The sequence below is a fragment of the Lathyrus oleraceus genome, chromosome 5 (assembly GCF_024323335.1).
Source record: "Lathyrus oleraceus cultivar Zhongwan6 chromosome 5, CAAS_Psat_ZW6_1.0, whole genome shotgun sequence".
Taxonomy (NCBI): domain Eukaryota; kingdom Viridiplantae; phylum Streptophyta; class Magnoliopsida; order Fabales; family Fabaceae; genus Lathyrus; species Lathyrus oleraceus.
In genome coordinates, this window is record NC_066583.1 from 260,341,142 (window position 1) to 260,413,230 (window position 72,089).

Genomic DNA, 72,089 nt, shown 5'->3' on the forward strand with positions numbered 1-72,089 from the left:
AGCACTCGACTCTACATCTAGGATCCATAGTGGTTTCAGGTTGAAGAGTGGTATACACTATTATCACCATGAGAATAACTTATGACACTTTGCATAACTTTCTATATAGTATTCTCATAGCGGGTCAATCCGGTATAAATATTACTCCTAATATTCATACCTATGTTTAAGACTTGATAACTCTTTATCCATGATCCATGAGATGTGATCATCAGTCTACAAACATAATAGTCTTAATGCTTTAATGTTATCCCACTTCACACTAAAGCTCGATTACGGATACTTTAAGAATAGTGTCCTTATGTTTAATGTGTTCTCATGATTAAGTCACACTTAATACATTAAACGGACTATCTATTCCAGGGACTTTATTAATCAACCATAATAAAGAAAATGCCTTTTATTATTAATAAATAATTCGATACAAGTACCAAAAGTATTGGCCTCTAGGGCTTACACCAACAATCTCCCACTAGCACTAGAGCCAATCAGGCATACCCCGTATGCCCATTGATCTAGTATGGCCATCATGCTTCTGCTGCGCAAGAGGCTTTGTCAGTGGGTTAGCAATATTGTCAAGTGTAGATACTTTACATATTTTCACACAACGTCTAAGTATGTGTTTGGATCGTTGGTGAGATCTAGGCTCCTTAGCTTGTGCGATAACACCATTGTTATCATAATAGAGACCAATGGGATCCACAATGCTAGGGACTATGCCAAGTTTATTGATCCAAACAACTTCCTTTGCTGCACTTAAGGCAGCAATATACTCGGCCTCAATTGTAGAATCAACAACTGCATCTTGCGTTGAACTTTTCAAGCTCACAGTGCCACCATTTAAGCAAAACACATAACCAGATTGGAATCATTCATATTAAAGCGTTTCAGCACTTTGTCTATGTACTCTGACTTAGGCCAAGCATTTCATGATCTATCTCTATAGATTCTGATAGGCTGCTTCACCCAGGTCCTTCATAGAAAAGCATTTCCCCAACCAAGACTTTACTTGTTGCAGGGTAGGGATATCGATTCCAATGAGTAATATGTCATCTACATATAATACCAGGAATACGATCATGCTCCCACTAACCTTCTTGTAGACACAAGGCTCATCTTCGTTCTTGATGAATCCATACAGTCTTACTGTTTCATCAAGGCGAAGATTCCATGAGTAGGTCACAGGCTCATCTTGATCCATGAGTAATACATCACCTTGATCAGATATCCATATATCTCAGGTAGGTGACGTATCCTGCCTGACCTACGCTGGTCTTGTTCTACTTGAGCAGGTTGCTCTTACACAACTACTTGTGTTTCCTGCTCTAATTCTTCCATAGGTGTATCGATGCTTTGTGATTCTTGAATTTCTTCAAGCTCTACTTTCCTCCCACTGGTTCCTTTGGAATTTAAAATCCCTTTCCAGGAAAACTCCAGTTCGAGCGACAAACACTTTGCCCTTAGTAGGATTGTAGAAGTGATATCCTCTTGTTTCTTTAGGATACCCCACAAATAAGCATTTGTCATATTTGGGCTCAAGCTTAGTTGAAATTTGTCGTTTCACATAAACTTCGCAACCCCAAATCTTCATGTAAGACATAGGTGGTCTCTTACCACTCCATATCTCATATGGTGTCTTTTCACCCTTTTGGATGGAACAGGGTTAAGTGTGTAAGCTGATGTCAATGGTGTATGTCCTCAAAAGGAGTTTGGAAGATTGGTGTGACTCATCATGGATCGGACCATGTCCAATAGGGTTCGATTTCTTCTCTCAGATACACCCTTCCATTGGGATGTTCCAGGAGGAGTAAGTTGGGATAGGATCCCACACTCTTTCAGATGGTCATCAAACTCTAGGATTAAATACTCATCACTTCGATCTGATCGAAGAGTTTTAATTTTCTTACCTAGTTGGTTTTAACTCGTTAGGTTTCACCCTTTTGTATTAATGTTATTAATAGGCATTTCAAGATCAAGGACGTATAGTCCATTGTTCATTTGTGCAGTAGCATAGAATATATCATTCAAATAAATTGAGCAACAATTGTTCTTTATTATAAATGAAAAACCAAACTTGTCCAAACAAGCATTGGAAATAATATTCCTGCTAATTGCAGGTACATAATAACAGTTCTCTAACTGAATTATTAAACCACTAGGTAAAGTCAATACAAAGGTTCCTACGGCTAAAGCAGCAACCTTTGCTCCATAGCCAACTCGTAGGTCGACTTCACCTTTTGCCAAATCTCTACTCCTTTTTAGTTCCTGCACATTTGTACAAATGTGAGAACCGCATCCAGTATCTAATACCCATGATGCAGAAGTAGATAAATTAATAACAAAAATACCTGAAGTTGAAGTCTCTACTCCATTCTTCTTATCTTTCAGGTACTTTGGGCAGTTCCTCTTCCAGTGTCCGGTCTTACCGCAATGGAAGCAGGTGTCTTCTTTTGCTATGCCTCCACTAGGCTTCAAAGCAACAGTGGATCTGGGATTGGCAACTTCCTTGCCCTTCCCCTTATCACTCTGCTTGGTGGGCCTTTTGTTCTGTCTCTTTCTATTTCCGATCATCAGAATGGACTTTCCTTTTGACTTCAGATTCTGCTTGGCAGTTCTCAACATGGCGAGCAATTCAGGAAGAGATTTGTCCATATCATTCATATTGAAATTTAGGACAAATTGACTGAATCTATCTAGCAACGATTGCAAGATCAAATCAGTCGCAAGTTCCTTTCCGAGGGGAAAACCCAACCTCTCAAGGTTTTCCACATACCCAATCATCTTGAGCACATGGGGACCTACAGGGGCTCCCTCAGCTAACTTGCCTTGAAAAAGGGCTTTTGAAACTTCAAACCTCTCATGCCTTGCTTGCTCTTGATAGAGCAACTTCAGGTGTTCGATTATATCGAACGCTGACATGTTCTCATGTTGCTTTTGCAATTCTGAGTTCATGGTAGCCAGCATGAGACAAGCAATTTCATTGGCATCATCGACATGCTTCTTATAAGCATCTCTTTCTGCCTTAGGTGCAGAACTAGGAGGTTCCTCTTCAGGAACAGGTGTCTCCAAGACATACAGCTTTTTATCATGTTTAAGGACAATCCTCAAGTTTCGGTGCCAATCCAAGAAATTTGTCCCAGACAATTTTTCCTTGTCAGGGATTGATCGCAGGATGTTGTTAGAGGTGTTTGCTGTCATGGTAATCTACATAAGGATTAATGAAAATATAAGTATCATTGACATATTCAATTAGGCCTTTAATTAAATATGCTCCCACTATTTTACTCAAAACAAATGACCCTCATCATTTGATTCGGAAAATCCCGTTGGAAGATTTTCTAGTGGGTCGAGATCCATATTTCACTTCGTTCTAAGTCCGCGTAGGCGGATTACACAAAACTAGGTTATTTAGGTAGGAACTTCTTCCAATTGTATCTCATACAACTCTCGAAAATTTCAATTGGGTGAATAACTCCTTATTTCAATCCATCATATGGATTATTCCCAACTCTTGCTTCTAAACATATATATAATCTTATTATAATTTGTTTAGTTAAGTTTGACCCATTGCTTTTGATAACATGAAATTATATCACATTTTAGGACTTAATTCAATTAAATTATATTATTATTTACTTTAATTTATTTCATTTTATCAGATATTACGCGGTATTTCCTTTCTATTTATCTCAGGTAGTCTATTTGAAGCAAAAGTAAAAAAAGGAAGAAAAGGAGGTGCAAAAAGAAGTTTTTGGAAACAAATAGCAAAAGCCAAGCCCAGCCCAAAGAAAGCACAGGCGTTGTGCCTGTGACGAGCGTCATAGAGGCTGTGACGAGCGTCATGCTGTATACACTTGTGTGACGAGCGTCACACATGGTGTGACGGACGTCACACCATTCCCCTACATTTTTGCCTTCAGAGACGTTGAGTCCTATTTGCACGCTGAATCCTATTTCCACGCCTATCCCTTCGTTACGTGAAGACCCCTTGACGCGAACTACTTCTGAAGACCGTTACGGAAAGTACCAATATAAATACCAGCTTTGCAAACCCTTCCACGGTTCGACGCTCCCAGACTTTCTCCAGTTTTCGCTCTTTTTCGCATTTTTCTTTTTCCAGCAGCTTAAGCATATTCCTTATAGTACTTCTTTTATAATTTTTATATTGTTTCTTTTGTAATTCTATTTTCTTTTCTAGCACTTAATTAATTTTTCGCACAATAGTTTCTACACCGGAAACTATTGTGTACCTTTTACCGGATCTAACCTTACGTTAGAATCTAGCTTTTTTATTCCTTCGCTTTATTTTTCTGCCTGATTGAAGAACTCAAGAACAAATCCAACCGGTCTGTGGTGGAGTGTTCAAGACTGCTATTTAATTATTCAGGTTCTTTATTTATTTGTTGAATTTATATATGCTTGTTTTTATTATTAATTTATACTGCTTGCCTGCGATGAATCTGTTTATGCATGCTGATTATTTGGATCTGTTGAGTATGTCTGGCTAATTTATTTAGGTATCGGTATGTAAAGTAAGCGGAATGAAGAAATCAAAACTAAGTTGGTTTAATTAAGTTTAAAATTAAAATCACTCTTTTTACGGTCTCAATTTACAGGTTTAATAACAAAGTTTTTGTACGAAAGTAAAAGACATAAAGAAGTTAAAATCAATAGAGCGAGAGTTTGAGGTTTTGACTGGACAGTGTAAATTGGACATTAATTCTAGATCAGGGCGAGAGCAATTTCTAGAGTTAATTAAATTCTAACCTTTTTCAAAAAGTATTTTTAAAGATTGAATGTGAGGACGAGAGTTAAGCATTTGAATTTAATTATATAACCTAAGTCAACAGAGCGAGAGTTTGAGATAAGGGTGTTTAAACGATTAGTGTTTTCTTAAAAAGAGTTTCTACGGATTCTATTGTTTTCAAAAAGTGGTTTTTGACTTAACTATAAGTGACAGCTACGTTAATATAAAATCATAGTTTATTCAACAGAGCGAGAGTTTGAGATAAAACTTTTAATCAATAGCGTCAACTGAAAAGATTTATTTTAAAACCAAGAAACCAATAAAGAATTGATTCCCTAATTACGACGAATTACATACCGATATCCGCTTATTAGATATTAATTTTAGATCTTATTTTAGTTTTAGCTTTTCCCCCCCAAAAATCAAAGTATTACCTGCCTTAGCTTTACGAAGTAACCTTAGATAACGGTATATCGATTCATAAGTCCCTGTGGGATCGATATCTTTTAAAACTACGCGATAGAACTGTGCACTTGCAGTTTGTACCCCAATTCGACTCATAAAGTCGAGCGATCAAGTTTTTGGCGCCGTTGCCGGGGACTTTTATTTAGTCGATATCGTAACTCTTCTGTTACGCTGTAGAGACTAAGGCTTTTCTTTTTCTTTTCTTTCTTTCGTTGATTTGTATGCCACGCACTCGCTCACAAGGCGAGCCGTTCTACTTACGAATCAACGATATCGAACTATATCTCCGAGTCTTACGACGAATTCGGGAATATCGTGCTGCAAACAATCTACCTCCTGTAGAACTTCCTGATTTCAAAAATATTTTCCCTTCGATACCCGAGATGGCAGAACCAGCTCGTGCTCTTAGAGATTACGCCGCTCCATCGCAAGATGAACCGCATTCAAGTATTGCTCCACCCGCAATCGAAGCAAACAACTTTGAACTCAAACCTTCACTGTTGCAGGCAGTGCAACAGAACCAATTCTCTGGAAATCCTACCGAGGATCCTAATCTTCATTTATCCGTATTTGTCCAATACGCTGATATTGTTAAAGCTAATGGTGTCACTTCAGAGGCAATTCGACTTCGTCTTTTTCCTTTCTCACTAAGAGATAGCGCTAGAAGATGGCTTCAATCTCTTCCTTCCAACTCAGTCACCACATGGAACGAGTTGAAGAAAGTTTTTCTTGCTCGATATTTTCCGCCAAGCAAAACAGCTATGTTAAGAGCCCAAATAAATGGATTTAAACAGAAAGATAACGAGTCTCTTCTCGAAGCATGGGAAAGATACAAAGACATGATGAGACTTTGTCCACACCATGGTTTAGAAGACTGGTTAGTAATTCATACATTCTATAATGGTCTCCTGTACAACACGAGGTTAACAATAGATGCCGCCGCAAGTGGTGCACTAATGAACAAACCTTATGCTGACGCTTACCAACTTATCGAAAGCATGGCTCAAAACCACTATCAGTGGGGAAGCGAACGAACAATGGTGGAAAAACCTCAAACGAAAACTGGCATGTACGAGATAAGTAACCTTGATCATGTTAATGCAAAAGTGGATGCTCTGGTCCAGAAAATTGAAAGTTTAAATGTATCACCTCCAGCCACCGTAGTTGCCATAACTCAGAATTGCGAAGTCTGTGGAATCCAAGGTCACACTCCTGCAGATTGTCAACTCCTAACAGGAATCCAAGCGGAGCAAGTAAACTATGCTCAAGGAAGCCCCTACTCGCACACCTATAACTCAAATTGGAAGAATCATCCCAATTTTTCATATAAGAGTAATAATGCTCTATACGCACCTGGACAATCTCCAAATCAAGCCCCAGCTATACCTCCGGGATATCAGAAGCCGACCCCATCTACATCTAACAATAACACCCCTAGGAAATCCAACTTGGAAATCATGATGGAAAACTTTATAGCTTCTCAACAGCAAACCAATAAAGATTTCTTAAACCAGAATGTACACACTGGCGAACAAATTAAACAATTAGCAAGTAAAGTAGATGCCCTGGCTACTCATAACAAAATGCTGGAAACGCAAATATCACAAGTAGCTCAACAACAAGCGCCTACTGCTGCCCCAACTGGTACATTTCCTGGCCAACCCCAACCTAACCCAAGAAGCCACGCTCATGCAATTATACTGAGAAGTGGAACGGAAGTGGAAGGACCGTCTGACCCAAGGATAGAAAACCAAAACTCTAAAAAGTCAACTGAGGAAGAAAGTGAACCTAAGGAAAAGGAAGAGAGTAATAAGGAAACCGTAGAAAAGAAGGAACCTTATGTACCTCCACCACCTTATAAACCACCTATCCCTTACCCTCAAAGGCTTATTAAAACCAAAGATGCGGGCCAATTCAAAAAATTTGTTGACCTACTAAAACAATTAAACGTCACAATTCCATTTACAGAAGCTATTACGCAGATGCCCTCATATGCCAAGTTTTTAAAAGAAATTCTTTCTAATAAAAGGAAACTTGAAGATAGCGAAACCGTTACACTTACCGCTGAATGTAGCGCTATAATACAGAATATGCCTCCTAAACTTAAAGACCCAGGTAGTTTCTCTATACCCTGTCACATAGGAAAATTTGTCATTGACAAAGCCTTATGCGATTTAGGAGCCGGTATTAGTGTTATGCCTTTATCCATATGCAAGAGACTTGAAATGGGAGAATTAAGACCAACTAAAATGTCTGTGCAACTAGCAGATCATTCCGTCAAATACCCTGTAGGAATTCTTGAAAACGTTCCAGTGCGCATAGGTCAATTCTACATTCCAACTGATTTTATAATTATGGATATTAGAGAAGATGAAGTTACACCCATTATACTGGGAAGACCGTTCTTAGCAACTGCCGGTGCAATCATAGACGTAAAACGAGGACGACTCACTTTCGAAGTAGGAGAAGAGAAAATTGAGTTCATTCTTTCCCAATTTTTGAAAGCACCTGCAATAGAAGATACATGTTACTTCATGGATATCATCGATGAATGCATAAAAGAAACGGAGTTAGAAAAAGACAAATCATCTGACTATCTTGTAGAAGACAAACTTAACCAATGTTTAGCAATAACACCGGACCCTACGCAATGCCTTAAGAAACCAACCTTAGACCTGAAAACACTTCCCAAGAATCTGAGATATGAATTCCTAGACTTAGAGCTTGAACGACCAGTGATAGTTAATGCTGACCTGGGAAGACTCGAAACAGAAAAACTCCTGCATATCTTAAGAAAATATCCAACCGCACTAGGTTACAACATCATCGATCTTAAAGGAATAAGTCCTTCTATTTGTATGCACCGCATCATGCTAGAAGAAGACTGTAAAACTTCTAGGGAACACCAGAGGAGACTAAACCCGATCCTGAGTGAGGTAGTGAAGAAGGAAATAACCAAGTTATTAGAGGCAGGTATCATATATCCTATATCTGATAGCAAATGGGTTAGTCCTGTACACGTAGTACCAAAGAAAGGAGGTATAACAGTCATTGAAAATGAAAAAGGAGAAACTATAACCAAACGAATCGAATCGGGATGGAGAATGTGCATTGACTATAGGAAACTAAACAAAGCAACCCGAAAAGATCATTTCCCTTTACCATTCATTGACCAGATGTTAGAACGATTAGCAAAACATTCTCATTTCTTCTATCTAGACGGTTACTCAGGTTTCTTTCAAATACCAATCCATCCTGATGACCAAGAAAAGACAACGTTCACGTGCCCTTTTGGTACCTTCGCTTATAGACGAATGCCGTTTGGCTTGTGTAATGCTCCTGCAACTTTCCAAAGGTGCATGATGGCAATATTCGCCGATTTTCTAGAAAACATCATGGAAGTATTTATGGATGACTTTTCCGTATGCGGACAAAGCTTTGAAGAATGTCTTGAAAACCTAGAGAGAGTTCTAGAGCGATGTGTAAAAGTAAACCTAGTACTTAATTGGGAAAAATGCCACTTTATGGTACAAGAAGGAATTGTTTTAGGACACATCATCTCGAACAGAGGAATTGAAGTAGACAAAGCCAAAATAGAGGTAATCGAAAATCTTCAACCCCCAAAAACTGTGAGAGAAGTACGAAGCTTCTTAGGACATGCCGGTTTTTACCGACGATTCATTAAAGACTTCTCTAAAATAACTAAACCGTTGACCGGATTATTGATGAAAGATGCTGAATTCATATTCGACAATAAATGTTTAGAAGCATTTCAAACGCTTAAACAAGCACTGATCTCCGCACCCATAATGCAGACACCAGATTGGAATGAACCATTCGAAATAATGTGTGATGCTAGTGATTACGCTGTAGGTGCTGTTTTAGGATAACGAAAAGATAAAAAGCTTCATGTTATATATTACGCAAGTAGAACTCTAGATGAAGCACAAATGAATTACGCCACAACCGAGAAAGAACTTCTAGCAGTAGTGTTTGCGCTAGATAAATTTCGTTCTTACTTGGTCGGAGCCAAAATAATCATCTACACTGACCACGCTGCTATCAAATACCTCTTAACTAAAAAGGATGCTAAACCTAGACTCCTAAGGTGGATCCTGTTGCTACAAGAGTTCAATTTGGAAATCAAAGACAAGAAAGGAACTGAAAACGTAATAGCAGATCACCTCTCTAGACTTGAGAACCTTGAACCAGAAAGAACATCAATTAACGATGATTTCTCGTACGATAAGCTTATAGCTACTTTAGAAGAAAATAACGCTGATAAACAGGTAGAAACCACCTTAGCCATATCTGTTACACCGTGGTATGCTGACCTCGTCAATTATTTAGCTGCCGGAATAGTCCCACCTACCTTATCCTACCAACAGAAGAAACGATTCTTCCATGACATAAAACATCATTACTGGGATGACCCCTTACTTTTTAAAAGAGGCCCGATGGTATTTTCCGTCGGTGTATACCCGAAGAAGAGGTAGAAAATATAATCCAACACTGTCACTCCGCTCCTTATGGTGGACACGCAAGTACATCCAAGACCTGCTCTAAAATCCTACAAGCCAGTTTTTATTGGCCAAGTATATGGAAGGATGTACATGCAGCTATTAAGAAATGTGACAGATGTCAACGCACAGGAAACATATCTAGACGTGACGAGATGCCACAAAAGGGCGTTTTGGAAGTAGAGATTTTCGACGTGTGGGGAATAGACTTCATGGGACCTTTTCCATCCTCTTTCGGTAACAAATACATACTCGTGGCAGTTGACTACGTATCAAAATGGATTGAAGCTATAGCTTCTCCAACTAACGACACACGAGTAGTAACTAGACTCTTTAAGAATATAATATTTCCAAGGTTTGGTGTCCCAAGAATAGTAGTCAGTGATGGTGGATCGCATTTCATATCCAAAGTACTCGAAAAACTACTGCTTAAGTATGGCGTAAGACATAGAGTAGCGACACCTTACCACCCTCAAACCAGTGGGCAAGTGGAAGTATCTAACAGAGAAATCAAACAGATACTAGAGAAAACAGTCGCCACTTCAAGGAAAGACTGGTCATTGAAATTACCAGAAGCTTTATGGGCTTACCGAACTGCTTACAAAACTCCCATAGGGACAACCCCATTTAAGCTAATTTATGGAAAATCCTGTCACCTCCCGGTAGAATTAGAACATAAAGCCTATTGGGCTATTAAAAATCTAAATTTAAACTATAAAGCCGTCGGTGAAAAGAGAATCCTTGATATAAGCGAATTAGAGGAACTCAGAAGAGACGCTTACGAAAATGCCAGAATCTACAAAGAAAGAACAAAACAATGGCATGACAAGCGCATATCAAGGAAAATCTTCAAACAAGGCGATACAGTCCTTTTATTTAACTCCAGACTAAAGTTATTTCCGGGAAAACTACGATCTAGATGGTCAGGTCCTTTTCAAATCACCAATGTTTTTCCCAGTGGAGCAGTAGAAATTAAAGGCAAATCTATGGAACCATTTACCGTAAACGGGCAACGTCTAAAACATTATCACTATGCAGAAAACAATGAAGATTCGCAAGTCTTGCACTTAGACGAAATGCCTCCAGAAATTATAGATTATAATTGATTGTTTTTATGTCGAGCTTGCGACATTAAACAAAGCGCTTAGTGGGAGACAACCCACAAATATTTTATCATTTTCTTCTATTATCATTTTTATTTTTCTATTTCTTCCTTAATTATTCTTTTAATTTTTGTTTAGTATTCATTCTTAATTTATTTTAATTTATTAAAAACTTTTCTCTTCTTTCGGCATTTGGCCAAATCCTGACTAAAACTCTTGTTTTTCTTTTCTCTAGCTAACACTAACCTGATGGGACATATTGATCGTATGGGTATCAAATTCAGAGGAACAACTCAGAAACAAAAGTTTGAGGAACTAGCCACGAGAGAGATGCTACCTAGCTTGTATGCTGATGACTGGGCAATGACTGCCCTTGGACTAAGACATAGTGTCTTGTATTTGCTGAATCAGATAGGGTGGGAAACCGCTCCTATCCGTAGACAATTTGTCACTTACCGGAGACTGACTCTAGAATTCCTTAGTTCTCTGATCTATCTACCCAGCCATGGAAAAGGAATAAGCAGAGGTTTTATCCAGTTCAGAATGTTTAACATGGAGTACCAATTTAATATTCAAGATTTTACCAACCTTTTAGGTTTCCCTACATCCTTTGACACATTCACAGTGAGCCAAGAAGAACTTTTTGAATATAGAGAACTTGAACACTTTTGGGGTAACTTGACTGGAAATGACGATCCCGAGGAACATGAGTTTCTCTCTGGAAACATACATAACCCGGCCTTCCGTTATTTCCATAAGATCCTGACCCACACCTTATTTGGGAAGAAGCCAAACAGTACCACAGTTTCACGTGATGAACTCTTCATCATATTTTGTGCTTCCCAGAACCGTCCAGTAAACGGTGCCACTTTTATGTTAGCAAATTTGGACCATCTTATCCAAGATGAGCGAGCACCAATTCGAATAGGCGGTTTGATAACTATGATAGGTAATGCTATTGGATTACGTCAGCCTATGCTTGACTTAAGCCCTTTTTGTGGCATTACTACTATGAGTATACCCTTCCTCTTCAACACTTTGTTTATAGCAAACCTAGGGTCTGATGAGTTTGAGCTTATAATTGATAACCAAGTTCTTTGCCTATTCACCATGCCCGATCCTAGGACTAGTGTTCACAACCGCAGTAACTGGCTCTACAATCTGAACGAAACCCCCTCTCCTGCTAGATCCACTGAACCCATCCAGGACTATGAGATTTGTGATGACCTGATTCCTTATGCTGAATCAGACCCTCAGACACCCTCTGGCTATTATGATATTGATCCTCCTCCTCAACCTGTTCAGACCGAAGAATCGGCAATACCCGACCTTAGACATCACATGCACGGAACTGATTATAACACTGCCATGGAAGCTTTGATGTCAGAACAAGACGCCCTCAGAGAAGAGTTCACTAGCTTGAGGCACGAATTTTTGGGATACATGAACAGTATGACAAACCAGTTTCACGAGTTACTATACCGTGTTAACTCCTTTGCTCCTCCGGCCAGAGATCGTGCAGATGGATAGAATTTATTTTTCTTAGTTATTTAGTCTTAAGTTAGATTATTTATTTAATGTTATTTCAAATTATGTTCGTATTTGTTTCTCTTTCGCATTTTTGTTTTTCTCCATTGTTACATTATGATTATTTTATTTAAGCTATTTATTCATTTTATTATGTAATATCTATTATGCTCTCTACTGTTGCTGCCTACATGACTTATTAAAGAATAATATATTTATGCATCATTATGCAAAGTAGAATGACATGCAGGAAAATTAAATAGCAAAATAAAATAATCTGAAGCAAAACAAAATAAATAATAAAAAATAAATTACCAAGTTATTCTGAAGAACGCTAGCTGAAGCCATGCCAAAAAGACTGTGTGACGAGCGTCACACAATCTATGACGGACGGCATGCCAAGTACTTGTTACGCCCGTCACGCCCCTGTGACGAGCGTAACACCTTTCTGACTAGGTGAACGTTACAGTGCCGTTGGAGACGAACGTTACACCCTTTCACTTTTTACCTTCCCCGTTTATTCCCATTAACCCACATTTATTCACTTTTCAACCACCTCCTTTCCAACTTCCAAATTCTTTTCCTATAAATACCCACCAAACCCTCCTCCATTCACCACAAACCACTCTCTAATATCAAATACATTTCTTTTCTTTATTACTCCTTTAAATTCATTCATCAGTATGGCGGGAAATCAGAATTTCGGAAATATCATCTTCCAATCCGGAGATGAAAACTATCAAAGGGAGCAATTCGAGCGCTTTCAACAGCGAGGCGTCGTCTCTACCAGGTATCCTGATTCAACTTGTTTACAACAATTAGGATTACTTCAAGGTATCGAGTGGATGCTCCGCCTTGCCGATCTAACCTTTCTATGCACGCATAATCAACCCACCTACCCATCCCTAACCTTAGAATTCTTAAGTTCATACGCGTACAACACTCCCGCCGGTGAGGACGAATTCTTAACCGGTACCGCAACCTTCCGTATGTTCAACACCGAGTACTCCTTAACCCAATTGAGTACCATGCTACAATTCCCCACAGAAGGTCAAGTCTACCCCAGAATCCCTCCAAACCTAAACTGGAGCACAGTTGCTGCTTTCGACCTCTTTAGGAAAATATCCGGAGTAGATGCCAACAACTGGGAAGAGCTCCTTGTTTCCCATATACATAACCCAACTATCCGGTACTTTATCCGCATCCTACAAAAACCGTTTTTGGAAGACCGAACAACAGCAAGGTCAACGCAAAGGAACTCTTCTTCCTCGAATGCGTCTTCGAACCGCAGGCTAAGGTAAACGCCGCCTCCTTCCTATTTCATCATATCCGCACCTTATGTGCTAGAGGCCGTCAACCTTTTGTAATTGGTGGATTAATAACCACCATAGCACTTGGCTTAGACCTAGGGGACCGACTCCAAACTTTAGAATCTTTACCTCCCCTATTTATGGATATAGGCTACTGTCGGTCCAGCCGCCTAATAAAGAACCGAGTAGGTGGAAAATATTACCTTATGGTGAATAACCAGGCCGTCCCAAGCGTTGTTCTCCCCAACATTTCCCTAACAGATGTCACCAATCCCAACAACCACCTCTATGATCTGAATGCTCCCGAAGCTACCGAGCCTTCACATACAAACCCGTCTGCAGACGAGTTCGAAGAAATGGAGCAAGGTGATAACGCTCCTGAACAACAATCAGTCCCGCTCAACCCTTCCGATACTGCAGCTGGCCCATCCTCCCGACGTCGTCGACGAAGAAGGCCTGCAACCAACGACGACATCATGGATGCTATTGATGGTATGCAAGCACAGAATCTCGAAATGATGCAAATGATGCGCCAAATGCAACAACAGCAGGAAGAGAGGAATACCATAACCGATCAGCGGTTCACTGAGTTGTTTAGCAGGTTCGACAACTTAGACTTACGTCAGCGATCACCAGGCCCAAGAACAAGAGGCGGAAGGCAACCTTAACTTTTCTTTTTCCTTTCTTTTTTTTATTTCATTTCTTTTCCTTCAAACATTGAGGACAATGCTTTATTCAAGTATGGGGGGGAAAACCATGTTCTTTCTATCCTCCATTTTCCTTTTCAAGTATGTATCTTTCTTTTCAAACTCCCCCATACTTAGATCTTTGCTTGTCCTCAAGCAAAATACAGTATAGAACTTGTTTTAAAAATTTTAGCCAGATGTTGAGTCCTATTTGCAAATAGGATTCAGCGTGCAAATAGGATTCAACGTGAAAACCATGTTTTTTTATTTATTTCATTTTATCAGATATTACGCGGTATTTCCTTTCTATTTATCTCAGGTAGTCTATTTGAAGCAAAAGTAAAAAAAGGAAGAAAAGGAGGTGCAAAAAGAAGTTTTTGGAAACAAATAGCAAAAGCCAAACCCAGCCCAAAGAAAGCACAGGCGTTGTGCCTGTGACGAGCGTCACAGAGGCTGTGACGAGCGTCATGCTGTATACACTTGTGTGACGAGCGTCACACATGGTGTGACGGACGTCACACCATTCCCCTACATTTTTGCCTTCAGAGACGTTGAGTCCTATTTGCACGCTGAATCCTATTTCCACGCCTATCCCTTCGTTACGTGAAGACCCCTTGACGCGGACTACTTCTGAAGACCGTTACGGAAAGTACCAATATAAATACCAACTTTGCAAACCCTTCCACGGTTCGACGCTCCCAGACTTTCTCCAGTTTTCGCTCTTTTTCGCATTTTTCTTTTTCCAGCAGCTTAAGCATATTCCTTATAGTACTTCTTTTATAATTTTTATATTGTTTCTTTTGCAATTCTATTTTCTTTTCTAGTACTTAATTAATTTTTCGCACAATAGTTTCTACACCGGAAACTATTGTGTACCTTTTACCGGATCTAACCTTACGTTAGAATCTAGCTTTTTTATTCCTTCGCTTTATTTTTCTGCCTGATTGAAGAACTCAAGAACAAATCCAACCGGTCTGTGGTGGAGTGTTCAAGACTGCTATTTAATTATTCAATTTCTTTATTTATTTGTTGAATTTATATATGCTTGTTTTTATTATTAATTTATACTGCTTGCCTGCGATGAATCTGTTTATGCATGCTGATTATTTGGATCTGTTGAGTATGTCTGGCTAATTTATTTAGGTATCGGTATGTAAAGTAAGCGGAATGAAGAAATCAAAACTAAGTTGGTTTAATTAAGTTTAAAATTAAAATCACTCTTTTTACGGTCTCAATTTACAGGTTTAATAACAAAGTTTTTGTACGAAAGTAAAAGACATAAAGAAGTTAAAATCAATAGAGCGAGAGTTTGAGGTTTTGACTGGACAGTGTAAATTGGACATTAATTCTAGATCAGGGCGAGAGCAATTTCTAGAGTTAATTAAATTCTAACCTTTTTCAAAAAGTATTTTTAAAGATTGAATGTGAGGACGAGAGTTAAGCATTTGAATTTAATTATATAACCTAAGTCAACAGAGCGAGAGTTTGAGATAAGGGTGTTTAAACGATTAGTGTTTTCTTAAAAAGAGTTTCTACGGATTCTATTGTTTTCAAAAAGTGGTTTTTGACTTAACTATAAGTGACAGCTACGTTAATATAAAATCATAGTTTATTCAACAGAGCGAGAGTTTGAGATAAAACTTTTAATCAATAGCGTCAACTGAAAAGATTTATTTTAAAACCAAGAAACCAATAAAGAATTGATTCCCTAATTACGACGAATTACATACCGATATCCGCTTATTAGATATTAATTTTAGATCTTATTTTAGTTTTAGCTTTTTTCCCCCAAAAATCAAAGTATTACCTGCCTTAGCTTTACGAAGTAACCTTAGATAACGGTATATCGATTCATAAGTCCCTGTGGGATCGATATCTTTTAAAACTACGCGATAGAACTGTGCACTTGCAGTTTGTACCCCAATTCGACTCATAAAGTCGAGCGATCAGCTTTAACAGTTGGATATTACAGTTATCCCATCGCACCTTACTAATATAGAACATGCACCTCGCGTAGGCGAAACCTACATTATTCGATACTAGTCTTGATGAGTGTTAAAACTTGGAAAGCTTAAAACTTAATATTTATTTTGAGGGAATTGCAATTTTTCTGATCTCACCGGCTTGTTTATCATATAAACCGTCTCTCACATGCATCAACATACATTCACATGCATCAACATACATACATACATAATGAAACAGTTATGGCCCCTAGCGCAATTGTTCTCCCAAGCCAATGAGAGAACCTAAGCTAACCTACAACGATCTAAGCTTCTCCAAGCAAGATCTTCAAGGTTGTCCTTCTTTGGCACTGACTTCTTTGCTTTCTTCATATCATTACATTACAAAAGAAACTCGTTTTACATACGAGGGAGTAAGATGAGAAAAGAAGTTACATTTGGGAGATTAAGAGAGAGGCACGACACGCAGGTCGTATTTTAAAAACCCAAAACAAAACAAAGGAAAACTAAGGCCATAACCGATCACCACAAGACAATAATAAACACTTTATTATTATTATTATTATTATTATTATTATTATTATTAATTCCTTTAATTAATAAAATCAAATTAAATTTCGACGACCAATCACACTACGCAGAGTTAGCCGGGGGTCCGCTGCCCAGACAGCGGGAACGGGTGTTCCGCTTCCCGGTCAGCGAACGGTGGTTCCGTTGACCGTTCAGCGGACAGGGGTCAAGGGGGCAGCGCCCCTGCTCGAAAATTTTAATGAACAATTCATTTAAAATTGACGTCGTTTTTCGTATCAACACTTGATACTTCAAAGCACTTTTTCTACCCGAACGGGCGAATTTTTCCTTGCGTTAACCGGTTAACCATATGCGTTAACCGGTTAACACTGTTTGAAAACTTTTAGAAAATTCTTTTCTGCCTTGCGTTAACGGGTTAACCATATGCGTTAACCGGTTAACACTGTTGAAAAATTTCTTGGAAAACTGTTTTCCGCCTTGCGTTAACCGGTTAACCAAATGCGTTAACCGGTTAACACTGTTTGAAAAACTCAGAAAATTGAATTTCGTCTTGCGTTAACCGGTTAACCAAAAGCGTTAACCGGTTAACACTGTTTGAAAACCTTAAAATTTTATTTTCGTATTGCGTTAACCGGTTAACCATACGCGTTAACCGGTTAACACTGCTCGGAAAAGTGTTTAGAACACACAACTCTTGTGCAGTCAAACCCCAATCGCATAACTCTCTGACAACACAACCCTTGTGTCGTCACTAACCCTGATGCACCAATTTCAGACCGTCAAACACATCTCGATTGTTAATTCAATATGATTAATCAACACGTCATTGCTTCACCATACTAATGTTGGATCAAGAAGCAAACGACCATTGATCGCTCAAAGGAAAACAATCATCGAGGGTTTGAATGAACGAAACGAGAACACTATATCATATATAATGTATTTTGCATCAGGATTACATATATCACATATATGTAACTTGATCGATCTTAATTTAACCTTTGATTCATTCTGTTTTAATCATATTATTACAGAACAAAAACAGTTATCAGATTCATGGTTTCGTAAGTGGCTCTGATACCACTGAAGGAGAATAGCCATCCAAGGTGCAGCGGAATTTAAAAATTTCTCCATTTAGTGATCCTTACGAATGGGCATGATCAGTGATAGAATCGTTACCTCTTGTGGCGATTCAAACCTTTGGTGCAGATCTCTGATAATGATCAAAACCTTTGATACAGATCCACAGGGCGATCACGAACGTTGAACGATGACAACGTCTCTACTCAGTCCACACGAACGGATTCCTTCAATCGCAGTGCTAGCTGTTATGAATGAAGGCTTTGATTGAGAGAGAGATACGAAATTCCAACTCTTCAATTGTGTTTTCTGTCTCAGTGAGTTACTGTGGAGTGACAATGCTTCTACCCAAGGGGTTCTATTTATAGAACCACTTGTGTGAGCTTCAAGCCAAAAAGCCCACTTAAGTGCATTTTGGCCCATATCTCATAATATGCCAAAATCACTTAAGTATTTGGTACCTTACTATATTTCGTATTCCACTTAAGTGCACCGTACCTTACGATGTTCCTTAATTATTCTATCTCTCATCAATCCGTCCTTTGTGTGTGACCCTATAGGTTTTCGCGACATTGGCAATTATATTAAATCACGCATTTAACATAATAAACAGTGAGCGGTATCTAGCAACACATCACTGCTACCCAAGTCACGAAAATGTCATGTGATCTGACAAAACCTCCTGTGATAATAATTATGTGTATAATTACCCCTTTGCCCTTATGTCTATATTGAACACAAGGTATAGACCGTGTCACCCTTGTCCAGTTCAATATTGGACCCATAGATATTTATCCTGTTACGCAGGATGGGCAAATTCCATCTAGGACACTCATGTCCCTCAACATGCTTTGTGGAGTACCCATCAACTGTCTTTATGGTTATCCAGTTACGGACAACGTTGGATCAGCAACAAAGCACTCGACTCTACATCTAGGATCCATAGTGGTTTCAGGTCGAAGAGTGGTATACACTATTATCACCATGAGAATAACTTATGACACTTTGCATAACTTTCTATATAGTATTCTCATAGCGGGTCAATCTGGTATAAATATTACTCCTAATATTCATACCTATGTTTAAGACTTGATAACTCTTTATCCATGATCCATGAGATGTGATCATCAGTCTACAAACATAATAGTCTTAATGCTTTAATGTTATCCCACTTCACACTAAAGCTCGACTACGAATACTTTAAGAATAGTGTCCTTATGTTTAATGTGTTCTCATGATTAAGTCACACTTAATACATTAAACGGACTATCTATTCCAGGGACTTTATTAATCAACCATAATAAAGAAAATGCCTTTTATTATTAATAAATAATTCGATACAAGTACAAAAAGTATTGGCCTCTAGGGCTTACACCAACAATAAAGATGGTGGATCTATGTGATCAAGATGGTGGATATGTATTTCTTGGAAACAATAAAGCTTGCAAGACTGTAGGTGTTGGATATGTGAGATTCAAGCTCCATGATGAGTCAATAAGATTGTTGATTGAAGTCAGGTATGTACCTGATTTGAAGAGAAATTTGATTTCTCTTGGTGAATTCGACAAGAAAGGATATGTTTTCCAAGGAGAGAAAAGTATCCTAAAAGTCATGAAGGGGTCTAAGGAAGTCTTAAGAGGCGTGAAGAAATAAGGCTTGTATACCCTTGAGGCTGAAGCTGTCAGTGGTTCTGCAGTTGTTGTATCCACAAAACCTTTGTCGAAGACGGAAGTTTGGCACATGAGATTAGGCCATATCAGTGAAAGGGGTCTGGTCGAATTGGGGAAAAAATATACTCGGTGGAGACAAAGTCGAAAAGATGAAGTTTTGTGAACCCTGTGTACTTGGAAAATCTTGCAGAGTGAAGTTCAATAAAGGAAAACAAAGAACGCATGGATCTCTTGATTACATCCATGTCGATCTTTGGGGGCCTGCGGGGTGTCCATCACATTCAGGAGCAAGGTATTTTCTATCCATAGTTGATGATTATTCCAGAAAGTTATGGGTATTCATCCAGAAGGATAAGGATGAAACTTTTGAGAACTTCAAAAGTTGGAAACCTCTGGTAAAAAATCAGACTGGCAGGAAGATCAAGAGGATGAGAATCGACAATAACCTTGAATTTTATAATGAGGCGTTCAACAGTTTTTCTACAACCTCTGGTATTGCAAGGCACATAACTACTACAGGTACTCCCCAACAAAATGGTTTGGCTAAAAGGTTTAATCGAACCATTTTAGAAAGAGTTAGATGCATGATGACTAGTGATGAGTTAAAAAGGTGTTTTGGGCAAAGGTTGTTTCAAAATAACATATCTGATAAACAAATGTCATTCGACTACGTTAGATATGAAAACACCTGAAGAAATTTGGTTAGGACATCCACCAGATCTCGAAAAACTTCGAGTATTTTCCTGTATAGCCTATGCTCACATTAGGCAGGACAAGTTTGAACCTAGAGCTCTGAGATGCATGTTCATGGGATACCCTGAAGGAGTCAAAGCTTATAGGCTATGGTGCCTAGAGCCAGGTTACATGAGGTGTATCATCAGTCGAGATGTAGTTTTCAATGAAGTTGAGATGACTTTCAAGAAAACTGATGACGTTAGTCGAAGTGCACAAATATCTAAAGAAGAGATGGAACAAGAAGAGATTCATGTTGAGGTGGAGCATGTCGATGTTGAATTGCGTATCCCAGATCAAGTTGAAGAAGAAACACAAGATGCTGAAGATACTGAGGAAAATGAGGAAACTGTCGATGACTACCTGTTGGCAAGAGATAGACCGAGAAGAGTCATCAAGCCACCTCAAAGACTTGGGCATGCAAATCTCATAGCTTATGCCTTTATCTCTGCAAGCGAGGTTCTAGATGAAAAACCTAGAGACTATAAGGAAGTTATGAAGAGTCGAAATAAGATTGAGTGACTGAAGTCGGTGGATGATGAGATGAAGTCTCTTCATGATAACCAAAGTTGGGAACTAATCAAGATACATGTTGAAGCCAGGTTAGTCAGTTGTAAGTGGATTTTCAAATTTAAGGAAGGAATCAAATGAGTGACGTCGAAGAGATACAAGGCAAGATTGGTCGCAATGGGTTTCACTCAAAAAGAAGGTGTCGACTTCAATGATGTGTTCTCTCCTATTGTGAAGCACATGTCCATTTGAATGTTACTTGCCATAGTGGTATAGTTCGACTTAGAACTGAAACAAATGGATGTGAAGACTGCTTTCTTATGTTGAGATCTAGATGAAACAATCCTGATGAGGCAAACTGAAGGATATGCTGAAAAGGGTAAGGAAGATTATATGTGCAAGCTGGATAGATCTTTATATGGACTGAAACAATCTCCTCGATGGTGGAATATGATATTCGACAAGTTCATGACACACATATGTTTCATTAGAAGTCAGTTCAACCACTATGTTTACTTCAAATTTTGACCTGAAAATTCATATGTTATTTTGTTGCTTTATGTGGATGATATTCTCACAGCAAGCGACAATGTCGAGGATGTAATAAAGATGAAAGTTGAACTCAATAAGGAGTTCGATATGAAGGATCTGGGAGAAGCATCCAGGATTCTTGGGATTTACATCCGAAGAGACAGAAAGCAGTCAAAATTATGCTTATCTCAAGAGACATACCTACGAAAGATTCTCGACAAGTTTGACATGTTGAATTCAAATCTTGTTATGACTCCGACAAACCCTTAATTCAAGCTGAGTACAGATCAATGTCCCAGTACTTAGGTTGAATAACTTATATGAATAACATCCCATATGTATATGTAGTAAGTCTTGCAAGCAGGTACATGGTGAATTCTGGAAAGACTCACCGGAAAGCATTGAAGTGGATTCTAAGGTACATAAATGAGTCTCTGAACAGAGTCTTGATTTATGGTGAAGCATATGGTGAAAATAGTAAAACAGAAATCGAAGGGTATGTCGATTCTGATTATGCAGGTTGTATGGATTCCAGAAAATTTATTTTTGGATATGTGTTCACTATGTTTGACACAACAATCAGTTGAAAAGAAACACTTCAGAAGGTTGTTGCCTTATCAACCACTGAAGCGGAATATATCACCCTCACCGAAGTTGTGAAAGAAGCATTGTGGCTTGAAGGTTTTACTAAGGAACTAAAACTCTAAGGTTGAGTTATCATTGTTAAATATGATAGTCAAAGTGTTATACATTTGTCAAAGAATTCAGCGTATCATGAGAGAACCAAACATATCAATATGAGGCTGCATTTCATCAGAGGGATAATCGAGTGTGGAGAAGTCCAGATGCTGAAGGTTTCGACAGATCACAATGTTGCCGATATGATCACCAAGACATACCAAGTTGTAAGTTTTTCCACTTTATGCAATTGATAAAGTTGCACGAAGAAAGGTAGTTTGTTTCCATGATGTTATAGAATTTGTTCCAAGGTGGAGATTTGTGAGATATTGGATTGAATTCTCGTATTATCGAATGATAACTTCTTGGTTCAACAATTCAACATGATCTTAGCATGTCGTTGAAGTCTGTTCACATGATGTAGTCGAAGTATGCTAGGATTGTTAGCATGTCGAATTTGACCTGTTTATTATGCCCAATTATTTAAGTTAATTTATATAATTGGTCTGTATGTAAAAACTCATTAATTTAATATATTAATTTTTTTATAAATATGATACTAGCATCTCGTTATTATATAATATAAATTCTAATTATGATGAAAGAAATGATTTATTATTATGTGATATTTGTAATTTTATTATTTTTTCTTTTCTCTTTTTTTAAATTTTTTTACCGATTAAAGAACTAATTATATTTTGTAAAATTTGATGTAGGAATAATGATCTTTTGCAACCTCGTAGTCATATAAATAAAATTTGAATAGTGAAAAGTGATCGAATTCAGGAATTATAGTCACGCGCTTTCTGCATCATACATGTGTAGTGTAAGTAACTCGTCACCTTGGCTTGTATTCAAACTAGACCAATGTTCATTCATCGCCTGCAAAAGCTATCTCCCACCGCCAACTTATTTTACTTTAATCTCGCGCCAATACTTATCCTATAGCTCATGCAAACGCGATTTCTATTTAAACTAACTTTTTTTTAAGTAAAAGTTCCCCTCACAACAACCAAAGCTGAATGACAAACGTGAAATCTGACTAAGGAAACCATCTTTCGTAAGCAAACTTTTCATTCAATTCATTTTTTTCTAAATTCCACGTTCTACTATGTCACTTCCCCTCGTGTCATTTCCTTCAACTTACACGTCTTCTTTTCACTCTAACAAAATTGTAAAACACTGAAAACGGTAAAACCCATTCGCACCGTTTTCTCTTCTCCAACATGCCAAATCGCTTTTGCTTTATTATAATCCATAAGCTATGTCGAAGAAACTATATGTATGTGTATTAGAAGCCACAGACTTACCCGTGAAGAATTCTCGCGTGAAGCTTAAACTTGGAAAGTTCAAGTACAAGACAAGGATATTGAGAAACACGTTCAGCCCCATTTGGAACGAGGAGTTTGTTTTCAAGGTTAAGGATATTGCAGATGAGGTGCTTGATGTAATTCTTGTTAGTCACAATGATGAACCAAAGGTGATCAACGGTTCTGCAGTGGATTTTGTGGGTGAGGTACGGATTCCGGTTGGTTCAGTTGTTTCTGAGGATAAAAATAAGCAAATATTGCCACCAACGTGGTTCTCTCTTCAATGTCTTAACAAGAATGGCAAATATTTCAACAAATTTTGTGGTTTGTTTTCTTCACTCAATTATCTTCATTGCTTACTTCTACTTGGTGATTATGGTTTGTGTGATATTGTGCAAGTTTCCATCATATCGAAAACATCTATAAGAAAAAATCAATTATTTTCCTTATTATAATTGTAGAATGCTGAAACTTCACTACATAAGATTGTTTCAATATTTAATTTTGTGGTTCCTACTTTCTACAACATGTCTTGAAATATGCATGCTGGGTAATATCTACTAAGGAACTCATAGGTTAGAGTGGTGATTTAATGTGCTCAAATCATGAGTTGGTGCTGCAATTTGCATCCGGAGCATTTTAGCTGGTTAGTCAAACTATAATTAGCTTGATAGCTTGAGTCCAACTCAATATTTAATTGATTAAGTGTGTGATTAGTTCTGCGGTGATAAAAATTGATTTCTAATGAATTGTTTCTATCTAAAAGTGATTTGAAAGTAAATTGATTTATGTTTTGATACATTAACTGTTTGGAATAATAAATGTGGGACTGTTTTGATACATTAACTGTTTTGAAAAATAAGTTGATTTATGTTTTGCTACATTAACTGTTTTGAATAATAAATGTGTGACTGCGTTAGCTTTGATGGAATCTCAGTTGAATTTTCACAAAAGCTTAATTTTGGAGCTTTAGCATTTTCATGTTTAAATTTGCATTGGGATGTTATATTTGGTTTGATATTTAGTCTTCAAACGCGATCCAAACACGCACTAAAACAATTATATGGGTTAATTGTGGAATCACTGGTTCGTAGAATCAAATCTCAATTTTGTTTCCGGCCATTGTCAGATGTACTAAGCATTTCGACTTTTACCTTATACACTGTTTTGTTCTTTGAAGGTTTAACCATAGCTATTAATTTCTTTTGTATTTCTTGAACTACTGTTCAACATATGAGACTGATTTTTTTATCTTGATGGCTTGTGTTGTAAATGATCAGGGAAGATTCTTCTTACAATATCTCTTCATTGCAAGGACTATGCTTCTTTTATAAATCATAAGCATTCTCCAAACTCAACTACTGCATCTGAGGACTCGACAGACTTGGAAGGTCTTCACATTTCATCTCAACCATCATTTCGCAAAATTGGTAAAATGGGTGAAGGCAAACATTTGTTCAAGGTTATTGCTAGGATTTTCAATAAAAAAGAACGAAATTCAAAATCCGCGGATTGTTCAGAATCATCAAATTCGTTATCTGATAATGAAGATAGTGTACAAGAAAATTCATCTACATGTAGCTTTGGAGAAGGCATTGCAATAATGGAATCAAAAGATAACCAGCCAGAAAGTCCTGAAAATTTGCAAGGTGGTATTTTAGTAGATAAGATTTATGCAGTGTCTCCATACAACCTTAATGTATTTCTGTTTGCACCAAATTCACAGTTTAGGAAAGATTTAGCAGAACTACAAGAGACAACAAATTTACAAGAGGGAGCTTGGTCCTGGAAAGGTGAAGACATGTCTTGTTTGACTCGAGTTGTTACTTATACAAAAGCTGCTTCAAAATTAGTTAAGGCTGTCAATGCTACTGAGGATCAAACCTATATTAGAGTAGCTAAAGATGAATTTGATGTACTTGTTAGTGTATGCACTCCTGAGGTTCCATATGGGAATACATTTCAAGTCGAATTGCTTTACAAGATAATGCCTGGAAATGCGTCTTCTGGAGAGGAATCTTCTCATCTTGTAATATCATGGGGAATTATCTTCCTTCAAAGCACAATGATGAAAGGTATGATAGAGAGTGGTGCTAAACAAGGTTTGAAGGAGAGTTTTGACCAGTTTTCCAACCTACTTGCTCAGAGTTTCAAGGTGCTAGATAAGGAAAATTTAACTAACAAAGAACAATTCTTAGCAACTTTGCAGACAGAAAGCCAGTGGAATTGGTGGCAGGCAATTGCATACTTCTGGAATTTCACAATAGTTTCCACACTCTTTATGCTTTTGTACGTGTTGTTGCATATTTTAAGGTGTGGTCCAAGTCAACCTCAGGGCTTGGAATTTAGAGGGATTGAGCTGCCAGATAGCTTAGGAGAGCTGGTTACTAGTGGAATTTTAGTTATCCAGTTGCAGCGTGTTTATAATATGGTATCTCACTTTGTGCAGGCAAGATTTCAAATGGGTAAGCATGTTATTTGAACCTAATATGATTATATTTGTTACACTTGTGGTTAAAGGGGTGTACGATGTCTAAACTTACAAGACAATGATGCATGTGGTTGCATTCAATTCTATTTTCAGAAATTATTATCCGCGTCCAATGTATCTGGTGTCCTTATTTATGTTGGTACTTCATACTCGTCAACAAGGTTAGTTTTGATTTCATCCTCTTATGATAGGAACTGACCACGGCATGAGGGCACATGGTGATGGATGGGTTGTTACTGTAGCTTTAATTGAGGGGGTTGACCTGGCTTTATTGGAGTCAACAGGGTTGTCAGATCCCTATGTTGTTTTCACCTGTAATGGACAAACAAGGTCAAGCTCTGTCAAGCTTGAGACATCGGATCCTCAATGGAATGGTTTGGCCTTCTTACTTGTTAGTTATTTAAAATTAATAAGTTGTTCTGATATGAATGTTCTTTACTTAATTCCCTGTTGGTTTTTATACTAATATGCAGAGCTATTAGAGTTCGATGCTATGGAAGAACCACCATCAGTTCTAGATGTTGAAGTTTTTGATTTCGATGGTCCATTTGACCAGGATGTTTCACTTGGACATGCTGAAATCAATTTCCTAAAGCACACATCAACAGAATTGGCAGACATGTGGGTTATGCTTGAGGGAAAGCCCGCTCTTTCTGTTCAATCGAAGTTGCATTTGAGAATTTTCTTGGATAATAATAAAGGAGTTGAAACTATAAAGGATTACATGGAGAAGAAGGAAAAGGAAGTAGGCAAAAAGGTAAGCACAATCTTCTCTATGTATATCTACTTTCCGTGTTCATAACAAATGTCGAACATTTAGAAGTTAACGACTTATTTAATCTGACTATTGATGGTTGGATTGTAGTTGAGTCTTCCATCACCTCAAAGGAATTCTACATTCCAAAAATTGTTTGGGTTGCCTCCAGAAGAATTTCTAATCAGCGATTTCACATGTTACCTGAAGAGAAAAATGCCTTTACAGGTAGTACATGTGGTAGGATAGACATATGATATATAATAGAATATTACGGCATCAATTGATCCATGTAACATGTGGTAGGATAGACATATGATATATAATAGAATATTACGGCATCGTTTGATCCATCTAATCCACCCTACTCTAGGATAAGACTTTGTTATTGGTAGTTCATGTGGTTCACAAACTTTAAGCACAGACAATATAATGCTTCAGAGTGGAGAATTGTTAGATTGTCATTATGAATTTCATAAACTAAATGAGCATACCTTCTAATGCAGGGTCGACTATTTCTTTCGGCAAGGATTCTGGGATTTTATGCCAATCTATTTGGACATAAAACCAATTTTTTCTTCCTTTGGGAAGATATTGAAAGCATTCAAGTACTTCCTCCATCATTAGCATCATTAGGAAGCCCTACATTGGTAATAATTCTTCGAAGAGGACGAGGTACTGATGCAAGGCATGGTGCCAAGACGCAAGATGAAGAAGGAAGACTTAGGTTTCATTTTCAATCATTTGTCTCATTCGGTTCTGCATCCAGGTATTATTAATCAGCATGCATATACTTCTAATCTTATCCACTAAGTGCATCCTGTGAATAAAGATGAGTCTAACAAAATCATTGTGGCATTGTGAATTTCTTACAGCTGTAAAATGTAGTTTTTGCTAAAATCATTGTAATACTGGCATTGTGAATTTCTTAAAGCTCTAAAATTTAGTTTTTGCTAAAATCATATTGTGAATTTCTTAAAGCTCTAAAATTTAGTTTTTGCTAAAATCATATTGTGAATTTCTTAAAGCTCTAAAATTTAGTTTTTGCTAAAATCATTGTAATACTGGCACTGTGAATTTCTTAAAGCGAGTTGATGGTATATATTGAAATTCAGCTGAAAACACATCGATGGTATATATTGAAATTCAGCTGACAACACATTTTCTTTCTATGAAAGAACAATAACGGCATTGTGGAGAACAAGAATACTCAACCCCTATCAGAAAGAGCAGATTACAGAAGAGCATGAAGATCAGGAAGTCTTGTTAATGCCTGAAAACTCTGGATCTACTGAGGAAAAAATGTCCAGAATTTACTCAGCAGAACTACCAATTAAGGTAACCAATCAATCACCATGAAGATAAAATAACTTTTCCAAGCCTTGCAGAAAGGGACATGGTGTAGGAAACTTCTTTATTTGATGAGTTAGCATTTACTAGTACCTTCTTTAAGAATTGAAGATTCATTTTTACTCAGTATTGTTATTATTATTAAGCCTTTCTTTAATCTGTTTTGTTACTCTTGCACAGATGAGATCAGTGATGATGGGAATTTTTGATGGAGGACACCTAGAACATAAGATTATGAAGAGAACTGGTTGTATGAACTATGACACTACAGATTGGGAACCAGTAAAACCTGATGTCCTTGAAAGGCATGTTTCTTACCAATTTAACCGCCATCTATCGGTTTTCGATGTCACAAGCACACAACAAAAATTACCAAACACAAACGCTGAAGGGTGGATTATTAATGAAGTTATGGTCCTTAATGGTGTCCCATTTTCTGATCATTTCCATGTATGCTAAACTTGAAACTCGGTCTCGTACTGTCTTTTTCATAAATAAATTTTGTTCATATTGTTCCATGTTGCAAAGGGAATCTGATATTTTTGCTGCAGATTCATTTTAGGTACGAAATTGAGAAATCAGTTCTTGGCGAATGTGCTTGCAAATGTGATGTATACATTGGCATTATGTGGCTTAGGAGCTCTAAGTTTCAGCGAAGGATCAACAGGAACATAACAGCCAAGTTTAAAACTCAACTGGAGGAAATATTTGAATTGGTACAGAAAGAGATTTTATTGATGTCTCAGAACTCGTATGAGTAAAGGATGAATGGATAATGTATATATTAGGGAGATTTAAAAAATGTAGTTTGTATTAGGTGACATAAACGACATCTGTGAGAGTGGCAGTTTGATTTTAATTATCTTCTTCAACAGATAATCATAGTTAATAAGTAAATACAAAATTAATTTAATTTTGTGCCAAAAAGTTATTGATCTATACTAAAAATTGTTTGTAATGTGAAAGGCAGAAATATGACAATAGAACAATATATTAAAAGGTTCAAACCTAAGAAGATGGCAATTTGGTGACAAATGAATTTCTTCGTTTTAACCAACCGTCAATACAACAAATACGTAACAGGATGCAGAGAAAATTTAAGCCTTATGAAATGTGATATACCAGTAACAAATCTATAACAATAATTTGTAATTAAATGGAATGTAGGCCTTTCTTTTATATCTCTGATAGGATCAATTTAGCATATAAGAGAAAATTAAACAGTACACAGAATAATTTGAAGAAGAAATGAAATATATAAGAGAAAAATAAACAGTACACAGAATAATTTGAAGAAGAAATAAAATATTATTAAGTATTAGAGTTCAAATGGGATCTAGTAGTACTGAAATTGCAAAAACAGAGAAATAGGAAGCTGAAAAAAGATGCACTTTCGAGAGGCCCGTCTCTCCTAGAGATTTTCTCCACTCAAAACATGCATAAGGAGAATGGAACCTTCCCTTACGCACTTCGAGAGTCCTATCTCTCCTAGAGATTTTCTCCACTCAAAACATGCATAAGCAGAAAGGAACCTTCCCTTATGATTTATTCTCTCAGATTTATATTCTCTCTCCACACAGTTGTAGCCACATGGCAAACCCATGTGTAACTCTAACATAATTTATTTCATGTGTGAGTCATTTCTCCCTCTCTCCTCTTACGTGTCCTCTCATAACATTTGCCATATCTACCAATTCTCTCCCCTTAAACTCTCCTTGACCTCAAGGAGAGATGATGGAAATTCTATCCTCATTCTGTCTCTTAATTTCCACGAGTTTTCAAAATTTGGCAGGTTCTTCCACTTCACTAAAACCTCATTTTTCTCCTTGCTCATTCCTCCTAGCACCAGTACTTTCTCAGTGGTAGGTTACAGATGCCACTTTTCATTCATACAAGCTGGTAGTGGCTGAGGTTCCGTATTAGATGTGATAACTTTCTTCAATAGAGAGGCATGAAAGACTGGAAGTATCCTAGTGTCTTCAGGCAGTTTCAGCTTGTAGGCCACTGCACCTATCTTCTGGAATATCTCATAAAGTCCATAGTATCTAAGGCTTAGTTTTTTATTCACTCTCTTGGCTAATTTCTTCATCTTATAAGGTTGAATCATCAAGAATACCATCTCTCACACCTCATAGTCCACCTGTCTTCTATGCTTATTGGCTTGGCTTCTCATAACATCCCGAGCCTTAAGCAACTGCTTCTGCATTTCCTTGAGCATCATATTCCTCTCAGCTGTCAACTAATTGACCTCATCTACCGTTGAAAAAAGGGTGTCTCCCTTCACTAACACAGGTGGGGCTCTGCCATACAAAGACTCAAAAGGAGTAATCTTCAAGGAGGCGTGATAATTTGTGTTATACCAATACTCTGCCCAAGCTATCCACTTAGGTCATTGCTTGGGTTTCAAGTCAGTCACACATCTTAAATAAGTTTCTAAACATTTATTCACTACTTCAGTTTGCGCATCTGACTAAGGATGTTATGCACTACTGTACTTCAATTTAGTATATGCTTGTTTAAATAATTCAGACCAAAAGTTGCTTAAAAAAACTTTATCTCTGTCAGATACTATGGAGCTAGGGAATCCATGTAATCTGACCACTTCCTGAATGAACAACTCCGCAATTTTCTTGGTTGTGTAAGGGTGGCTGATAGACAGAAAATGAGCATATTTTGTCAGTCTATCCATTATTACCATGATTGTATCTACTCCTTGAACTTTAGGCAATCCTCTAATAAAATCCATGGATATATCACTCCCTATCTGAGTTGGTATTGGCAAAGGATGGAGCAGTCCTCCAGGTGCCAAGGTCTGATATTTGTTCCTTTGGCACACTTCACAAGCCTGCACATATTCCTATATTTTCTTTCTCATGCCTTCCCAATACACCACACTAGCAATCCTTTTGTAAGTCCTCAAGTGTCCAGAGCATGGTTGTTAGGATCGCGCTTTAACTCCCAAAATCGTACGATCTTACACGCCGGCAACCATCCACCGCTTTAAGTGGCAAAAAGATCGTGAAATTGGAAGGAGCACTGGAAGCATAGAGGAAGATCATGAAATCATGGGATCATAAGATCTTAATGATTTATTTTGGGATTATTTTGACCTATTTCGGATCCGTTTTGACCCGACCCAGAAACTGACTTGTTATTGAACCCTAATGGCAACGCTCATATTTTAGGGTTTTGGAACTTGGAATATTTTAATTATGCTTTTGAAAACTGCAAAAACAATTATCAGGAAAGCTTCCTAGCCGCAAAAACCATTAGAACTCCAATACCTCTTCATCTATTTCTTCTATATCGATTAATCATTGGATGATTGGGTTTCTTATCTTCACCTATTTCTTTTATAAATTCGAATCAAATCATTCTATTTTTCTCATCTTTTCCATTCTTGCATTCCAATATATCTTCCTTACAAAACAACGTTTTTTCAAAAAAAAATCAACATGTTTTCATCAATTCCTAGTTATTTCTATAATTTTGTCTATTTTTTGGGATCTTACTATCTGAGTTACGATCATATGATTTACGCTTTTTCCATACCCTAATGATCTTTATTGAGATCCCGATTTTGACAACCGTGGTCCAGAGTGTCCACCTACAACTGTATCATGAAACTTATTGAGAATCCAAGCCACTCTTGGTGATTGCTTTGGATTCACTACTATGCCTTTATGATATAATCTTCCCCCTTTAAGTTGAAACCCTTTATGGCTACAAGGGTCTGATACTAGTGTCTGCATAATAACTTTTATCTTATCATTTTTATGTACTTCATCTTCCCACCCTTCCCAAGCTTCACATTGAATGGTTGTGATGTGAGCATAATGCATTTGTCTGGATAAGGAATCTGCATCATTGTTTTCCCTTCCAGGTTTGTACTTAACCTCAAAGTCAAACCCTAAAAGTTTGGACAACCATTTATGTTGTTCTTCCCCCATTATTCTCTACTCAGTGATGAATTTAAGACTCTTCTGGTCAGTGTGGACCTTGAAGTGTCTACCCATTAGATAGGGTCGCCATTTTCTAATGGCAATCACAATAGCCATAAGTTCCCTCTCATAAACTAATTTTTGTTGAGCCTTGTCAGATAAAGTTTGGCTCATATAACAAATAGGCTTCCCTTCCTGCATTATGACAACTCATATTCCTTTCCCAGAGGCATCAGTTTCCAATACAAACTCTTTGTCAAAATCTGGAATAGCTAGGACAGAGATAGTGGTCATAACTACTTTTAGCCCCTCAAAGGCCACTTGAGCTTCCTGATTCCACTTGAAGTTATCCTTCATGAGTAATTGGTTTAGAGGCCAAGCAATCTTCCTATAGTTCCTCACAAATGTCTTATAGTATCGTGTTAAACCTAAGAATCCCCTCAACCCTTTTAAATCCTTAGGTATGGGCCACTTGAGCATGTCCCCTATTTTCTTGGGATCAGCTGATACTCCCTTTCCAGAAATGATGTGTACCAAATACTCAATATCCTTTTGTCCCAAAGAACACTTCTTCTTATTAGCATATAATTTATATTCTAGTAGCACTTTTAAGATCATAGCTAGATATTTCTTATGTTCCTTCATACTCTTACTATATATCAATATGTCATCAAAGAAAACCAAGCAAAATTTTCTTAGATAAGGCCTCAATAATTCATTCATTAAAGCTTGGAATGTTGATGGGGCATTTGTCAATCCAAAGGGCATCACTAGGTACTCATAGTGGCCCTCATGCGTTCTAAATACAGTATTGGCAACATCCTCCTCTTTCATCCTGATTTGATGATATCCAGACTTCAAATCCAGCTTAGAGAAAATCACAACACCTCCTAGCTCATATAACAACTCCTAAATGATAGGTATAGGGAATTTTTTAGGGATGGTTACCTTATTCAAAACCCTATAGTCAGTGCAGAACCTCCAGCCTCCATCCTTCTTTTTCACCAATAAAATTGGACTTGAAAAGGACTGGTGTTATGCATTATGATGCCAGCTTGTAGCATATCTCTCACTATCTTTTCAATCTCATTCTTCTGGTAAAAAGGATACCTATAGGGCCTGAGATTGGGTATAATAGCCTCAGCTTTAAGCCTAATAGCATGATCATGATCCCTCATATGAGGTATGTCTTCATGTAAATGGAACACCTCTTTAAAGGGATCTAACACTTATCCTTATCCTGTCAGCTCGGGAGGGGACAACCCTGTGTCAGTTTCTAGGATTTGCAGGTAGAATCCCAACCCTTCATCAGTCAAGGATTTAACCATAGCCTTCCAAGAGGCTTGTTTGGTACACAAAGCAGGATCCTAGTGTATCTTACATTTCTGGCCCTCTCACTCCCATTTCAAACATAAATCTCCAAAGTTAGCCTCAATGTTTCCTAGGATAGCTAGCCTATCCATCCCTAGCACCATATTTGACCCTCCCAAGTCCATCAAGAAGAAATGTTAATTACATTTCATTCCTTGCATCTCGAATGTTAATTCTTCACACATCCCTTGGTTTTTGACTCTCTATCCATTTCCCACCTCAATCACATAAGTGGGGGTTTCCACTACTTTCAAGTTTAACTCATTCACCAACCTAGAGTCAATAAAGTTGTTGGTTTCTTCTGAATCAATCAAGGTCAGCAACAACCTATCTTTCACTTTCACCCATACTTTGAAGGATTTATTGGAAGTAAAACCCTCCTTACTTTGCATAGACAACTACAAAGTCTGCAATTTTTCTACCTGTTCCTCAATCTTCTGTGGTTGGATCCCTATGTTTTTCTCTGTTTCCTCTTCCTCACTACTATCTTCACATAGTTTCAAACTCATATGCTTGAATCTACAAATGTGTTATTTGTTCCATTTGTCCCCACACTTGAACAAATCCCTTTTTTTTAATTCTTTCCTCCAGTTCTACAGGGTTCAGCCTCTTCCCCTTAAATTTATCATTCCCCCCAGTATTAGCCTTCTCACCATCCTTCTTAGAACCCCCAAAATCTCCAGGATCCTTGATCCTCATAGTTCTCCCTCTATCCTTCCATGAACTTCCCTTTTTAGTGAGAACCCCATTCTTTTCCTCAATAAGTAAACCTCTATCCATAACTTCAGCTAAACCTTGACTCTCATGTAGCTTTAATTTTGCTTAAATTTCTACCTTCAGCCCGGAAGCTAGTGGAAATATACCTGAACGCATCACACGCTCAAACATACAACAGAGTCGCCATCAAACTTTATTTATTCCCTAAGGAAAGGGAAAACATCGATAAAACCCGGGAGAAAGATATATGTTGGGTAAGGAAGTCGGTTATGTAAGGGGAATGTATTAGCACCCCTAACATCCATGGTACTCCATGGGAACCATTTTGATTGTTCTCGCTCGAATGGGTGTGATATTTAAAGATTACTCGCAAAAGAATAAAGGGAAGAGAAAGGAAAAAGATAAAGTGCTCGATGAGGATTGGGGCTCTCATGCCTACGTATCCTCATAGTGCAATGAGGAATTCAGAGCTCCGTAGTTCAAAGAACTAATGCTGGGAGGTGAAAAGAATTGTGATCAAAGTATGGTCTAAACCAAAGGATAGTGTTTTGAACTCCAACAAGGGGTGAAATATGAACCCAAGAGTGAAACTGGCTCTTACCAGTACGTGGTCTAACATGGCTTCTGCTATAGGGTAATGCCAAAAATACGGAGAATTAAGTGTTTCGGGACGATCCAAACAGTTCTTGGTTCACAAGATGATGCAAGATGGAGCACAAATGTATAATGTATTTGGCTCAAAGATAACTGGTATATCACATGAAGTGAATGAAGGTAGAACATGAATGTAATGTGGATATGAATGGAATGAAGTGACCAAAATCACGAAACTGAGTATTTGGTAACAAGTGACTGGAGAGTATGATTTGAAACCGAAGGTCAAGGTACATTGGAATCCATAAGAGAAATGGGATTTGCACCATAGAGGGAAAACAATGTTAACCGATATGTGGACTAGCATGGCTGCCACTATCTGATATTTAGCTAAAAAAGAAGAAATTAAATGTCTGGGTATGAGACAAACAACTCTAGGTGCAAATGCGGTATGTCGTTATATCGTCCTAAAAGGGTGTATATGGAATTCCAAAGAAAGTGATATTTAGTTTCAAAGAAACAGTATATCATTAGGGTCAATGGTTTAATGATTGAAGGTAGATACTGGATCGTGAAAGATATGAGTGGTGCCTTAAGGCGTAAGGAGGAATCATTAGGAGTATGCTCACCAAGGATTCACATCCTCGTGCCTACATATTCTCATCGTGCAATGAGAAAATCAAAGCATTCGTAGTTCATGGAACCACGAGAACAAAGAGACAGATAAGTGATGAAAAGTATAACTTGTACCAACATAATGGTATCAAGGGAACCCATAAATGGAAAGTGAACTTAGAATCAAAGAGTAAATCGGTGTTTAAACCCAAAAAAACTGAATTAAATGTTTGGGATGATCCAAAAAACTGTTGATTCACAAGACGGACTGCCACTACATCGTCCTAAAAGGGTATATGTGGGGCCCAAGAGAAAGTATTGTTGAGTACAAGGAATAATATATCACTAGTTGGGAAATAAACAGTTCGAGATCAAAGAAATATAGTATCTTGGATCCATGAAAGAGATAGATTCTAAATCGAAGAGAAAATCAGTGTTTAAACCCAAAAAGGCTGAATTAAATGTTTGGGGATGATCTATATAACTCTCGATTGATGAGGTGGACTGCTGCTATATCGTCCTAAAATGATGTACAAGGAGTACAGGGAGAAGTATATTTTATCTCAAAAAGATGGTAATGATTGATGAATGGAAAAAGATTGATTTATAAATAGGGTAGCTCGCAAGGAAACTGGGTTCTCCTGCCTACGTATCCTTATAGTGCAATAAGGAAATCAGAGTTTTCGTAGTTCATACCACTAAGGCTGAAAGCAAAATGATTAATGAAAAATAAGTAGAATTGATTGAAGTGAATTATGGATTAATAAATAAGATATCTCGCGAAGAATATGAGTTATCCTGCCTATGTATCCTTATAGTGCAGTAAGGAAGTCAGAGCTTTCGTAGTTCAGCCCGCTAGGGCTGAAGACAAGATGATTAAGGAGGCAAGATGAGTGATAGGTTGATTTAAAGAGTGGAATATACCTGATAGTTATTTGGTAAGAACCATACTAAAGTCTATGAGTAAAGGTGGATACGATAAGAAACGGGCCAAATATCCTGCACACAAAGATATCCAGAATGAGTGTAGGAAAGCTCCAGTCTAATTCCTTCTTTACTACTTAAGCCTCGTGATATCTAATTATCATCCTAACTTTCAAGTTGGTGAAGGAGAATCTTTGTCGTTGTTTGTTGTAATGGTGAAGAGAGAGACTTGACAGTTGATTGACGAGGATCACACTAAAGTTTATGAATAAGGGCGAATGCTTTGAATAGCTAGGACCTATTCCCCGTAAGCAAAGTCACTCTAGACAAGGATAGGAGAAACTTTGTCTCATCATTCCTTATTGCTTAAGGCTCACGATACATGATGCTTCTCATAACTGACAAGTTGTTGGGGAAGAATCTTCTTTGTTACTCCTTGTGTTGATGTTGTTTTGTGTGAAGAAGCTTTGATAGTTTACTCGATTCGTATTGCACTAAAGTTTATGAATAAGGGCGAATGCTTTGAATAGTTAGGGCCTATGCCTCGTACGCAAAGTCACTCTAGACAAGGATAAGAGAAACTCTGTCTCATCATTCCTTATTACTTAAGGCTCGTATCGTACAATTTGAATCATATTTAACAAGTGTTGACCTTTGATTTATCTTATATAACTCGCTGCTTGATGTGACTGAGGATGCCTTGTTTGAGAATCTGACTTGAGGCTTCGAGCTCCATAGCTTACAGAAAAAAAAAGTCTTATTAAGTGACCAATGGTCTTTTGGTCACTCAAATTAGACTGTGGGATTATACATTACCAAAGGATTTAATTGATCAAAATTGCTTTTGATCAATTTGAATCCGAGGGTTTGAGTGAATTTGAAATCTATGATTAATCTTAATCTAATGGTTAGAAATAACCAAACTAACCTAATGTATCATGATATAGTTATTCAAGTCTTGATTAAAAATCTATGTCAAAAATTCCTAAGGGGACATGCAATTTTATGGTCTAAATACCAAAATAACCCCTAAAGGATAAAAAGGTCATTTTACAATAATATCCAATCATGAACACAAATTTACTTCTAATTAAAATCTAATTAGAACCTACAAATCTACTTTAACCTAATGTTCAAAAATTAACTAAATTATAAAATTAACCAAAATCTAATCACTTCCTAATTTCTAATCTAATTAAAACTATACTAAAATCTACTTACGCCCTAAATTCTAGTTAAAATTAATCTAATCACAAAAACCATAATTAGCCTAATTACCTAATTAACCCAATTAAAATGCTAAAAAACAATTAACCAAAAATATCAAAACAATATTAAAAATTGGAATTAATGGTAATTAAAGAAAATGGACCAAGGGGGTGCAGGCGTGCAAGGTTGAATTCTGGTGCATGAGTTTTGGATGAAAAGCCCAATGAATTTTAAGCTTCTGGCCAGGGGTGCATATGTGAAAATGGTGTGAGAATGGAATTAATTGGGCTTAGAATGAAACAAGCCCAATCATAAGCAGTCCAATGAATGGGGCGTTGACTGGCTCCAGGTCAACATAATTTTGAATGTTGTATGCGCGCTCACATCAAGACCATTTCATCTCACCTTGTTGGACTTCCACTATGGGACTCCGTGTCGTAAATCCCTTTCGGCGGAGGTGGCCACCAAAACAAAAATCGGAGCTATCAAAATGATCACCTTCTCACGCTCTGCTGGGATCTTCCAATGTATAAGCCCTCATTATGGTTTTGATAGCCAAGACAAGACCCAAAGAAGCTCCAAAGGATCTATCATCATGCCATTAAGAATTAGGGTTTTGAAGACCCCTGAGGATTACTTGGGTGGCCCCTTTTTGAATCCATACCTCTACCATCAAATGATTAGGGTTTTGACATCCCACATGCTTTGATGAATAACCAAGTCATGCTTTTGAAGTTGTTCCACACACAAACCCTATCTTCACAAGCCAAGAGTTTTGAATCTATGGTGATCCATTAATGGATGAATGATGCATATGAATAAGTTGTTAATGTATGCAACTGATCCCCAAGTCAAGTGGTTGGATGGAAAGATGAAAAAATGGAGGGCAAATTTGGGGGTACAACAGTTACCCCTATTTAATCTTCTTGAACCTGAATGGTCGAATTGCGATAGCTTTTTGGGTATTTAAGGTAGAAGAGGATTAAATACTAACATATCCAAAAAAAATCCCGTCGAGAGTGGATGTAATATGATGAGAGTTTTGTGGCTTGCCAAGCAAAGTTTAGGCTTTGGGTTAGTCAATAAAACTAGATTTTTGGCTTTTCTTGTTTGCACAGTTTCATGTTATGCTTTATGAATGATATGCATGAGTGAAACGACGTGATTTATGCATGATAATGATTTATGCAATGGTTAAGCCAAAAGCTCATATAGAGGGCAGTGGGAATTTTGGGCTAGGATAATGGTCATACAAATGTGATCCTCCAACACCTACTTCAAGCTCAATATTTGTTGTCATGCCTCTGGACTTAATCTGAAACATGGAGAGAGCTCGTACCCGCGTAGTCTGACTCTGCCCCAGTATGCTGGATATTTGCACCAACTTCCCTAGTTATAAATTATGGAATAGTTTCATCATCTGAGTATCTCAAAATGGCTTGCCACAACTTCTTGAAACTGTATTCCCTTGATTAACCATCTTGGGAGTGATTGACTTCTCATGCTCTTGGGGTAGCTTGCCCCAATATGAGCTTTAAAGTAAATTTGCCCATATTCGACTGATTCAGAGAGATTTGTAGAATCTCTACGTGATTGCCCCAGGTTGACGAACTCTTGAAGAAACCTAAGCTATGGGATATTAGGAACTCGATCAACTTTCCCAATATGTGAACTTTCTTAATGTCAAGTGATTGTTCAAATGTAAAATGCTCATTTTAAAAATGATAATTGTAATGTCATGCTCATGCAAGTTTTGCAATCTCAAGTGTGTTCACTAAGATTATGACATCTAGGGAACGAATCATTGTTTAGAATGTTATATCAGTATCAATACAATTGACAAGAAAATCTTTAGGAGTCAGTTTAATGTGATCTTACCATAGTATGCTTTCGAAGTAATCCCTGCTTCAATTAGGTCTTTTGAGGGTTTTAGCGTGGTCTGATTCTCGGTTTTAGAAAGAAAGGATATAAGGCTCAAAACCTATTCTAACCCACCCTTCTCCGTGATATTCATCAGTCCTACGTTCAATTATCTTGAAACAAACGTCCATGTTTCAAAAAAGTATTTTGAATATCAGCAATGATGGTTAGGGAACTCTATGAGAGTTTGGAGCGATAGTCACTCGCCTTTTTCTTTTGTTTGCAGTCACAAGGATTTTCTCTTGCTGAGGATTTTGATATTGATCCTCTGATTCTTTTATTTTGTTTACCTTGATTTTTGCCTGGGCTGATCCTCTGGGTCTGCAGCCCATCGGGATACCCTAACTTTTGCCTAAGTTAATCTTGTTTTCAAGCTCTTGACTTAACGGACTTTTCATTTGCTTTTGATTTTGTTTCGTCTTTTCTTTTTGTATTGGAGCAAATCCTGTGATATTGCTTTCTTAATTTGTTGCACGGATCGTGACTATCTCACTCCTTTTTATGGGTAAGGGATAACCATCTTGAGTTTGTGATTCCATCCTCTTGAGAGGGATATGATATGATTAATCACTTGATGAGATATTCTCTTTCTAAAATTTGAATGCAAGTTTAAACTAACTAAAGACTACCCTGCCCCTTGTTAAACATGAGAGTTGTATGTATAAAGAAAGAAACTCCTACTTCAAGGACCAAAGGGGTTGACTAGGGATTATCTTCCTTATACCTCAAGTGTTTAGGGATTAAACAATTCCTTACATCATCAGCATGATCTTATTCAAAAGTATACAGGCAACGATCTTGCGTATGTTTAATTGCATCATTCTCTTTTGATTTTAATTGACAAACAATTTGATATTGATAAAATAAAATATGAGTGAACACAATTGGATTTAATCAAAACATGCACGTTTATTTTATTATGATTATTATTCAGAAACAAACAAGTTCACAATTGAGCAATACATTGACATACAAGAAAAAATTACAAATGAAAAGATTGAAAAACAACATGATCGTTGGCATAATTGGCCTCATTATTCTTTTGCATATATGATCTCAGTTCTTAAGCATTCTTTATCAATGACTACACTCACCCTCTTCGGTATTGACATTAGGCCTTTCTTTGGTGAAAGTCAGAATCTTCTGATCTATAAGTTCTTGTACCCTAGCTTTGAAAACCCAGTAATCCTCAGTAGAATGCCCCTTATGCCCAGCATGATAAGCACATGAGGCATTAGGATTGTGCTTTGCATGATATAGGAAAGTGGAAGGAGAAATTTCCTTCTTCTCAATGAGTCGTTGTTGGACAAGGTAAGGTAGCAGCTGAGCATATGTCATAGGGTTCTGATCACGTTGAGGACACTTTCTATCAATCTGTCTAGTCTGCCTTTACCCTTGATGGTTACATGGCATAATTTGTTGACTTTTCAGGATTTGAGCCGGAGGAGGCTATTGATACCGGGACGTAACACCATGTGGGAATGAGTAGTATGACATAGGCACCAAAGGTATTTGCGACTGAGAATGAATATGAGGAGTAACCATTGGTTAGATCATTTGAGCAGAATGAACCAAACTGGGATTGACAACTGATGAGACGTCTGACCATGATGAACCCCGAATGGGACGTAGGATGCCCCAATATAGGCGTACTGAGGTGTAGCAACAATAGGAAATGATGCCCCAGGGTAGGTCAACAACATTCCAGGGTGGTCTCCTTGATTTGTATGCTACATAGCAGGTTGGACCACAAGTGGAGGGACTTGCACATGAATTGGAGGACCTTTGTATTCAAACCTCTTCTCAACAAGCGCTTTAGCAATCACAAGTGTAAAGCTCAACAACTTCTGATTAATGAGCTCTTGAACTCTGGCCTTAAAAGGATTACAGTTCTCAATAGAATGCCTGTCATACCCCGATTTTGATCCTGAAATTTTTCCATTTTTTCTTTTATTTTTGCATTTGCATACATTCATGAGTATAAAATGGATTTTAATATCTTGACTCTTTTTCTTTTTTAATTTGATTTTTAATTTCAAATTAAGCTTAATTCCAATTGTCAATTTAATCTTAATTGTTTATTTTTACTAATGATTAAAACTCTAATCGATTTTTTATTTCCAAATGAATGTTAGAGTTGATATCTAAGTAATTTTCAATGAATTATAGATTATTTTGTTTTTTTTATTTGGTTTTTTGCTGATTTGTTATTAGTAATTAAATTGATATTCAAACTAATATTGGATTATTCCTAAAAATCCGCATCCATTTTTATAATCAAAATTCAAAATCCAAAATCCATATCCATTTTCATTATCCATTTGGAACCAATTCAAACCTTCATTCAATATATCCATATCCATTTTCATTATCCATTTGGAACCAATTCAAACCTTCATTCAATATATCCAATTCCATTCAATACAGTGCAGTAAACATTCATTCATAATCCAAAGAAATTCCATATATGCTTCTTCATTCATGCGCATATTTTACTATTTCATATTTTTTTTCATTTGTCACATTTTTAAATTTGCATTTCATGTTTTCTCCATTTCACATTGAGATTCTCCATTCATTCATGCTTAAAGATTCCCACACTATCATTCATATTCCAAATCATTCATTCATTTAATCATTATCATCCATGCATATGGCACATAAATAAATTATAATAAAAAAAAACAAATATCATCATCATCAAAACCATGTTTGCCAAGAGGTTGTTGCACAAAGCTGTCCATCACCATTTCAACCACAAGTTTTAACATCAACATGTTATATTTCTCCAACAATAATAATACAAATTTGAGATATCCACCACCAGATCTATTCTATAATTGCAACAACACTGCATCTTGTGGGGGAAATAAGAAAAAGAGAGAAGAGCTAGAGTTCATCAAGCTACAACTCAATCAACCTTCAAAGGAGAAATTAGGCAGCATGATTGTTGTTTCTAGCCGCTGCAATTGATGCCCGGATTTTCCATGAATCAGCTCAACGAGATAAAGCTCTTTTCAACCGGTTATGCCCTGCAAATAAAGAAGAAAAAAGAGCTTTAATGATTTCATGTTTAGGCGTCTCAAAGAAGTTGACACTTAAATTTTAATTACAAGAAGGAATTGCTGCCGTTGGTGCGATCTAGAAACCTTACTTTGTCTTCGGAAAGTTCAATTAAGGAAGAGTTAAAGAGAGAAAACACTGCTGATGTCATTACAATACTCATGTTGTTAAACGACAACCCTCTGATATATCAAAAGAAGAACAAATAAGCGATGCCATGGGGGAGGTTGGACCATCCATAACACCCGCCAGCTTATCAAGGTTCTAGCTTTTGCTGCAGGATCATTTGTTTCTATGCCAGCATGCCGGCCATCCAATATTTCAAAACCTGCAAGAAAAAACCGAAACAGCAATAACTAGAATATCAACCTCAGAAGGAAACCTCTAAAGAAGGCATTAGAAAGACAATTGCATTTTGCACTACTTACTTTAGAGAGGTTGTTGTTTTGTCCAAAACGGATACATGCTATTAACAGAGAGTTTCCGCCGCCGAATGAGCAATTCATCTTAGATTCTGAGCAACTTCAGAGTCAGTTTCGAGCCATGCAGCATACCTCAATCCTACAGGTTTTGTCTCCAAACAAGACAAATGAATATGCACATCAGTCTAATAACAATAACCATTAAACCATGTTATTGAACCACTACAATCATGTCAAGATTTGGAACATGAGAAATGACAAACATCTGAAACCAATGTCGAAGCCTTACGCGTTAACAGGAGAACAACAAATGCATTGCTCTTGCTAACCCTTTTGCCAAAGAGGTTTTCTTTCTCTTGTATCATCATGTGTATGTTAACTACATGTTCCTATGCTATTATGGTGTGACGAAACCAAAACCTGTTTTAATCGCTCAAGTTTGCTCTAGCTAAAAGCCTCCAAGACAAATTCAGCCCGGTCATCTCGTTTCTTCACCGCAGGGTATACCTATGCCATAAAAAAAAACAGGCCGTCAACATCTATTCCACAACAATATTAGCAGCAAGGACAATAGATAAGACATTCAAACACCGATACGCTATGTTGACGACATGCATTAGACGTCTCAAATGCTGGCACACTATGCTAATGAGAAGCATTTTCCACATCAAACTCTGGTAGCACCCCCTTCTGATGCTCGCTTCAAAAACTGGTATACTGGATCTTATCTGTTAGATGCAGTTGACTCACTACAACCTCCTACTAGAGAATTCGCCAAACCTCTGCTAATGTCAATATGTGATGCCATCAAATCAACTGCACAAGGACAGGCGTCTGCTTGTGGTAAACTGGAAGCAGGAGCTCTTCGAAATGGAACAAAGGTACTAGTTATGCCTTCAGATGTTGTTGGAACAGTACGCACATTGGAGCGTGACTCTAATGCCTGCTCTGTTGCAAGAGCTGGAGATAACGTAGCTGTAACGTTGCATGGTGTTGATGGAAGTCATGTATTGGCTGGAGTTGTATTATGCCATCCCTACTTTCCTGTTGCTGTTGCAAAGCATTTAGAGTTGAAATTGCTTGTCTTGGATGGTGCAAGTCCCATATTGGTTGGCGCTCAGTTAGAGTTTCATATTCATCATGCAAAGGAACCTGCTAGAGTTTCAAGAATATTGTCGATGCTTGATCCCAAGACTGGTAAGGTGACCAAAAAGTCCCCTCGCTGTCTCGTGTCAAAACAAAGTGCAGTAATTGAGGTGATTTTGAATGAGCCATGTAGGAAGTGCAACAAATTCCCATTGAAGTCGCACCAATAGGGTCGTGCAAAGAATCGAAACAGATGTTCAAAATTTTCACTGCGGTAAAAGTTGAAATAATCAGTCAAAGTGTTAAAATCCAGAAAATACCCAAATTTGGAATTAGGACGAAAGAGATTAGAAAAAGCTAAAGTGCAGATTACCTTTCCGGAAGATAGCATCAAACAGGATAACTCGGTTCTGAGCACAAAAAAAACACTTCTGGAATTTTTCCTCTTTGAACTTTTGAGTACCGTTTGAAACCCTAAGCTGCAGGGATAAAAGGAAGAGGAGACGAAAATTGAGAGAGGGAGGCGACCATAAACACGAAGCCCTAATCCAAAAAAAAAGAAGAAAAACGCTAAACATCAAGGGAACGAACCTGATTTCCATTGACGGCGGAAAACCTTGAAACCTAGCGAAGGGATCCTGTTCCGGACTAGGCCATGACCCTAGGCACGGCACGGCCCAATACTCGCCAAGCCCACGTCCAAACGGCCAGGTCCACACGACCACGAGGACGCGTCAGGTGGACGACAGTCCGCCCGACGAACGTCTCCCCGGCCCCTTAAACACGTGTCGGACAGTGAGCGGGTCCTCCTCGTACGATCTCCATCCACTCACCGTCAACCCACGTCGCGGGCACCTCAGTTGTGTCGGGCAGGGCCTTAACGGCATCCCACTCACCACGTCACCCAACTCCCCTATATTGTCGCCTTAGGGATAGGGGCAGTTGGACCAGGGGGCAGACTTTGGTCTAGGTCTTAACGCTTCTTACGCGTCCCCTGGCAGCTCCTCCTTGGGCCTAGCTAATCCAGCCCATTAGGAGCCTTGGCCCAGCGCTGGGGGCTCACTATAAATACCCCTTTCATGGCAAAGGGGCAGGTATTCTAACTCACACTCTGATAACCTCATTCTGTACCTTTTCTGACTTAAGCATTGGAGCACCTTGCAGGTACACCCCCCTCTCATTTCATTCTCCGGCCCATTAACCAAGACCGTGGAAGGCCCTCCTGATCAGGTGAGATCAGTGGCGCCGTCTGTGGGAACTAGCTATCCCCATCTTCATCAAACGAGGATCAAAAGCTCATTCATTTCTGTCCTTCCAACATGGCCGGAGAACAACATAGCGATCACAGCCGTCCCCTCGTCAACTACAACATGGACGACGGCCCGCCATCCCATGAGGCGGACGTTCGGGACGGTCATCCATCCACCCCGTCTCCAGAGCCCCAAAACAACGGAGATGTCTCTCACGCCCACAATTTAGGGGCAGAGACATTTCATCCCATTCCCGTTCCCGTTGAAGGAGACGCCGTAATGATTGCCATGGTGAATGCCCTCAATCAGGCCGGTTCTATGCTCCACCAGCAGCACGAACGAATCATGGCCCTCGAAGCCGAACGACAAGAGGCCCGGCCCCAGCCGGTGAGTAGGATACAACAACGTCCGGAGCCAACGAAGAAGCGAGGACGTCGCTCTCCCGAACCCCACGCCAGCAGGGCACGCGCCCATCGTGACGGTGGTCGAGCGAGAACATCACCAAGGCGCGGGCACAGCCCCGACAACAACGAACTGTCTCCCTTAAGGAGCGACGAGGAAGATTTGCATTGCCCCCTATCTCGGGCAATAATGGAAGCCCCGCTCCCCAAAGGCATGGAGAAACCGCCAAACCTAGCTGTGTACGACGGGACTACAGATCCCGACGATCACGTCGACAACGTCAACGCGATGCTCGACTACCGCAATGATATAACCGGGCACCTCAAATGCCGACTGTTCTCAACGACCCTCAGGAAAGGGGCCATGGCCTGGTACAAAAGCTTGGCCCCTGAGTCCATTACGTCATGGAGAGTCATGAGGTCCATGTTCACCCGGCACTTCACAGCTTCCCGTCGTCACCCCAAGACTGAGGCGACCCTTGAAGCCATAGTGCAGAAGAAGAATGAAACACTGCGCTCATACATCGAGCGATTCAACCAGGAAGCTGTCGAGGTAGAGACCACCGAGCACATGAAGAAGTATCTCCTCGAGAGAGGTCTCTTACCCGGCAGTGAACTTAGCAGAGCCGTAGGGATCGAGCCTCCCCGCACCTTAAACGAGCTCCTGCATAAAGCCCAGGCCTACATCAGATACGAGGAAAAGCAGGTGGCACACAATGCCCGCAGCGGACGTAACGCTGGGGAGACCGAGCACTCAAAACGCGAGGACACGAGCATTTCCCGTCGCAACGGAGACAGACGAAGAGAAGAAAGACCTCGCGAGCTCCGGGAAGGAAGAGGCCCCGCGGGCAGATATAGCGAGTACACCTTACTGACAGCTCCTCGAGAGCGTATCCTCGCAGAATGTATCAACTCTGAATTTAAGCAGGGCAGGGTCAGGTTCCCAAAACCGTCTGCACCAAAGCCCCACACCGACAAATCAAAGTACTGCCGGTTCCACAGAAGTCACGGACACGTGACCGAAGACTGCGTCCACCTGAAAGATGCGATTGAAATTTTAATCCAAGAAGGGCACCTGAAGCAGTACACGAGGAAGAACGAAGCTCCCAGACACGACGAGCCAGAGAAGAAGAGACCCCGGGAAAACACACCCCCCGACAACTCTCCCTATCAAGTGGCCCTCTGCGTGTCACGACCGGAAGATTTCTTCCCCCCCGAACCATTGCCCGAGGGCAAGATCACTGCACTCAGCCCCTGGGAAGACTTCCCTACCACACTGGTGATATCAGGAGGAGGAACTAACGGGGAATCCGCGGCCCTCTCCGTCAAACGCAAGTTCGACGAACTCCTACTGACTGCCCCCGAGCAGAAAGCGACATTGACAAAATACCGGGGAAAATCCAACCCAATATCCTTCTTCCTGGAGGAACTCCCGGGCGGATCCCCGAACTCGGCCATCCCACTATTGATTAGAGCAAAGATGGCCAGATTCGACGTACGACGCATCCTGGTCGACGAAGGCAGCTCAGTGGATATCATGTACGTCCACCTCTTCAAGACTCTGAAGCTAGACAAGACCAACTTAGCCCCCTACGTCGGATCAGATCTCCAAGGATTCAACGGAGCAACAACCAGACCGTGGGGATATGTTGAGCTCCTCGTCACTTTCGGCGAACAAGAAACGGCCAGGGAAGTCAAAATCCAATTCCTGGTCGTAGACTGTCCGTCTCTCTACAATTGCATCTTTGGACGCCCGACACTGGCCGAACTCACTGCGGTCCCATCCACCGTCCACCTGAAGATGAAATACTACACCAAATTGGGACGTGTGGTCACCATCCATGGTGACATCGAAGCAGCCCGGCGATGCTACGACGCCGCAGTAAAAGGACAGGCTGTAGTCAGCACGAAGAGCAACTGCAACAACAAAAAACTCAAGACCGAGGATCCCGCCCGAGGAGTCAACGCCATCGACCTCGACTGTCGCGTCGGGCTGGACGAGACCGAAGAGGGGAGGTTCCCCAAGGAACGCTCTCTCGAACACCCGGTCCGACCAATCCCCGACGGGGAATTCGAACTCATTCCTCTTGGGGACGATCCGGAAAGGACGGTGAAGATAGGTAAGGGACTACCCGAGGAAACAAGAGAAGAGCTAGTAGCATGCCTCAAAGAGAACTCCGACCTCTTCGCGTGGAATGCCGCAGAAATGCCCGGGCTGGACCCCGAGATCGCGTGTCATAAGCTAGCTGTAGACCGGGCAGCCAAGCCCATAGCACAGCGTAGACGCAAGCAATCGCCCGAAAAGGCAGAGGCTGCCGAGCGAGCTGTAAAAGACCTCTTAGAGGCAAATTTTATTTCTGAAGCCCAGTACACAACCTGGCTCTCTAATGTAGTCCTCGTTAAGAAAAATAATGGAAAATGGCGTATGTGTGTTGATTATACTGATCTTAATAGGGCTTGCCCGAAAGATGCTTTCCCCCTCCCTAATATAGACTCGCTCGTTGACAACTCTGCAGGTTTTAAACTCTTGTCCTTCATGGACGCATATAGTGGATACAACCAGATCCCTATGTCGCCCGCGGACAAGAAACACACAGCGTTCATGACCCCAACGGGCAACTACTATTACAACGTGATGCCGTTCGGGCTCAAGAACGCTGGCGCTACATACCAACGCATGATGAACAAAGTCTTCAAGGACGAAATAGGGGACATGCTCGAAGTATACATGGACGACATGATCGTTAAATCACACGAGGAAATAACCCATGCTCGACACCTTACGAAGGTATTCGAACAGGCGAGACAGTGTAAAATGAGGTTCAACCCCGAGAAATGCACGTTCGGAGTCCGGGCAGGCAAGTTCCTCGGTTTCTATCTCACCGAAAGAGGGATCGAGGCCAACCCCGACAAATGCCGGGCATTCTCGGAGTTTCCGACCCCGAAAACCAAAAAATCGATCCAGTCGCTCAATGGAGTGCTCGCCTCACTCTCCCGTTTCATCGCCAAGTCCGCCCAGCACGCATTGCCATTCTTCAGACTCCTTCGCAAAGAGGCTACCTTCGACTGGACCGACGAATGCGAGCAAGCGCTACTCCATCTAAAGAAGGTTCTGTCCCAACCCCCGGTCTTGTCACGGCCATCAGAAAAGGAAACCCTATACTTGTACCTATCCGTGGCGACCGAGGCCGTCAGCGCCGTTCTAATAAGAGAAACCGACGAAGGACAAAAGCCCATCTATTTTACGAGTAAAGCACTCCAAGGTCCCGAGCTCCGATATCAGCAAATCGAAAAGGTCGCCCTGGCCCTCATCAACGCAGCGAGGAGACTACGATACTATTTCCTCGCACACACGATAAAGGTGAGGACCGATCAGCCAATCAAACAGCTGCTCGGGCGCCCGGATATGGCCGGGAGGATGCTCAAGTGGTCACTAGAACTCTCCGAATTCGACATACAATACGAAAGTAGGAAAGCCTTGAAAGCTCAGGCGCTGGCCGACTTCGTCGCGGAGATGACCCACTGCCCGACTCCAGCAGAAAGCGCCCACAAATGGACGATCTTCGTCGATGGCGCCTCTAGCACATCAGGCAGCGGGGCCGGGATCATCCTCGAAAATGAAGAAGGGATCCTGATAGAGGTATCGTTAGCGCTAGCGTTCCCAACATCAAACAACCAAGCCGAATACGAAGCCTTCCTCGCAGGCCTGAGGTTAGCCGAGGACCTGGGAGCAAAAGAGGTAAAAATATCCACCGACTCCCAGCTCGTGGCCTCACAAGTGCGAGGAGAATACCAAACCAAGAACGACAACCTCCTCGGGTACTTGTCCCTCGTCAAAGAAAAACTTGATAGATTTGAAAAATGGGAAGTTCAACACATACCCCGCGAGCACAACACACGAGCAGACGTTCTCTCGAAACTAGCCAGCACGAGGAAAAAGGGTGGGAATAAATCAGTAATCCAAGAAATTCTCCCGCGGCCCAGCATCGACAAACTACCGCCTCCACTCGAGGTCAACGCTATTGGAGATGCCCACTGTTGGATGACACCCATCTACAATTACCTCACACGAGACGAACTCCCGGCTGACCCGAAAGAGGCGACCACTGTCAAACGACGCGCATGCTCGTACGTACTCCTCGAAGGCAAACTCTACCGGAGAGGATTCTCCATCCCACTACTCAAATGCGTCGAGGAAGAGAAAGTCCCCGACATACTTGGAGAGATACACCGGGGAATTAACGCTCAACACCTCGGCGGACGATCGCTCGCACGAAAAGCCCTTCGAGCAGGCTACTACTGGCCGACCATGCAAAACGATTCGAAAGAGCACGTCAAAAGATGTGACAAATGCCAACGACATGCCGACATGCACCTCGCACCCCCGAACGACCTCAAATCACTGTCTTCCCCATGGCCCTTCGCGTGGTGGGGCATGGACATCCTCGGACCCTTCGTCACCGGATCATATCAGAATAAATACCTCATCGTCGGGGTGGATTACTTCACCAAATGGATCGAGGCGGAGGCACTGGCTAAAATAACCGCGCAGAACATTCTCCGGTTCTTCAAACGCAACATCCTCGCTCGGTTCGGTATACCCCAGGCACTTGTCACAGACAACGGGACACAGTTCACGGACGGAGGATTCCAGGACTTCATCGCCAGCCTGGGCACCACACAGCATTTCACGTCTGTCGAGCATCCGCAGACGAACGGGCAGGCAGAGGCGGCCAACAGGGTAATCTTACGTGGCCTCAAACGCAGACTCGGCGAGGCAAAGAGGGCATGGGTCGAGGAGCTACATAGCATCCTATGGGCCTACCGCACGACACCACATTCTACCACCGGGGAAACCCCGTTCCGACTAACTTACGGCACCGAGGCAGTCATCCCGGTGGAGATACGGACGCCAACGAGGAGGACAGAGGAGCCCCTAGACGAGGAAATGAACGATGAAACCCTTAGAGCCGAGCTCGACCTAGTCGAGGAGATACGTTCCGAAGCAGCTCTCCGGGAAACAACCCTCAAACAAAAGATAGCACTACGCCATGACGCGAAAGTCATAAAAAGAGAGTTCCAGGTCGGCACCCTGGTCCTCAGAAGAAACCAGAAAAACCCGAGAGAGGGCAAACTGGCGGCCAACTGGGAAGGCCCTTACCGCGTCCGCGACAAAACGAGCAACGGGGCCTATTACCTAGAAAACCTACAAGGAGAACAACTCGCTCGACCATGGAACGCAGAAAAACTTAGACAATATTACAGCTAAATACACCACGGGGAGACGTGGCAGGTACGACCACGCTCTTCGTCCCCAAAACCCCAGGGAGGAACCACGAGACCCGGGAACGATCCGGGGTCACATAACAAACACAACCCTCCCCGACGGTTGGGATCTTGACCAAGGCCCAACGTCGAAGTACCAAGACTGGCAGGGCACCCAGCTCGCGATGGGAGGACCCAAGCCTCGGGACCAGGGTTCGAACAACGGACCCGGGCTTCGATACCCACGGGCACAAAGCCCGACACTTCGTCGGTTCCCTAAACCGAGGAGATTAACAAAGTCGAGCAGAGTACGAATTCATACAAACAAGTATCAGACACAAACGAGCACAATGAATGATAACGAAAATATTCATGCATTAAAAACGATAAGAGTGGCCGAAGCCAAGTACGCCCGAAGGCCATATTACAACGCCCGAAGGCCAAAATACATAAGGCACGCAGGCCATGATAAGAAAAACATATAAACTAAGACTCCGCTCGGAGCTCCTCTTCATCCTCTTCTTCTTCTTCTCCCCCCAGCTCCTCCTCCACTTCAAACGGGCAGATGATCTCACCATCCCGGACGCAGCAGTTATAGGCCGACCCTTCCGTCACCAACTCAGGGTTCAGAAGCCCGAGCTGCTCGACAGCATTGTCGAAACCCTCTTTGAAGCAGGCCACAAGATCTTGGTTGAGAGTCCGAATATGCCCTAGCAGCTCACCGCGCGAGCCAAAGGCGCGTTCCTCCTCGGTCTCATCTGCCAGAGGACGGACCTTTCCCTCGAGAGACTCAACCTGAGCCCGTAGGTAGGCGTTGTCCTCGGTCAGCTTCTGATGGTCGACCACCTGCTCTTCCAGGCTCGCCTTAGCAGCCTTCAACTGGTCCCTCTCCCTTTCCACCTCCTCCAGCTTCTGGCGCAGCCCTTCCTGCAGCTGATGCTCTTCTTTGTAGTCCGACAGATCTTGAGATAGTCTTTCCTTCTCTGTCCGAACCTGCAAAAGGGCTTCCTCCAGCGAGGCGGTGGAGACCGAAGTGTCGGTCAGAACCATGGCCGTCTCCATCACCCGGATGACGGCAGCAATATCCCTGGCCAGATCTTTCCTCCGGGCAGCAACATCCTGGTCCAGAATAGCCTTGGCCTCAGGCGCAGGCACAGCAATCGACTCCTCGGCCTTGAAGAACGACCGTTCCACATAGCAGGGAGGCAGAAGATAGCTGCCCGGTCCATGCGAACCTCCTGGAGACGAACTGGTAAGGCCCCCAGCCGGACGCTTCCGTTTATGGAGGGGAGAAGCCGCTGGCGACGGACTGCTATCAGGAATGGTGATCGGGTTAAGCCGAGGAGGAGAGGAAGGAATCACGCTCGCCGCCTGCGAGGGACCGACCCCGGCATCGCCAGCAATCTCCGAGACACGGGCCGCAGTTTTCTTCTTCTTCTTGGGCACCCGGTCAGGAGCGCCGACCTGATTCGCCAGCTTCAGCACCCGATCACGAGCATTGGGCATGGCACCTGCAAATAAATTACACACAAACGTTAGCGACCGAAGTCATAAACAGAAATAAAAAGCTAAACAAAGTCTGCCTACTCAATAACGCCAGAGCTTCCTCCTCGGTATCACACTCGAGCAGAGCCTTCGTATTGATATAACGCGTCTCGGTGATTAGCTCCCCGGCCTCATCCAGGTAGGGCACGCCCTGTCGATTCGCCCAGAACGCCAAGCTGAAGCTCTGCACGTAATCGACCAGCTTCTTGTACGCGAGCCTATCCTCCTCGCCGAGCATCGCGTACTTGACCCGGTAATGCGCTGTGGAAAGATCGAAATGATCACGCTGCCACCTCAGCGGTATCTTCGACATCAGCGTCTCCTCCCCGTTGGGTTCCCGTTGATAGTAGTAGAGAGAGTGAAGGGCAGCCCGGGTAATCGGCATCACCACGTACCACCGGCTTTTGAAATGGCGAACAGAATCCTCGTACGTCTTGAACAGACGCACGGGCTGCTTGAAAGAAACCCAACTGTGGCGGCCACGGGAACCGGACCTCTGGAGATGGAACACGTGGAAGAAGAGAGCCCGGGTGCAACCAATGCCGAGGAACTGGCAAACTAACTCGAATGCCCGCATAAATGCGAGGGCATTAGGATGTAGTTGGGACGGCGCCAGCCGGAGCCACTTGAAGACCGACATCTGGAAGGAGCTGAAGGGCAGTCTCATCCCCGCCTCACGAAAAGCAAATTCATACATGGTGAACTGCTTCCCCGGGAAATGATGACAAATGCGGTCTTCTTCCTTGGGGGCGCAGCAATACCAGTTCGGTGGATCCTCCCGGTTTATGGCCTCGACCATAGCGTGAGCAGTGATGGCTTCGTCACAGAAGTCTGATTCCTCCTCCAAGGGCTCGTCCGCAACCCAGGAGAAGTCGACCTGCCCGGAAGAGGAGGCGTGTTCGGTACCATCTCGGACACTCCCATCCCCGACAGGGAGACGAGCGATTGTCGCGTCGTCGGTGGAGGACCCAGAATCTTCCTTCCTCGGTCGTAAGCGCCCGGTAACACCTGAAACGCAGACAGAAAGAGTGAATTCGACGTCGTATCAAATCCACCCTTCCACCGCAGGTCAAGTGAAAGGGCGTAGCGGCGACGGACACTAACCGTGCTCAACTCGGTGGCCCGCGCATTCTATGGAGACCGGGCATAAACTTCATACAACCTACGCAGGTGTTGCCCGGCATATGAAGTTTATGCCCGGTACAGTAGGATCCCAACCCTATTTTCTACCATCTAATATACACCTACAGTCCACTACACTGTCCCTAAGTTAAACCTAACCACATTTCTACGAAAATAGCATGCGTTTGACAGAAAACAACAAGGAAAAAGAATGGGTCACAGTGGAAAACCATACCTGACATAGTTAAGTTGAAAAGGTACGGTGGTGTCCGAGCAGAAAACGGTGGTTCAGATAGGAGGACGGGCGGAGACGGCGGTCCAGACGGTTGAGAGAGCAAACGAGAGAGAATGTGGAGAACTCCGGTGAACGCGTGAGCAAAAAGAAAAAGTGGAAATGAAGTTACTCAACCCCTTTTTATAGGGCTTGGCACGTAGACCAGCACGCTAGGTCATCATTACCTAGCCTGCCTACGCCGTCTTTGCGCGCGAAACGAAGCGACCCCACTAATTCTGAGACACGTCTGTCAAAGATGAGAAGCTGAAACGACCCGAGCACCTATCCATCTCCTCGACTCACCAAGACGCCACCTCCCCGCGTCATACCCACGTTTACTACAAGGAAGGCGCAGATCAACCGACCACCTCCATCCCCGACATTCCCGAAGAAAGGGTCGGTCATGAATAGGTCTGGCACGACCTCGCCTGTCTAACGGTCAAGCTTCCCCATCGTCGCGGGGAACCCTTAGTCGAAACATAAGTCATCCCTCTGGCTCAGAGACTCGACTTGGGGGGCTCCTGTTCCGGACTGGGCCATGACCCTAGGCACGGCACGGCCCAATACTCGCCAAGCCCACGTCCAAACGGCCAGGTCCACACGACCACGAGGACGCGTCAGGTGGACGACAGTCCGCCCGACGAACGTCTCCCCGGCCCCTTAAACACGTGTCGGACAGTGAGCGGGTCCTCCTCGTACGATCTCCATCCACTCACCGTCAACCCACGTCGCGGGCACCTCAGTTGTGTCGGGCAGGGCCTTAACGGCATCCCACTCACCACGTCACCCAACTCCCCTATATTGTCGCCTTAGGGATAGGGGCAGTTGGACCAGGGGGCAGACTTTGGTCTAGGTCTTAACGCTTCTTACGCGTCCCCTGGCAGCTCCTCCTTGGGCCTAGCTAATCCAGCCCATTAGGAGCCTTGGCCCAGCGCTGGGGGCTCACTATAAATACCCCTTTCATGGCAAAGGGGCAGGTATTCTAACTCACACTCTGATAACCTCATTCTGTACCTTTTCTGACTTAAGCATTGGAGCACCTTGCAGGTACACCCCCCTCTCATTTCATTCTCCGGCCCATTAACCAAGACCGTGGAAGGCCCTCCTGATCAGGTGAGATCAGATCCCATTGCAAGAGGTGAGTTTCTTCATCTCTGACCTCTATTTCATTCTCTATTTCATTCTTATCCTGTTGAGTGAGAGAGTTGAGTTAGAGTGAATGATATGGAGAGGCGATTTCGAGAGATGAGCGAGAGAATGAGAGAGAAGGACGTTTGAGCTACTGTTTCGCGTCCTCTTTTTTTTTTTTTCTCGTTTATTTATTCAATGTTTTTTTTTCTTTTTTAAAACAGACTACTCCCTGCAATTAGCTTTTGTTTTGAAATTTAGATTTTTTTTCTTATAATTAGGAATATTAGATAATTTTAATTTAGAATTTTAGATTTTTTAGGATATGATTAGAAATTAAAAATTAGATTTATGTCTAGAATAAAATAATATTAGTTTAGAATATTAGATTTTTTTAGGATATGATTAGAAATTAAAAATTAGATTTATGTTTAGAATAAAATAATTTTAGTTTAGAATATTAGATTTTTTAGGATATGATTAGAAATTTAAAATTAGATTTATGTTTAGAATAAAATAATTTTAGTTTAGAATATTAGATTTTTTAGGATATGATTAGAAATTTAAAATTAGATTTATGTTTAGAATAAAATAATTTTAGTTTAGAATATTAGATTTTTTAGGATATGATTAGAAATTTAAAATTAGATTTATGTTTAGAATAAAATAATATTAGTTTAGAATATTGAAAATTTTTTAGGATCATAATTAGGAGTTAATCTGATTAATTAGGATTTTTAATTTTGATTAGTTTAATTAGGGTAGTCCAACAGTTTCCTATTTATTAGTTTTTTTTTTTTTTTTTTTTTTTTTATTTATTTTGATTTATATATTTAAATTAGTATTATAATAACAATTAGTTGGTAAGTGATCTGGTGGAGAGGAGTGATGTTTAGGTCTTTAGTGTAGTGGGTTCGATTCCATTATGTGTAGTTTTTTTTTCTTTTAACATTTTCTTTTGTGTTTATGCTTTATTACTCATAGTTTTTATTATTTAATAACATAGATTTGTTTTTTCTTTTAATTGCATCATGCATTCGAAACCATTTTTTTTAACTTATAAAAATCATATTTTCTCGATTTAATATCGAGCCCCTTTTTTCACACCCTTGTAAGTCGATTGCTTTTTAAGCATCGCCATCAACCTCACATAGCTTACTCTTGGGCTTTCTTACAATGAGCCGGTTTCTCTTGCACTTACACTCATATTTCGCATCTTTTGTTGTTTGGGCCTGATTTAATTATTTCATGATTTTGAATCCCCATTTGACAAAATGTATCCCACTCCCCCGATGTGTAATAAATTTGTACTGTTTCATTTATTTGACTGTTTAGTTAGATACTAACACAAGAATAAAATCAACCATTTCCAAAAATATAAAAAATAAGACTCGATCCAATGTCGAGTATTTTCTCAATAAACAAATCAATCCATTTCTTCACCTCATTCTATTCCATTCAAAAAAAAACTTCATCAAATGTTTGATCCAACGTCAAGCCATTTTCATAATAAAAACTCAAAAATATTAATCCCTATCTAAACCCTTTTCAATAAGATGGAAATGGAACGTGGTGTATACCACGCACTCCTGAGACTAGGATTCGAGATGTATATCTCGTCAATCCTAGTTCTCGCCATCATCCAAATTCATCCACTTTGTCTTCTCAAACACTCATTCAAATTTCTCAAACGTCCATCAATACTTGATCTAGGTCAAGTCATTTTTACAACAAAACTCAAGATACATAACTCTTATTTAACACTTTTCCAATAAAGGTGGAAATGGAACATGGTGTATACCATGCACTCCTGAGGTTAAGATTCGAGACGTATGCCTCGCCAATCTTAACTCTCGCCATCGTCTAAAATTGTCAATGTGGTTTCGTCAAACCCTTTCTCAATCAAATCTAAGATACCCAAATCTTATTTAATACTTTTTCAATAAAGGTGGAAATGGAACATGGTGTATACCATGCACTCCTGAGGTTAAGATTCGAGACGTATGCCTCGCCAATCTTAACTCTCACCATCATCTAAAATTGTCAATGCGGTTTCTTCAAACCCTTTCACAATCAAATTCCAAAATACTTAATTCCTATCTTAATCTCTTTCAATAAAGATGGAAATGGAACATGGTGTATACCATGCACTCCTGAGGCTAGGATTCGAGATGTATATCTCGCTCATCCAAGTTCTCGCCATCACTCAAAATACGTCAACCAATCAAACTCTTTTCTCGCCGCCGTGCGATTAATCAAAAACCTTTTTTCATAAATGAAAGATATATTGTCTTAAGTGATACAAAACAATGTTTCGGCCACGATTGTTGAGTAGAGATAAATGACGCTTTTCCGAATGTAGATTTATAAATCCGTTCGATGTGTGGTACGCGTCCACTCCTCATCTGTTTTGGGTAAAACGATGTTTTTTGTCGATTAATACAATATAGCTTTCGCTAAAATCGACCAACAAACAAACATTTTTCTACCCAGAACTACGTAAGCCTTGACTTCTCTTTTGAGATACGTAGGAGCAGGATTTGTAAATCTTGTCAGGCCCACTAATAAAAAACTTAGGTTTAGTCCTTCGTTAAAAATCCAAAAACATTTCTTCTCTCTTCTATTCTTTCTTTCCCACCCAATAAATTGAAAAGCCTAACAATGCAAACTAACATTAACGCACACAACTGACCTAATGGTTCCCGTTGAGTACAACGGACGTGAGGGGTGCTAACACCTTCCCCTTGCGTAATCGACTCCCGAACCCTGATATTGGTTGCGATGACCATATCTTATCCTTTCTTTTGTCTTGGGTTTTATCGATATTTCCCCTTTCCTTTTTAGGAATAAATAAAGTTCGGTGGCGACTCTGTTTAGTCCATCATTGCGAGCGTGCGATCGCGCTTCGCTTTGAAGTCGTATCCCCATTTTTTCCGAGGTGCGACAATGCCCTACATGTCCGATATGATATCCATATATGGCATTAGGATCATGCTTGGGATGATAGGGAAATCCAGCAGGTTGGATCCATTTAGGCATGATTGCCTCATCATTGACCAGTATAGATAGCAGATGTACGTAACTCATAGGAATTGGATCATTGAGAGGACGTCTCCCTTCCTAATCGTCGTTCTTCTAACTGATTTGCTTCAGCTTCAGTTTCTGGTTGTTTTGAGCATGCCTCTGATGTCGCAGTAAGTGTTATTCTTGAGGAGGAAGTTGTAGAATACCTGCAGCCACCTTCTGTTTGTTATCTTTCTTCAGATTGTCTTTGGTTTGCTCATCAATCGCAACCTGATTTGAGAAGTTCATTGTCATGCTATCCAAGAATATCCCCAAAACCATGTCATCTCTGTCAATGCTCTTAGTCTCTTCCATGATCCTTGGATGACTAGTGTCGGCGAATCATTGTCTTTCTGACGGAGGAATGGATTGGGTGAATTTTTTGGTTAACATGCATGAAATGCAAATGAGTGAATGCACATGTTAGGGATGGAATACAAATAATTATGCAACATCCATAAATTCAAAACCTTAACGGTATAGCAACCCAAGTTCCAAGATCCAACGTATGTACAACAATGCCATAACATAGGTTAACAACACCAATAATCTGGATAATCTGTGTATACTGTCTGATGCTGGATCAAAGGTTCGATGTCCGTGAGAATAAGGGTATGTAGAGGCTATGGTTTCCTATAAAAAATCATATCCCCCTCACAGGTAGGTTATATCCTTCAAATGCAGCCTAAAAGGTTCCTAGAGTCGATGACCCATTTTAAGATACCATTTCCTTAGACGAATGACTCGTCGGACAATGATGCTCTCAAAAGGATATACTCTAGGTTTGGCATCTCGTGTCAACCATGATCACAGAATAACTCCACGGAGGTCGAACACGACTCTAGTCACGTTGCTATCATGTGTATGTACTCAAACTCAGGTATAAAGCTTCTTTCTCATGTGAATCTATCCCCAACCCAACAGGGAATATAACATATAATATCCATAATATAAATCAAATGAATAGTGATAAATCGAGTAAAGCGCAAAGATACACATCTATATCAAGCAAAAACAATCAAAGCTAGGTTTGACTCCTTTTAGCGACTAGGAAGTACTCCAAGCAACAAAGTGTCCGCAGTAGAGTCGCCAACTGAAGCTATCAGAAATATACCCGAACGCATTGCACGCTCGAACATACAACAGAGTTGTCATCGAACTTTATTTATTCCTGAAGGAAAGGGAAAACATCGATAAAACTCGGGGGAAATAGATATGGTGGGTAAGGAAGTCAGTTATGCAAAGGGAAGGTATTGGCACCCCTAACATCCATGGGAACCATTTTGATTGTTCTCGCTCGAATGGATGTGATATCTAAAGATTACTCGCAAAAGAATAAAGAGAAGAGAAAGGAAATAGATAAAGTGCTCAGTGACGATTAGGGTCTCATGCCTACGTATCCTCATAGTGTAATGAGGAATTCAGAGCTCCGTAGTTCAAAAAACTAATGGTGGGAGGTGAAAACAATTGTGATCAAAGTATGGTATAAACCAAAGGATAGTGTTTTGAACTCCAACAATGGGTGAAATATGAACCCAAAAGTGAAACTGGCTCTTACCAACACGTGGGATAGCATGGATTCCGCTATAGGGTAATGCCAAAGTGTTTGGGGATGATCCTAACAACTCTTGGTTCACAAGGTGATGCAAGATGGAGCACAAAGGGATAGTGTATTTAGCTCAAAGATAACTGGTATATCACATGAAGTGAATGAAGGTAGAATATGAATGCAACATGGAGATGAACAAAGTGAAGTGACCAAAGTCACGGAACTGAATATTTGGTAACAAGTGACTGAAGAGTATGATTTGAAATAGAAGGTCGAGGTGTATTGGAATCCATAAGAGAAATGGGATATGTACCATAGAGGGAAAACAACATTAATCGATACATGGAATAGCATGGTTGCCACAATCTGATATTTAGCCAAAAAAGAAGGAATTAAATGTTTGGGTATGATCCAAACAACTCTAGGTGAAAATGAGGATTGCCGCTATATTGTCCTAAAAGGGTGTATATGGAATTATAAAGAAAGTGATATTTGGTTTCAAAAAAACAGTATGTCACTAGGGTGAACGGTTCAATGATTGAAGGTAGATACTGGATCGTGAAAGATATGAGTGGTGCCCTAAGGCGGAAGGAGGAATAATTAAGATTATGCTCACCAAGGATTCACATTCTCATGTCTACGTATTCTTATAGTGCAATGAGAAAATCAGAGCAATCGTAGTTCGTGGAACCACGAGAACAAAGAGAGAGGGATAAGTAATGAAAAGTATAACTTGTACCAACAGAATGGTATCAAGGGAACCCACAAATGGAAAGTGAACTTGGAATCGAAGAGTAAATCGGTGTTTAAACCCAAAAAGACTGAATTAAATGTATGGGATGATCCAAACAACTCTTGATTCACAAGATGGATTGCCGTTATATCATCCTAAAAGGGTATATGCGGGGACCGAGAGAAAGTATTGTTGATTACATGGAACAATATATCACTGGTTGGGGAACAAACAGTTCAAGATCTAAGAAGAATAGTATCTTGGATCAATGAAACAGATAGACTCTTAATCGAAGAGCTAATCGGTGTTTAAACCCAAAAAGACTGAATTAAATATTTTGGGATGATCGAAACAACTCTCGATTGGTGAGGTGAACTGCCATTATATCATCCTAAAAGGATGTACAAGGAGTCCAAGGAGAAGTATATTTGATCTCAAAACTGAATTTTCCTGCCTACGTATCCTTATAGTGCAATAAGAAAATCAGAGCTTTCGTAGTTCAGCCTACTAAGGCTGAAAGCAAGATGACTAAGGCAAAAGAAGTAGAATTGATTGAAATGAAGGATGAATTAATAAAAAAGATAGCTCGCGAAGAATCTAAATTCTCCTACATAGGTATCCTTATAGTGCAATAAGGAAGTCAGAGTTTTCGTAGTTCAGCCCGCTAAGGCTGAATACAAGATGATTAAGGAGGCAAGACAAGTGATAGATTGATTGAAAGAGTGGAATAGACCTGATAGTTATTTGGTAAGTACCACACTAAAGTCTATGAGTAAAGGTGGATACGATAAGCAACGGGCCAAACGTCCCCACCCAAAGATATCCAGAATGAGTGTAGGAAAGCTCCAGTCTCATTTCTTCTTTACTACTTAAGCCTCGTGATATCTAATTATCATCCTAACTTTCAAGTTGGTGAAGGAGAATCTTTGTCGTTGTTTATTGGAACGGTGAAGAGAGAGACTTGACAGTTGATTGATGAGGATCACACTAAAGTCTATGAATAAGGGTGAATGCTTTGAATAGCTAGGGCCTACGCCCCGTACATAAAGTCACTCTAGACAAGGATAGGAGAAACTCTATCCCATCATTCCTTATTGCTTAAGGCTTACGTCGCATGATGCTTCTCATAACTGACAAGTTGTTGGAGAATAATCTTTTTTGTTACTCCTTATGTTGATGTTATTTTGTGTGAAGAAGACTTGGTAGTTTACTCGATTCGTGTTGCACTAAAGTTTATGAATAAGGGCGAATGCTTTGAATAACTAGGGCATATCCCCGTACGCAAAGTCACTCTAGACAAGGATAAGAGAAACTCCGTCTCATTATTCTTTATTACTTAAGGCTCGTATCGTACAATTTGAATCGTATTTACCAAGTGTTGACCTTTGATTTATCTTGTATAACCTACTGCTTGATGTGACTAAAGATGCCTTGTATGAGAATCTGACTTGAGGCGTTGAGCTCCACATCTTATAGAAAAAAAGTCTTATTAAGTGACCAAAGGTCTTTTGATCACTTAAATTAGACTGTGGGATTATACATTATCAAAGGAATTAATTGATCAAAATTACTTTTGATCAATTTGAATCGGAGGGTTTGAGTGAATTTGAAATCTATGATAAATCTTAATCTAATGGTTAGAAATAACCAAACTAACCTAAGGGATCATGATATAGTTAGTCAAGTCTTGATTTAAAATCTATGTCAAAAAATCCTAAGGGAACATACAATTATATGGTAAAAATACCAAAATAACCCCTAAAGGGTAAAAAGGTCATTTTACAATAATATCCAATCATGAACACAAACTTACTTCTAATTAAAATCTAATTAGAACCTGCAAATTGATTAAGTCCTAAAATTTACTTAACCTAATGTTCAAAAATTAACTAAATTCTAAAATTAACCAAAATCTAATCACTTCCTAATTTCTAATCTAATTAAAACTATATTAAAATATAATTAGAAAACTATATAAAATCTACTTAAGCCCCAAATTCTAATTAAAATTAATCTAATCATAAAACCCCTAATTATCCTAATTACCTAATTAATCCAATTAAAATGCTAAAAAACAATTAACCAAAAATATCAAAACAATATTAAAAATTGGAATTAATGGTAATTAAAGAAAATGGGCCAAGGGGGTGCAGACCCTGAAAATAGGGTGCAAGGTTGATTATGAAATTGGGCAGTGTAATGGATATACAAAGTAACCAACAGGAGAATAAAGGGTCTCATTGTAAGGTAGCCCAAGAGAAAGTCTTTTGTGTGCAAAAGTGAACTAAACTAACAAAGGATAATGGTCTTACAAACATGTCTCCCTAAGGTAGTGTCATGATGTCATTCTTACAACTGATATGTAAGTTACAGATGAAATCCAAAGTCAAAGATAAAGTATCACAAAGTATGAAAGGGTCCTCCAAGCAAAGGTCCTAAGATTAGATCCTCTAAGTCCAAGTTGATTATAAGTGGAATGCAATTTTTGGTCTTATCATTTTATCATGTTTTTGTTATTTTTAATGTATGATGAAAATAAAGATGATGATAGTAATAATCATGCATGGTGAGTTTATACAATGAATATGATGATGATATTATTTGAATGTAAATTGCAATGTAACAACATAAAAGCAAATAACAAAGTAATAATGATAATAACAAAGGTTGGTGGTAATCAAAGTTAGTAAAGTTAAGTATGTTTAGTAGTATGTACAAGTCAAAACCTTTCAATTTGCCGCAACTATCTTCAGAAATTTGCCGCAAACGAACCACCGTAGAAATGGAGGGGCGAAAGCTAGAGCCATTTCGCTGGTAGGCAAGAGGGAAATGTAGGAGGACAATAATTGAGGGCGAACTCATATTTGTCTTTCACATATGCAGGAATATTTAAACTGGGAAGTATCACCTGCATCTTTTCTTTCAAAGTGATGTTTCCTCACAGATTGTCCGACTAAGGTTATTTGGATCATATATAGTCTCAAAGTACTTATGGAAAACTTGAATCTCCTTTATGTGTTTAGATCTACCTTTTTTGAATTTTTGATGCAAGGAAGAAAAAGCGTCAGTGATGTACTGGCTTATTATTGCAAAATCCATAAATTCTTGGGCATAATAGGCTCTTTACCAAGTATCAAAATTTTGGGTACAATAGTAAGAAGGTTCAAAAGCAAACAGAGTGAGAGTGAGGTGACCATCAGCATGTCGAGCAAGCCTTTTAAGATAATCATGCTCAAAGTAGTCAATATACTGAGGCATAATTCGCTTTTTTTAAGAACGATCGAGGAATAGTTTGGGTAATACCAAACTGGTAAGACACCAGGTTAAGGTGATAACTAAGTATCCTCACATGTTCTTTGGAGGGTTCAAGTCTAATGGAAATGAGATTAGGAGTCAAGAAGGATTCCCATATCCTTTTGGATTCATTTTCTATTTTGCTGGTGCCTGGAAGTTGTCGGGTGAACCATTATGGTCTGTGGGTTCTTTTGGAGAAAAGGGCCATAGTCGTTGTAAAGTTATAGCGCTTGGGGAACATCAGAAAGTAAGTAAAAATGCTTCTCGGTCTGACCTACTCTTATCAGTGAGAGTTAGAAGGTTCAGTCGAACACCTTTAATGCTTCTGCCGCTAATGATGACATCAATGTCGTCAGGTCACGTGACCTTCAAGGAAGTTTCGAATGTGGCATTGAGCCATAACTGAAGTAGGCAAAATGGTCTAGCAAGCAGTATGTCATCTTTAGGTTTAATATTCCTCAAGGCTTTGATGGTTTCTCTTAGAGATTTTTACAACGATCCTAAGATTAGTTGAATGAGGCACACATCTTTTCCTTCATGTAGTTGGTTGGTAAGAGTCAAATACCTTTTCGCTATCTTAAGGGATCGACAATAAAATATGCATCTAGATAGTCACAAGGCTAGGAATGCAATGTATTCCTCAGTAGTGACTTCAGGAGTGTTGGTGACATGGTAGTCTTCAATATACCTAGTGACGCCGATGCTATTTCTATCAAACTCAATACTATCTTCATCATTCTCGTTGGGGTCGAAGTTGCCACCATCAGGGCGAATACCAATAATGGCTGTCACGCCAAAGAGCGTGGGTGTCAACATACCGTAGGGAAGTTGAAAGGTATTGGTGGTGCTTTCCTAATAGTAAAGGGAAGTGAACAACATCTTTTAGAAGTACGTCAGGCCGGTTCATGACAATTGGATAAAGTCGAAGATACCCCTCTCTTTCCAGACTTCACTCATTTTACCTTCTATCTTATCTAACCATGAGATGTAGTCATCATTATTTATTGTTGGGGGAGTTGAGCGAAAGACTCGCAAAGTGCTAGTCAGGTATTCTAAGCTCATGGGTCCTTTAACACTAACTAGGGGTTTTGTCCTATGATAAGTAGGGAAAAAGTCTCTAAACTTAGTGAGGCCCTAAAGGGTCAAGCATATGACCCATAAGAGAATGGTTTGTTCCATAAATGGTGTAAGGAATGAGTACTTGAGATTTATAAATGCGAAGCTTTTCCTCGAGGTTTAGAGGTTCTGGAATATACTCTCGATTTCCTATTACGGTGGCACCAATCAACATGTTGGCCATAGGGAAAGGGTCCTTGGAAGCTCTACTATTCTTGTTCGAAGGAGCCATTGTTGGAAAACATGAAGTTTTTTGAGAAATTTCGAAGAAGAAAATGTTCTTGGAGTAAAGTTTCAGAAGACAAAGTTGGGAAAGTTGAGGAAAGTTGAGGAAGGAAGGAAGACACGTTATTTATAATGGAGGAATAAAAGACTCTTCAGCTTCACAAGTAAATAGCTGGCGCGTGACATCTCCCAAGAGAAAGGATTGAAGCAACCTGCTACACGTAACCGCACTACCCTATGAAATCGACGATATGATGAGTAGAGGTATGAGATAGTGGGAATCACATGTTTTTGAGGTGATAATTGAAAGAAACATTGTGATGGTTATGTCGTAAGCCCACTAGGAGAATAGTATATGAAAAGATAAAAAATGCCCTTATCTCCTAATTTCATCGAAAAAGGCCTTTTGGGGGGCAATTTGTTAGTTGAGATTTTTGACAAGGATAAAATTCTCAGCAAAGGACGAAGATGAAGGTACTTAATGACGTGTACGTAAGAGTCTTGGTTCGACTAGATTCAGAACTTAGTATTTTGGGATGTTGTAAGAATATTTCGATCGCGTGGTATTCTCGACAACAACAAATGGGTCGAAAAGGAAGTTATTTAAGCGTGCAGATGTTACGTTCAAACATGAATAACTGCCTATGAGTTTCTTTCTGAAGGACGCGTGGAGAGAGAAAAGAGGCAGACTGCATGCAAAGCTTCATGTGGCAAACTCTGAACATAAGAACGTTAGAAGTAGTTATTTTCGTACTTTTATATATAGGAGTTCATTTGTGAGATTCAAGAGCGTGTTCATTTTACTACAAAAGTCTCACATAAAACTCGAAGTACCAGCGTCCAGAGAAAAGAGTCATGGCTGAAAGAATGTATGAAAAATGAAACACCATGCTTTACTTTTAATGCAAAGTCTTTAAATTCCCTTTTATTTTGCCTAATCAATTTACCTTCAATCTTGTTCAAGTTACATTACTTTACACTTTCAGTCTTTATTACATTTTCTTTACATTTTTAAAGTAGTCGAAGTCGACATCTTTTACATCTTTTTAGTCACTTAAATTACTATTTCGACTAAGTCAGAAATAGGTTGTCCATCAATAGAGAATTAAAACAAGGTTCTTGGCACTATGTCCTAGAATTCACTAGTTGATCCTGCAAGTAACCTTTAATAAAGAGACTAGCGATTGTTTATCAATTTCAACGTAAATAGTGGCGCATGCTTCAAGAGATGCATGCATGTGCCACTTGTAGTGACATGATTTCCACGCAGTCGTCACCCCTTATGGTGCCTATGTACAATATTATAATGCATGCACCACTTTGAGTGACTATTCATTTTATGTCTAATTTTTTTTTTAAAACTTAAATACTTTGATAATTTGTTTGAAATGATAATTATTTTAGTATATAATTTAAAAAAGGTAGTTATTTAAAAAAAATAATTAAAATATGATGGTAGCATGAGTTTTGCTCTTACTAAATATTTCTAAGAGTTTGGATTTCTCTCTTTTATAAATAATGTGATTAGTTGTTAATAACCCCACACACGTTGTTAAATGGAAAATGAGAATCACTTAGTGGTATATATAATATAATTATTAAATTAATTTATAATTAAATACAACAAATGGCAAGGGAAGTTGGAGAGAAGTGATCATTATGTATTCTTCTCATTAAATATTACGAGTTGATTTCTAATTAACAATGTATTATAATATTAATTATTAATTAAAATAAAATATTAGTTAATAAAATAAATAATAATAATAATAAATATATAATTATAAAATTATCGTCAATTTAACAATTTTTATATATAAGATATTAATTATTGAGGGATCATGTTATTTATAGTATTTTAGAACAAATCATGTCACCCTTCTTTAAATTTGATAAGTGAGGAAAGATGTTCTCGCCCGCCTCCTAATCGTATCCAAACGAAACAAGCAAACAAAGCAGAGCGATAATCTCAACGGTGCACTGAATGTAATACTGTACTACACTAACCTTCTCAATATATATATCCCAATTCATCACCATCTTCCCCTCACATCACATTACACAATCCCTAAATCCCAACGCCATGGATCCAAATCCCAACGCCATGGATCCAAATCCAGGAACCTTCCCGATTCTCTCTTACGTCATGTCCCGTTTCCCTTCCTTAACATCACTAACCACCGCCGCCGCACACCCCGACACCGAATTATACGACATCGACATCGAACAGCCCCGCTCAGAAATCGTCGGCAAAATGCCAAACCTAGCTGACCCCGAACTACTCGCATCCATGGGCCGCGCCATCGCCAACGTTCAGCAGGCCCGCTCCGTCCTTAACCTAATCGGCGAACGGCCGACTCACGAGGAAATCGACCACGCCAAGGCCAAGCTCGTGGAAACTGAAGCCCAGCTATCCCGCCAGCTGGAAGGAATCGTACATCAGCCGAGGCCTCCGGAGATCGAGATCCATGGATGGCGGGCTCACCAAGCGGAAAAGGAGAAGCAGTGTAGAGAAGAGGCGGAGAAGGAGAAGCGTATTTGGAAATCGCTTATTCAGCTTGATGAGATGCATGAGGCTTATGAGAAGCTTCTTAGGGAGTCTGAGAAGCGGTTGGTTAGAATGTATGATTCTGCTGGAGATCGTGATGTTGGAGGAGATGGTGATGGTGCTGATGAGCTGAATGAAGAGGTGGTAGGGATTCTGCAGGAAGCGGATGGGAAAGGAATGGAAAGAATCGACCTTTCTGGCCGGACATTGAAGATTTTGCCGGAAGCTTTTGGTCGAATTTCTGGTTTGCTTGTGCTTGACGTTTCTGCTAATCAGCTTTCGGTAAAGTATTTTTCACTTTCTGCTTTTTTCCCCTTTTCTTTAGAATGCTGTTAGAACAAGCTGATTCCAAAGTTACTAGACAAAGTTTGGATAGATAGTCAAGTATTTAGTGTTTTCATATTATTTTATAAGTTGCTTTATTTAGCCTATCTTGGATGGAAATAAGCAGTAGATGAAAACAGCTTATGAAATAAGTTGTTTCATTAGTCTCACTGCTTAATAACAGATAAACTCCCTTAAGTCAATGCAAATGGCAAACCAACGCTCAATTAGTAAAACCAAATACAATCAAATTTCTTTGACTTAGGTGCTCTTTACATGTAGAGAGAAGACCAGGAGATTTTGTGATAAGGAGAGTAGATTAGATGAAGATAAGTCAAAGAACTAGAGGAAGAGCGTGATTTAGAAAAACTATAAGAGAAATTATTGAGAAAGATCTTGAGATTAACAATTTGGACAGAATAATGGTCATAGATAGATTATTATGGCAAGATTTGATCTATGTGGCCGATCTCACTATTAGTTATGCCTATGACATGAATTGAGCTTGATTTGAAATTTGAATGTGCTTGTTGGGCTCTGTTTGTGTCTTAACTTCTAGATAACTTGTTAATATGTTGGTTTAGAATAAACTTGGTGTTTGTACTTTCAGTGGCAGAGAGGATGCGTGTTTTGTGTGCTTTGTTATTGTGTAGTTTATGAATTTTTTTGCTGAAGAATCAAGATTGCACTATTGATAAATAATAACCACTTTAAGTTTGTATACACCAATTTTTATCTGTTTCATTTTGAATATTTATGCTCCTTGTGCTCCATTGATATTTTTAAAATCATATCAGATGTAGTACTGATTTACCTTGTTGGTATGACCTCTCTTGCAATTCAACATATGTACTAATATTTATCTCTGACACAATAGGCAATTCCTGACTCAATAGCTGGGTTGCAAAATCTGGAAGAGCTTAATCTCTCTGCAAATCTTTTGGAATCACTGCCCGATTCAATTGGGTTGCTACAGAAGTTGAAATTGCTCAATGTTTCTGGAAACAAGCTTGCAGCCCTTCCTGATTCCATTTGTCAGTGCAGGTACGAAATTATTTTGGTCACTAACAATCCACTTGTTTTAAGAATCATCTTATGAGTATTTTGAAAGCCATCCTTGCGGACAGCTATACTAGTGAAAATTGGAGCCATTTTACAGCATGCAGGAGCAAGAACTGTTATTTATTTAAATTCTTTGAACTATAAATGAGAACACTATTTCTTATTTGATCATTTCATTTGTGTTTTTATGCCTTTTAACGCTAATTTTAGTGTACAAATACTGTAAAATATCTCACTACCAATTTCATGTTCTGCTTCTGCACATGTCATCTCATTTCTTAAGCCAAACATTGTACATGCTCAAGTCATTTAGGAACTTGTTCAAATTATTAATGTTATCATTTGATCTGAACTATTTTATATTGAGTGATCAGGTCATTGGTGGAGCTGGATGCAAGCTTTAACAATCTGTCATACTTGCCAACAAACATTGGGTATGAATTACCGAACTTGAAGAAACTCATGATTCATTTGAACAAAATCCGATCTCTTCCCTCGTCCATTTGTGAGTTGAAGTCGTTACGCTATTTGGATGCTCACTTCAATGAGCTACATGGGCTTCCAATAGCAATTGGGAGACTGACTAATCTGGAAGTTCTCAACTTGAGCAGTAACTTCACTGATCTTAAAGAACTTCCAGAGACGTTTGGTGAATTGACTAATCTCAGGGAATTGGATCTCAGCAATAATCAGATTCATGCACTTCCCGATACATTCGGTTACCTTGATAATTTGACCAAGCTCAACTTGGAACAGAATCCTCTTGAACTGCCACCAGTGGAGATTGTAAACCAAGGGGTCGAAGCCATATTGACTTTTATGACCAAGAGGTGGATTGATATCTTGCAAGAGGAAGAAAGAAAGAGCAATCAAGAAATGCAAGAACAGGTAGAGGGAGGCTGGTTAACACGAAGCACGTCGTGGTTGAAGAATGTTTCTGGAAATGTAGCTGGGTATATTGGAACTGCTGTTGGATCTCCTATGTCACCCAAATCTCCCGAGGAAGCTTATCTTAATCAACAGCTATAAGGTGAGATTTGTCCGACTCTTTATCAGGAATTGTCAAGCATGCATTTTTGATGAAGATTACAGATTACAGGGTCTATGTTTGTTATGTTTGTTACCAAGCAGCAGTTCCTGCTGTTACTTCCTCTTTTGTTCTCAACCCAATATCCAACATAAGCGTAGGCATGGTGCTTTGGTAATTAACGTGTATAATCGAGGGGCATGAATGCCACTCACAATAACTGCCTAAATTTTGATAATTTGTTTCTTTAAAAAATTAAAAACAAAATAATTATTCACTTCACGTGTTGTGATTCGAATGTAACGTGATTTGAGTGGAAATAGTATATATTCTTGTTGCTTGTTGTACTAAAACTTTTTTTATGTGGTGGGATACACTTCTAACATTAACATGCAATCAAATTAACAAAGGGAATACTCTCCATTTTTCTTTTAGGAAATTGAGAGCTCCATTCCTATAGTTTTATGAGCATGAAAACTCAAATAAATATATTTAATATCACATGTTTGTCATTTTTACATAAAATTATAGTGGAGCAAATCAGAAGTGGAGGTTCTTAATCCTGATAAATGAACAAGCGATGAAAATAAAGCTTATTCTAATTATTACTTCTGATGTTGGTTTTCTGTGATTAGTCACATATGAACTCTCCAATCAAACTTAAATGGTATACATATAATGTAGGTTACCATTGAATCTCTTTTATACAAACATGTCCATCATGAATAAACTCAAGGTGCAACCAATAGTCTCAAACATATAGACGAGAGAGGACCATGTTGCGGTGGTGAAGCATAGATTAAGAATTTAATCTTTTTTGATAAGACAAAATTGTTGTGAACGGGACGGCGCAGGCAGGTATATTTGAGGATAAAGGCTAGGGGTGTTCGCGGTGCGGTTTGGACGGTTTTGGCGATAAAAATCATCCGAACCGCAAGAGAAAAAAGCATGCGGTTTGGTTTGGTTCGATTGACTTTTAGAAATAAAACCAAATCAAACCAAACCAATACGGTTTGGGTTGGTTCGGTTGGTTCGGTTTTTTATAATATTTTTATTGTGCCATACATATACCTATAGAGAACAACATAACTTTAGATTTAGTCATTCATACATGACTAAATAACATCAAAACTCATCATATTTAGACAAAAATATTTTATTCAATATACAAAAAATTAGATTAGACAAAAGTGGAATAAAAAACATATATAAATAGTAGCATAAAATAATATCGAAGAGATTATAATATAACCTAAAAAACATATGAGATGAGAGATTAGAGAAGATGAAAAAAAGAACATAAGAGATGCGGGATTGAGAAGAAAGGTGCGATAAAAATATACTTAAAAGAGAAAATAGTAACATAAAAGATGAAAAAGAAAGAACATAAGAGACGACTTATTAGATTAGAATAGGCGAAACTTACATGGAAAAGAAGACGAGAAGAATGTGTGATACTACTATAAGAGATTTAAGAAGGTTGAAATTGAAACCCTAAGCGTGAGTAAGAGAAAATCGTTTGTAATTGTAAGGTTAATGCATACTAGGTTTGATGTTTTGGTTGGATGTGGGATAAGTAAAATTTGGGTTGTAACATAATGCGGTTTGGTTTGGTTTAGTTCGGTTTGCAAAATACAAACCGCAAACCAAACCAAACCGTGCGGTTTTATTAAAAAATGACCCAAACGAATCCGAACCAAATGCGGTTTTTTGCGGTTTCGATTTGGTTTGGTTTGGTTTGCGGTTTTCTATTGGGTTGGTTTGGTTTTGAACACCCCTAATAAAGGTCACCTTTGATCCTATTCCTCTGACGTACGCAGAGTTATATCCCTCTTTGATAGAAAGGAAGCTGATTACTCCGAGAGACCCACCGGCTATACCTACTAACCCCTAGTGGTGGTATAAGCCTGAGTTACATTGTGTTTACCATTCTGGTGCTCCCGGCCACGACGTGGAGAATTGTTACCCTTTGAAGACCAAGGTTCAAGACCTTGTGAGGTGTGGTATTTTATGTTTTGAGGACGTAGGCCCTAATGTGAAGAAGAACCCATTGCCCGAACATGGGAAATCTGTCAACATGGTCCAGGGTTGCCATGGAAAATACAAGGTCAAATATGTCAGTCATATTCAACAGTCTCTGGTCCAGATGCATCGTTTGTTATGTGACTATAGTCATTATGAGCATGACCATGATAGATGCCGAGTCTGCTCTGTTAACCGATTGGGTTGTTTCAAGGTGCGCAAGGATGTTCAGGAAATGCTGGACAAATGAGTCATTGAGATCCTTCAAAACAGGAATGTTGATGAAAATGAGCCTAAGGTCAACATGATTTCCCTAGTGT

General features: G+C 39.6%; 5 protein-coding genes and 1 non-coding gene across 7 annotated transcripts; 4 read left to right on the plus strand and 2 right to left on the minus strand.

Moving 5' to 3' along the window:
- Positions 1–5,973: 5,973 nt before the first annotated feature.
- Positions 5,974–6,080, minus strand: LOC127089058 (small nucleolar RNA R71). The gene has a single exon (XR_007790837.1). It is a non-coding gene; the product is annotated as a small nucleolar RNA R71 (small nucleolar RNA).
- Positions 6,081–22,910: 16,830 nt separating this feature from the next.
- LOC127083702 (C2 and GRAM domain-containing protein At5g50170) lies at positions 22,911–28,818 on the plus strand. 2 transcript variants are annotated; one of them, XM_051024027.1, is made up of 9 exons: positions 22,912–23,688; positions 24,645–25,829; positions 26,047–26,229; positions 26,329–26,612; positions 26,721–26,837; positions 27,116–27,378; positions 27,788–27,947; positions 28,140–28,409; positions 28,511–28,818. In XM_051024027.1, the coding sequence occupies exons 1-9, from the start codon at positions 23,319–23,321 to the stop codon at positions 28,718–28,720; spliced, it is 3,042 nt and encodes a 1,013-aa protein (XP_050879984.1). In that variant the 5' UTR covers positions 22,912–23,318; the 3' UTR covers positions 28,721–28,818. The 2 variants fall into 2 exon arrangements, with proteins under 2 accessions (XP_050879985.1, XP_050879984.1); XM_051024028.1 differs by lacking the exon at positions 26,721–26,837 and having other exon boundaries at positions 22,911–23,688.
- A 2,704-nt stretch (positions 28,819–31,522) lies between these two features.
- Positions 31,523–31,909, minus strand: LOC127080095 (uncharacterized). Its single transcript, XM_051020423.1, has one exon. It carries the CDS (start codon positions 31,907–31,909, stop codon positions 31,523–31,525), a length of 387 nt encoding a protein of 128 aa, XP_050876380.1.
- Positions 31,910–43,364: 11,455 nt separating this feature from the next.
- Positions 43,365–44,051, plus strand: LOC127080096 (uncharacterized). The gene has a single exon (XM_051020424.1). It carries the CDS (start codon positions 43,365–43,367, stop codon positions 44,049–44,051), a length of 687 nt encoding a protein of 228 aa, XP_050876381.1.
- Positions 44,052–45,140: 1,089 nt separating this feature from the next.
- On the plus strand, positions 45,141–49,054 carry LOC127080098 (uncharacterized). Its single transcript, XM_051020425.1, has 2 exons — positions 45,141–48,833; positions 48,944–49,054. The coding sequence occupies exons 1-2, from the start codon at positions 45,141–45,143 to the stop codon at positions 49,052–49,054; spliced, it is 3,804 nt and encodes a 1,267-aa protein (XP_050876382.1).
- A 17,612-nt stretch (positions 49,055–66,666) lies between these two features.
- LOC127083704 (plant intracellular Ras-group-related LRR protein 9) lies at positions 66,667–70,100 on the plus strand. The gene is made up of 3 exons (XM_051024030.1): positions 66,667–67,616; positions 68,536–68,702; positions 69,095–70,100. The coding sequence occupies exons 1-3, from the start codon at positions 66,870–66,872 to the stop codon at positions 69,747–69,749; spliced, it is 1,569 nt and encodes a 522-aa protein (XP_050879987.1). The 5' UTR covers positions 66,667–66,869; the 3' UTR covers positions 69,750–70,100.
- The last annotated feature ends 1,989 nt before the right edge of the window (positions 70,101–72,089 follow it).

Bases quoted from the DNA above. Each gene is read 5' to 3' on its own strand.
- LOC127083702 (XM_051024027.1), top strand. From the start codon at position 23,319: ATGTCGAAGAAACTATATGTATGTGTATTAGAAGCCACAGACTTACCC. The intron at 25,830-26,046 runs GTAAGCATGTTA...CTCTTATGATAG, and splicing joins GCAGGCAAGATTTCAAATGG to GAACTGACCACGGCATGAGG. The intron at 27,379-27,787 runs GTATTATTAATC...TTTCTATGAAAG, and splicing joins TCATTCGGTTCTGCATCCAG to AACAATAACGGCATTGTGGA.
- LOC127080095 (XM_051020423.1), bottom strand. From the start codon at position 31,909: ATGGGGGAAGAACAACATAAATGGTTGTCCAAACTTTTAGGGTTTGAC.
- LOC127080096 (XM_051020424.1), top strand. From the start codon at position 43,365: ATGCTGGCACACTATGCTAATGAGAAGCATTTTCCACATCAAACTCTG.
- LOC127080098 (XM_051020425.1), top strand. From the start codon at position 45,141: ATGGCCGGAGAACAACATAGCGATCACAGCCGTCCCCTCGTCAACTAC. The intron at 48,834-48,943 runs GTGAGGACCGAT...ATACGAAAGTAG, and splicing joins TCCTCGCACACACGATAAAG to GAAAGCCTTGAAAGCTCAGG.
- LOC127083704 (XM_051024030.1), top strand. From the start codon at position 66,870: ATGGATCCAAATCCCAACGCCATGGATCCAAATCCAGGAACCTTCCCG. The intron at 67,617-68,535 runs GTAAAGTATTTT...CTGACACAATAG, and splicing joins TTTCTGCTAATCAGCTTTCG to GCAATTCCTGACTCAATAGC. The intron at 68,703-69,094 runs GTACGAAATTAT...TTGAGTGATCAG, and splicing joins GATTCCATTTGTCAGTGCAG to GTCATTGGTGGAGCTGGATG.